The sequence below is a fragment of the Bubalus bubalis genome, chromosome 5, assembly GCF_019923935.1.
Source record: "Bubalus bubalis isolate 160015118507 breed Murrah chromosome 5, NDDB_SH_1, whole genome shotgun sequence".
NCBI classification, from domain to species: domain Eukaryota; kingdom Metazoa; phylum Chordata; class Mammalia; order Artiodactyla; family Bovidae; genus Bubalus; species Bubalus bubalis.
In genome coordinates, this window is record NC_059161.1 from 131,146,939 (window position 1) to 131,216,541 (window position 69,603).

Below are 69,603 nucleotides of genomic sequence, written 5' to 3' on the forward strand. Positions count from 1 at the left end.
TCATCATCTTCAGATAAACACCCGGGAGAGGAATCACTGGGCCACATGGTGGCACTATGTTTAATTTTTTGAGGACTCCCCATGCTGTTTTCCATAGTGGCTGTTAGTGGAGTTTCTTGAAACTTGCTTAAATTTTAATTTATTGGTTTTGACTTAATAATATGTTCACAGGGTATAAACTACAGAGAGGGCACAATGAGTGAGAGCTCTTTATCCCCCCCGCCACATGGAACTGACGGTTTTTGTTGTCCGTAAGGTTTCTGGTCAACAGCAGGCTATTACACCTGGTCTCATGTCCCTAGACATGTCCCAGTGTCTCCTGGTTTATCGTCTATGGGAACTTGAATAGAGTTCGTATTCTGCCTGTGTGAAATTGTATAAATCTTAATTATATTGAATCTGTTCACAGTGCTTTTCAGGTCTGCTACATCCTTCTAATTTTCTGTCTATTCATTCTATTAATTTTTGAGAGCTTGATATGGGAATTCCAGTTAAAAAATCTTAATTTATCTATTTAAAAAAATAATTGTAATACATAGTGGAATTATATCGTGAAATGAAAATGTGTCCTGCCATATTAATAAATAAGAAATGTCGCTGCCGTCAGTGACTTCTAGCCTCTAAATGTGAATGAGGGCTCTCCAAACACGATCCAGCAGATGCTGCCCCCCTCATGGGGTTTGCTGAGGAGCTGGGGTCCCAGAGGCGTGCATTTTCCCACACACAGAATGCTAAATTTCTGAACTTGATACCTGATGTTTGGTGTTCAGACGGCCTGCTCCCTCTGTTGCAAACTTGTATGTAGCCTGACTTGCCCCCTGCCTCCTTGGAGCAGTTTCTTCAGAGCTACTGAGATGCTGTCTCCCGGAGTCCTAAACATTCCCACAAAATAAAATCCCTCTCTACTTTCAGGCTGTGATTATATCTTTAAGTTGACAATTGGTCCTGTGTTTTCCAAGTCTCCTGTAAATGAGTTATCATACTTTCAGATTTTGGAAAATAAGAAAGAAACAGTAGGCTATTAGTAGTTAATCTATTGATTAGGGGAATAAAATGTGATGCGTGGATTTCCCACTGCAAGAGGGGTCAGTGCACCCCCCCACCCCCCGCCCCCTCCACTGTCATTCAAGGGTCGATTGTACTTCCTTGCTTTTGAATTTTCGCTTCTGTCCGGGCCTCTCAATTTGTAACAGAAAAGCAAAATCTGACTCCCTGTTTCTTTTACTTTAACCTTTGCTTTCCGCTGCTTTTGTTTTTGAAATCACTAAAAGGATGCTGCCTCAGGGAACCTGCCCCCTGTCTGGCTGTTAAATTAAAGTCCCTTTGCTCAGCTCACAAGGACATCCTGACGCTGCCCACCTGTTAACAGCTGCAGAGAAGAAGGGATTGCACACATCCATCCCCTCCGTGATGCTGGCCAAGGCAAGCAAAACCACTGGCCTTTTTGCTTTGCTTCCTCACCTGCTCTGCCTCTCTGTTCTATAAAAGAACCTGACACCCAGACTTGAATAGGATGGCTATTCTGAGACGTTAGTCTACCGTCTTCCCAGTCAGCTGGCTCTCTGAATACAGTTGCATCCCTTGCCTCAACTGGCCTGTGGTGTGGTGAGTAGAGTGAACTTGAACTGTGTGATACGTCAGGTTCTTTTTCTAAGTTATTATTTGTAGGAGCTCCTCGTACATTAGAGCAACGAGTCTTTCTCTGTGACTGCTATTTATTCAGAGTTCATCTGAAGCCTGTGACGTGGCCCGTTAGGGTTTGGGGCTTCACTGGTGGCTCAGCAGTAAAGAATCTGCCTGCCAAAGGCAGGGATCTTCCTGGGTCAGGAAGATCCCCTGGAGAAGGAAATGGCAACCCACTCCAGTATTCTTGCCTGGAAAACCTCATCAACAGAGGAGCTTTGTGGGCTACGGTCCACGGAGTCGGAAAAGAATCGGGCAGGACTTAGCGACAACATCAGTTAGGGCTTTATCGGATGAAACGTTGGAAAAAAATGTTTAACTAATTTAACTTTTTTAATGAGGGCAACCAGATTCTGGGTTTAGTGTCATGCTTAGTCACACCTTCCCCACATCAAGATGTAAAATAACAATAAAAGAGCCGATAATGGCGATAATGCCAGCTTGCTCCCATCTGGTGCGTCAGGAGTGCCGGCCACGGCACGGGCTTAACACCCGTCACCTGCTTAAGCCACCAGCTCGCTCTGCCGTTCTTTCATTCTAAACAGCACAGGAGGCGCAGAGGCTAAGTGACCTGCACAGGGTCACAGAGGTCACTCGCACCTGCTTCAGCCAGGATGGCCTCAGAGCCTCAGCTTCACCCACTCTGCTCCGCGCTCACCATCGTCCGCTGGATGCTTTCGCAGTTTCACTTATTGTTGTTAAAGTCGTGGATCCCTCTGGCATTTAACCGGGGGTGGGGAGATACGGGCTCATTCCCCACCCCACCCTCCTCCAGGGTGAAATAGTACTGCCGTGGTCCTTTCCCGCAACACGCCACCGTCCCCTGGTTTGAATTACACTTTAACCCAGCCTCCACCTTTGCTCTGGGCACCTGAGAAGCAGGATATTTGCTGCCACGTCGGTAAACCAAGGATGTCTGAGCCGGTGAGCCCTGAGGAACTCAGGGTGAGAAAGCACAGATCCGGGCACTAGAGAGCTGGCGTGCGAGTCAAAGGAGAGATTTCAGGGAGCCCAGATGCTTGCATCTCCCACACTGAGAAAAGCACTGAATTCTTTAACTTGGGATGTCAGATTTTCTTTAATTAACAACACACTTTGGACATTAGACTACCTGCTCTTTGTTGCAAAACCTCTGTATAACCTGGCTCCCACTCTTGCCTCCTCGGAGAAGCTCTCTCAGGGTCACTTGAGATGCTGTCTCCCAGGCTTAAGTCCTAAAAATTCCCACTGTATAAAACAACTCTTAATTTCTAGCTTGTGCATGTCTTATGAGTCGGTAACCCTCAGTCCCCAGGGAGCTGATTCAAACTCCATGACACACCAGCCCCCAAATGCTGAAGTCCAGCTCAGACCTCTTTCCTGAGCTGGACTCACAAATCCGGTTTTCTGGTCAACATCACTCCTGGGATGCCTCCCTCCGAACCCTACACGCCCCCAACCAGCAAACCTACTCTCCCCTCCCGCATCTCCCAGCTCAGCAAATGGAAGTTCCACCGTTTCCGGTGTTCAGGCCACACACCTTGACCTCCCTCCCCACACACCCTCACCTAATCCATCAGCAGGTCTCACGTAAAACACAAAAGCGGGTTTGGAGCATGAGGGCTCCCACCGGGGTCTGCTCCATCGCTTCTCGGACCTCTGAGTGAGATCCAGGAGAAGAGCAGACCCGCAGCCCCTGCAGACCAGCAGACCGGGACGACCTTGACCTTGCTCCGTGTCTCCATTCAGCCTGTGTCCTTACTGAACAGCGTTCCAGACACCCTTGACCCGCGATGGCTTAAAAAACAGTCACAACCTGAAAGCTGAGAGTTGTTCTGCTCAGTGGGAATTTTTAGGACTTCAAGCCCAGGAGACAGTATCTCAAGTGACACTGAGAGATTGCTCCCGGGAGACAAGGAGAAGAGCGAGGGTTTATAGACGTTTTCAATAAAGGGCAGGGACTCTGAACTCCTAAAGTATTTTTGTGAATTAAAGAAAACCAGATATTTCAGTTGAGGAGCTTAGCACTTTTCTATGCAGGGGCGTAGACTCTGGGCTCACTGCAATCGTTCCTTTCACATCCACCAATATCCTGCATTTTCACATCCTGAGTTTCCTTGGGGCTCTCCAGTGGTGGCAACAAACGCTATGACTGTGCCATCCTTTGTTTACTAATATGGCAGGAAATGTTCCACTTCTCATGATTAAAACCAGCAGCCAGGAGTAGAGGGAAATTTTTCAAAGCATCTGTAGAAAAATGCACGTAGGAGGATAAAGTAACAATGCGAGTAGGCTTTGTTGCCGAAACGTAGGCCTCTGTGCATTGATGCTGAGTAGAAACACAGCAGCAGAGGTTTGGAGGAAACGGAAAGAGTGGCTTTATGTCTTTGCCAGGCCAGAGGGAACACGGCAGGCTAGCGCCTCAGAAACTGTGCCCCTCCCTGGGGAACAGGGAGCGGTCTCACTGTCAGGGCTCATGCTCAGGGGTTGGTGGCAAAGATCAAAGCAGTGACGGTCTCGCATTCCTCTGATGGGTTGGTGGTGAGGTAAGTAGGCGTCAGCCATTAACCTGCAGGTTCCAACTGGCCTGGGGTCTACATGCTTGCGGGCAGCCTGCCACGGTTAATAGTTAACTTCTCCCACCTGGAGGGGTTTTCGGTATCAGCCAAACAGCTCAAAGATATCCCTAGGTGCATCGCTCGAGGGGGAACCAGGACCTTGCCCCAAGGTGCAACTGCGGTTTTTCTTGGCTGTTTCTCCATTGACTCACATCCCCTCCCTTCCCTAAACAGCAACGGCTTGAGTCTGCCCCTTGGACCTTAGGGAAGGCCGTGCAGGCTGCAGGAAGCCAGTTTCCTATAACCAAGGAATGAGGGGGACACAGAAAGTCTTTGTGCCCAGGAGCCCCACAGGGTCCTGCTCGGTATCATCACCAGAGACAATTCAACTTAGAATACAGGAGAGCAAGCTCTGGAAGAAGCTGTAGACCTGAATTTCTATATTCAGCAAGAATTCCTTTAAAAATAAAGGCAAAGGAAAGCCCTTTTTTTTCAGACTTCAAAGAGCTGAAAGGATTACTAACCAGCAGACCTGAACATCAAGAAATTTTCAAAGAAATCCTTCAGGCAGGAGGAATGTGGCATCAGATGGAAATCTAATCTACCTGAAGCAATGATGTGTACCAGAAATGATATACACGGAGGCAGAAATATCTTTAAAAAAGAATTGGTCATTCGAAGTAAAAATTGGAGCAGTATAATGTACAGTTTATAATGTGATTTAAGTACAATGTATGCCATTAGCACTAAGCTGAGTGGAGGCAAGGAGACGTACGCTATCGTAAAGCTCTTATACTACATATAAAGTAGCATAACATCACTTGGGGGTACACAGAGAAAAATTCAAAATACGCAAGATAAGCCCCGGCTTGTCCAGCAAAATAGCAAGACAAAGAATTATAACTAAGAAATAATTGAAGGTAATAAAATAGATTCAGCAGAAAAAAGAAAAGAAGATGAGAAAAAGAAGAATAAAGAACATATGGAACAAATAGAAAACTAGTAGCAAGATGATAGATTTAAATTCACCATATTAATAATCACATTAAATGTAAATGATCTAAAAATCTTAATCAGAAGGTAGACATTGTCAGGTTACATTAAAAAAGAAAATCAAGACTCAACTATATACTCCATACAAGAAACTTGCTTCAAACATAAGACACTACTTCATTAAAAGTGAATGAATGGGAGATAAACCCATGTACTTGTGCTCACCTAGTCTAGTGTTCTTGCCTGGAGAATCCCAGGGACAGAGGAGCCTGGTAGGCTGCTGTCTCTGGGGTCGCACAGGGTCGGACACGACTGAAGCGATTTAGCAGTAGCAGTCTGAGATAAAGGAGGCAAGAAGATACAATGGAGAAAAGACAGTCTCTTCAGTGAGTGGTGCTGGGAAAACTGGACAGCTACATGTGAAAGAATGAAAGCAGAACACCGTCTAACACCTACACGGAGATAAAGTGGATCAAAGACTTGGAATGTAAGCCCAGTTATTATAAAACTCTTAGAGGAAAACACAGGCAGAGCACCCTTTGCCATAAATCACAGTAGGATCTTTTTCGACCTGCCTCCTAATGAGGACAAAAGTAAAATAAAGGAGTAAAACCTAATTAAACTTAAAAACTTTTGCAGATAAAAGTTCGTTAAAGTGAAGTCGTTCGGTTGTGTCCGATTCTTTGCGACCCCGTGGACTGTAGCCCACCAGGCTCCTCCATCCATGGGATTCTCCAGGCGAGAATACTGGAGTGGGTTGCCATTTCCTTCTCCAGGGAACCTTCCTGACCCAGGGATTGAACCCAAGTCTCCCACACTGCAGGCAGACGCTTTAACATCTGAGCCACCAGAGAAAGGAAACCATAAATAAGATGAAAAGACACCCTTGGAATAGGAGAAAATATTTGCAAACCAAACAACAGGTATAGGATTAACCTCCAAAAATACAAATGGCTCGTCAGTTCGAGATCAAAAAGACAAACAACCCAACGCCAAAATGAGAGGAAGACCTGAACAGACATTTCTCCAAAGAAGACATACAGATGGCCAAGAGGCGTATGAAAAGATGCTCAACATCACAAATTATTAGAGAAATGAAAATCAAAACTACAACGAGGTACCACCTCATACCAGTCAGAATGGCTATCCCTGAAAAATCTATGAACAACAAATACTGGAGAGGGTGTGGAGAAAAGGGAACCCTCCTACACTGTTGGAGAGAACATACAGTCTCTATGGAGGAAATAGTCGTAAACTGGAACAGTCATTATGGAGAACACTATGGCGGCCCCTTAAAAACTAAACGTGGAACTGCCATGTGACCCAGCAATTCCACGCCTGGGTGTACGCCCAGAGAAAACGTCATTCGAAAGGCATAAGCAGCCAATGCGCACTGCAGCTCTACTTCAATAGCCCGGACCTGGAAGCCACCTGGATGTCCATCAGCACAATAGCTAAAGAAGATGCGGTACACTAAATAAGAAGGAAATTCAAACCAAGCGGACACGCGCCCGTGTAGCTGATTCACTTTGCTGTGCAGCAGAAGCCAGCACGGCACGGACAGCACCTTTGTACTCCAACAGAAACAATTCAAGAAAGAAGATGCGGTGCACGTACACGGACTGTTACTCAGCTGCAAAAGGGAATGAAACTGGGCCGTTTGTAGAGATGTGGATGGACATAGAGACTATCATACGAGTACGTCAGAAAGAAAAAACACCAAATACCGTGTATTAACATATATGTGGAGTCTAGGAAAATGGCATAGATGATCATGTTTGAAAAGCAGAAATAGAGACACAGAGAACAAACATACGGTCACCAAGAGGGCGAAGGGAGAGGAGCTGGGATGAACTGGGAGACTGGGGTTGATGTGTGTACACCGGTGTGTGTAAAAGAGACAAGTAACAAGAACCTACTGTACAGCTCGGGGACGACCCATTGCTCCATGGTGAGCTGACTGGAAAGGAGTCCGGAAGGGAGTGGATGTGTGTGTGTGCTGATTCACCATGCTGTACAGGAGAGACTAACTCAAAATCACAAAGCAACTACATTCCAATGATAATTAATTTTTTAAAAAAGTAAATGAGTGGGAAAGTATCAGAGCTGCTTGTATTATCTTAGTACAAAGAACATTTTGAGCAAAGAATATCACCAGACTTAAAAAATCTCATTGCATAGTGATAAAGGCAGTCCATTCATCAAGACAGCAGCATCTCTAACGTGAACGCCCCTAATAGCAGTGCTTTAAAGCACACGATGGAACTCTCCAGGCGAGAATATTGGAGTGGGCGGTCATTCCCAATCCATGAAGCAAAATTTAGGGCCCTGAAAAACAGACAACTCTGCAAACATATACCAGGAGATCTGAGCAATTCAGCCGATGATACGGAGCACGACTAGGCAGAAATCAGGATGGCTAAGAGGCTCGATCGCCGCTGTCGACAGAAGCAGAGCAAGGACCTGCACAGAGCACTCTACCGCACGGCGGACGCGCAGCCTCTTCAAACACACACGAAGCGTTTACCGAGAGAGACCATATTGGGGGTCCTAAAACAGTTTCCATTCAATTTGGTTGTTCTCATTGTTCAGTCCTTAAGTAGTGTCTGATTCTTTTCGACCCCACGGACTGCAGCACACCACGCTCCCCTGTCCTTCAGTATCTCCTGGAGTTTCCTCAAACTCGTGTCCACTGAGTCCATGATGCCACCCAACCATCTCATCCTCTGTCGTCCCCTTCTCCTCCTGCCCTCAATCTTTTCCAGCATCAGGGTCTTTTCCAATGAGTTGGCTCTTCACATCAGGTGACAAAATATTGGAGCTTCAGCATCAATCCTTCCAATGAATATTCAGAGTTGATTTCCTTTAGGACACACTGGTTTGTCAGAATTGTCTAGGATTGAAGGTGGGAGGAAAAGGGGACAATAGAGGATGAGGTGGTTGGACGGCACCACCGGCTCAATAAACCTGAGTTTGAGCAAAACTCCGGGAGACAGTGGAGGACAGGGGAGCCTGGCCTGCTGCAGTCCATGGGGTCACAAAGAGTCAGACACGACTGAGGAACTGAACAACAACAAAGGTTTCTCACAGCTTTCCTTCCAAGGAGCAAGCGTCTTTTAATTTCATGGCTGCAGTCACCATCTGCAGTGATTTTGGAGCCCCCAGAATAAAGTCTCTCGCTGTTTCCATTGTTTCCCCATCTATTAGCCATGAAGTGATGGGACTGGATGCCGTGATCTTGATTTTTTGAATGTTGAGTTCTAAGCCAGCTTTTTCACTTTCCTCTTTCATTTCATCAAGAGGCTCTTTAGTTCCTCTTTGCTTTCTGCCTTTAGGGTGGTCTCATCTGCATATCTGTGGTGATTGATATTTCTCCCAGCAATCTTCATTCCAGCTTGTGCTTCATCTAACCCGGCATTTCGAATGATGTGCTCAACCTATAAGTTAAATAAGCAGGGTGACAATATACAGCCTTGACGTACTCCTTTCCCTGTTTGGAACCAGTCCGTTTTTCATGTGGGTTCTAACTGTTGCTTCCTGACCTGCATACAGGTTTCTCAGGAGACAGGTCAGGTGGTCTGGTATTCCCATCTTTTTAAGAATTTTCCACAGTTTGTTGTGCTCCACACAGTCGAAGGCTTTGGCATAGTCAATAAAGTAGAAGTAGATGTTTTTCTGGAACTCTCTTGCTTTTTCTATGATCCAAAGAATGTTGGCAATTTGATCTCTGGTTCCTCCACCTTTTCCAAATCCAGCTTGAACATCTGGAAGTTCATGGTTCATATACTATTGAAGCCTAGCTTGAAGGATTTTGAGCATTACCTTGCTAGCATGGGAAATGAGTACAATTGTGTGGTAGCTTGAACATTCTTTGGCATTGTCCTTCTTTGGGATTGGAATGAAAGCTGACCTTTCCAGTCCTGTGGCCACTGCTGAGTTTTTCAAATTTGCTAGCATACTGAGTGCAGCACTTTCACAGCATCATCTTTCAGGATTTGAAATAGCTCAACTGGAATTCCATCACCTCCACTAGCTTTGTTCATAGTGATGCTTCCTAAGGCCCACCTGACTTCACATTCCAGGATGTCTGGCTCTAGGTGAGTGATCACACCATCGTGGTTATCTGAGTCATTAAGAACTTTTTTGTATAGTTTTTCTGTGTATTCTTGTCACCTCTTCTTAATATCTTCTGCTTCTGTTAGGTCCATACCGTTTCTGTCCTTTATTAAGCCCATCTTTGCATGAAATATTCCCTTAGTATCTCTAATATTCTTGAGGAGATCTCTAGTCTTTACCATTCTGTTGTTTTCCTCTATTTCTTTGCACTGATCACTGAGGAAGGCTTTCTTATCTCTCCTTGCTATTCTTTGGAACTCTGCATTCAGATGGGTATATCTTTCCTTTTCTCCTTTGCCTTTCATTTCTCTTGTTTTCTCAGCTATTTGAAAGGCCTCCTCAGACAACCACTTGCCTTCTTGAATTTCTTTTTCTTGGGGATGGTTTTGATCACTGCCTCCTGTGCGATGTTATGAACCTCCATCCATAGTTCTTCAGACATTCTGCCTATCAGATCTAATCCCTTGAATCTATCTCTCACTTCTACTGTATAATCGCAGGGGATTTTATTTAGGTCATACCTGAATGGCTTAGTGGTTTTCCCCTACTTTCTTCAATTTAAGTCTGAATTTTGCAATAAGGAGCTCATGATCTGAGCCACAGTCAGCTCCCGGTCTTGTTTGCTGACTGTATGGAGCTTCTCCGTCTTTGGCTGCAAAGAATATAATCAGTCTGATTTTGGTGTTGACCGTCTGGTGATGTCCATGTGTAGAGTCGTCTCTTGTGGTGTTGGAAGAGGGTGTTTACCATGACTCCGTCTTTGACCCACTGTTATAAAAACCCTCCTCAGTTTTTCCTGTGTTGAGATGTAGTTTTTAAAGGTAGAAGTCTCCCTTTGTTTGGCAAAGCAATAGAGCTGTCCTTTCCTGCTTCACCCAAAACCCTGTCTCCGGAGTTTGATTCAGCACCAGCGCACAGAGCAGGAGCTTTCAGTGACGTTAGAAAGGAAGACATTTCTCAAGTCAAAGTGTTAGTCGCTCAGTCGTGTCCAGCCCTTTGTGACCCCACAGGCTGTAGCCGGCCAGGTTCCTCTGACCACGGAATTCTCCAGGCAAGAATCCTGGAGTGGATAGCCATTCTCTTCTTTCAGACTTTCAGATTAAGTTGCAACAGCCAAACTGACGTTATTCACAGAAGACACACATGAAAAGAAAGTTATAGGTTGGTTGGAACTGCTTTTGAATACAAATAACAGAACACCAATGAACAGTGGTTAACAAAGTGGATTTATTTTTCTTGTGAGAGTCTCAATGTGTGTGGCTGCTGGGGTTGGAAAAGAACCTGAACAAGAATACATATATTCATATAAAGCTAAATTATTTGCTGTACACTTGAAGCGAACACAACATTGTAAATTAACTATAGTTCAATTTTTTTAAGAAAATAAGAGAAAAAGAAAAACATCCTAAATTTAAAATAGGTGGAAGAAAACAAGTAAGGGGAAAAAAGAGTAGAAATCTATGAAGTATGAAACAGAAAATTAATGAAACACAAGCTGATATTTTGTAGAGGATCAAAAAAATTGATAAAACTCAATCTAGACAGATGGATCCAGAAAAGGAGAGAAGACGCAAATCATCAGGAATATCCGGAATGAGTGGTGGTTACAAGAGATCCTCCAAAAATGAGAAGAATAAGGATGTTGCCTGAAAAACTGGGTTGGCCTCATGGTAGCTGTTGAGCCAAAAGGCACAACCAAGCCAATGATCGAGAGAAGAAAGGATTTATTATTCAGAGCACGTAAGGAGAACACTGGTGGCCTTTCCCAAAGCACTGTCTCCCGCCAGAGCCCAAGGTTTATGCGATTGAAGTCAGCAGGGTCAGAAGAGGTCATCTCCACCCCTTTAGGACCAGCAGGTCTGGCGGCTGAGACTTTAAGCTCATCGTCACCAGTGAAACAGAACTGAGCTTTTACAGCTGAATTTTCATCTTTGATGTTGTTACTTCTCTTGCCAGGCTACAGTTTCTGCTTTTGTTCCTGTTAGATCATTATTGCTGAGACCCATTCAAGGGTAAGCCTTGTGGCCAGGCTTAGGCCCCCCAGAATGGCTGCTCTTACCTCAAAAAGGAGGATAGAATGAACAAGTTATGCCAACGCATTCAACCACTAACCTAAGACATGCAGATGACACCCCCATTATGGCAGAAAGTAAAGAGGAACTAAAGAGCCTCTTGATGAAGGTGAAAGAGGAGAGTGGAAAGGCTGGCTTAAAACTCAACATTCAAAAAACTAAGATCAAAAAAAAAGAAAAGAAAACTAAGATTATGGCATCTGTTCCCATCACTTCATGGCAAATGGATGGGGAAAATGGAAACAGTGACAGACTCTTTTCTTGGGCTCCAAAATCACTGTGGATGGTGATTGCAGCCATGAAATTAAAAGATGTTTGCTCCTTGGAAGAAAAGCTAGGACAAACCTAGACAGTTCATTAAAAAGCAGAGATATCACTTTGCCAACAAAGGTCCATCTAGTTAAAGCTATTATTTTTCCTTTAGTCACATACAAATGTGAGAGCTGGACCATAAGGAAGGCTGAGTGCCAAAGAATTGATGCTTTCAAACTGTGGTGCTAGAGAAGACTCTTGAGAGTCCCTTGGACTGCAAGGAGATCAAACCAGTCAATCCTAAAGGAAATCACCCCTGAATATTCACTGGAATAATGGATGCTGAAGCTGAAGTTACAATATTGGGTCACCTGATATGAAGAGCCGACTCATTGGAAAAGACTGATGTTGGGAAAGATTGAGGGCAAGAGATGGCTGGATAGCATCATCAACTCAGTGGACATAAGTTTGAGCAAACTCTGGGAGATAGTGAAGGACAGGGAAGCTTGGAGTGCTGCAGTCCCTGGGGTCACAAAGACTCAGTTGTGACTGAGCGACTGAACGACAACCAACTATTCAACTACTCGGATGAAATGAACCAACCACCGAAGCTCATGGAAAGAGGTACAGACGGGGACTTCCCCGGTGGTCAGTGGCTAAGACTCCTGTATCCCTGGTCAGGGAACTGGATCCCATATGCTGCAACCAAATGACCTCAAATGTCACAACTAAGACCCAGCACAGTCAAATAAATTAAATAAAGATTAAACCACAACAAAAAAGAGACAGACAGATATGTCTCACGGCCCCATATCTGTCAAAGAAATTGAGACTATAGTTTAAAGCCTTCCCTCAAAGAAAATTCAAGGACCAGATGTCTTCACTGCTGGATTCTACCAAACATTAAAAGAAGAAGTAATACTAACTCGACACCAACAGTTCCAGGAAACTGACGAGAAGAAAGAAAGCAGCTCCTGGTTCATCGTCTGAGGCCCGCGTTGCCCTGACACCACAAACGGTAAGCATATTGGAAGAAAAGAAGCAGCAGATGGTGAACACGAGGGCAAGAGACCTCAACAAAAGGTTAGCAAGCTAATTCCAAAATTTATGACCAAGTGGGGTATATCCCAGGAATGCCAGGTAGTTTAAACATTTGAAAACCAGTGAGTTTAATTGACCATGTTAACAGACCAACAAGCAAAACCATGCAGCTCTCCAAAAGTGCAGCAAAAGCATCGCACAAAATCAAACTTCCATGCATGAGGAAGGCGTCCCAAAAACAGAATAAAAGGGAATTTCTACCACAGAACTGTGGAATTTCCATAAAAGGCATCTATGGAAAACTCTCATGGAATTCCCTGGTGGCCCAGGGGCCAGGACTCAGCACTTCCACCGTGGTGGCCCAGGTTCAATACCTCATCCAGGAAGGAAGATCCCGCAAGTGCCAAGGCCCCCAGAGAGCAGCAAAGACGTGCAGCTGGCATCATGCTTAGCGCGCAAAGCGGAATGCTTCCTCCTGCGGCCAGGAGCCCCACACCACCGCTGCACACACCACCGCTGATCCACGCGGCCTGGGGCTTCAGCTGGTGAGGGAGAGGAGAAAAGCGCATTCAGATCGGAAAGGTAATAAAGCTGGCTTTATCAGGGGGAGACATGAACATCTTTGTAGAAATCCTACACGAGTGACTGGGACTGATGTGAGAATTGAGCAGGATCTTAGGACAGAAAGTCACTGGGCAAAAATCAACCGTGTCTTTGTTACCAAAAGCTCGGCCTCTCTGCACACCACTGTCGCGCTGTTCGGTCTCTGAGTCGTGTCCGACTCCTTGCAATCTCACAGACAGCAGCACGCCAGGCCTCCCTGTCCTTCACTACTTCCCAGAGTTTGCTTGAACTTATGTCCATTGAGTCAGTGATTCCCTTCCTTCACTACCTCCCAGAGTTTGCTTGAACTCATGTCCATCGAGTCAGTGATGCCATCCAACCATCTCATCGTCTGTCGTCCCCTTCTCCTCCTGCCCTCAATCTTTCCCAGCATCAGGGTCTTTTCCAATGAGTCGGCTCTTCACATCAGGTGGCCAAAGTATTGAAGCTTCAACTTCAGCGTCAGTCCTTCCAATGAACATTCAGGGTTGGTTTCCTTTAGGATTGACTGGTTGGACCTCCTTGCAGTCCCAGGGACTCTCAAGAGTCTTCTCCAGTACTACAGTTTGAAAGCATGATTCTTTGGCACTCAGCCTTTCCTATGGTCCAACTCTCATATCTGTATGTGGTTACTAGAAAAACCATAGCTTTGGCTGTATGGACTTTTGTCGCCAAATGGATGTCTCTGCTTTTTTTGCTGTCTAGCTTTGTCCTAGCTTTCCTTCCAAGGAGCAGGCGTCTTTTAATTTCATGGCTGCATTCATCATCTGCAGTGATTTTGGAGCCCTGGAAAGTAAAATCTGGCACTGTTTCCCCTTTCTCCATATCTGTCGGCCACGAAACGGTCTGTGTGCTGGTGCCGAGTCAGATCCTAGAGACAGAGTTTTGGATGAAGTAGAAAAGGATAGCTTTATTGCTTCGCAAGACAAAGGGAGACACACCAGGCTTGTGCCTTGAAAGACTATGTCTCAACCCCAGAGAACTTGGTGAGGGTTTTTATAACAGTGGGTCAAAGGTGGGGTCTAAAAAGATAGGGGTGTGAACTGGGATTGCACTCCCCTGTGACTGCAGCCATGAAATTAAACGCCGTTTGCTCCTTGAAAGACAAGCTGTGACAAACCTAGACAGAGTATTAAAAAGCAGAGACGTCTCTTTGCTGACGCAGGTCTCATAGTGAAAGCTATGGTTTGTACAGTAGTCATGCATGGACGTGAGTTGGACCATAAAGAAGGCTGAGCCCCGAAGCCTTCATTCATTAATTCTCTCTATTCATTAATTCTCTAAGCATTCATTAATGCTCTCTATTTGTGGTGCTAGCAAAGATTCCTGAGAGTCTGTTGGACTGCGAGGAGATCAAACCAGTCAATCCTGAAGGAAATCAACCCTGAATCCTCACTGGAAAGACTGATGCTGAAGCTGAAGCTCTAATACTGTGGCTATCTGATACAAAGAGCTGACTCACCAGCTGAGACAGTTGGATGGCATCAGCACCTGGACGGGCAGGAGTCTGAGCAAATCCTGGCGGATGGCGAAGGACAGGAAAGTGTGCGGTCCGTGTCAGAGCAGACGCGACTGGGCGACTGACAGACTCGTCTCTTCTCAGGCGGTCAGTCTCCCAATCTTGATGACCTTCTCTTCTCCCTTTTATCTTGCATCAGTTGGTTTCATGGCTGCTCCTCCCTCAAGTAGCAACTGTTCAAATCTGCACTTCGAACTCAGGGAAAGTAGGTCATGGAGACTGGAGTCTTGCCTACAAGAACTGGGGGGACAGAGAGGCCTCTCTGCCTGGGAGCCTCCCAGGGCCCCATTCAGATTCATTTCCACTCACTAATAATGAACACTTGGAAACCAAAGGGGTTTGGCTGGGTTTTTTATTTTGTTTTATTTTTGGCTGCCCCACAGGGCACATGGGATCTTAGTTCCCCGATCAGGGACTGAACGTGTGCCCCCTGCGTTGGAAGGGCAGGACACTGGATCACCAGGGAAGCCCCAGAAACAGAAGTTTCAGAATGCCACGCACAAAAGAAAGCAAATAGTAAATATTTAGATTATAATTTGACTAAAGAGGACCAAGACTTGAACTCTGAAACCATAAAATATTTAAGAGAAATTATAAAATAAACAGAGGTATACCGTATTCATGGATAGAAAAAAAAAAAGTGAAATAAGTGTTGTTCCCCAAATGATCTACAGATCATTGACCAATCTGAGTCAAAACTCCAGGAGAATATTTTTTGTAGAAATTGACAAGTTGATTCCAAAATTTATATGAAAATGCAAAGGACATAAAATGACTAAAATAAGTCTGAAAAAGAACACTGATGAACAGCTTACCCTACCTGATTTATTATAAAACTTCAGTAAAGGCCAAACATGTGATATTGGTATAAAAATAGACACATAGGTAGATGGATGGGATTAATGTCCAAAACCAAACCCAGGTACACATGGCTAACAAGGAAATTCAGTAGAGAATGGATTATATGCCTTTTAAACAAAAGGTGTTGTCGCCATAAGATAGACAACAAACCTTACCTCACATTGTAAATGAGAAATAATTCATGGACCTAATATAAGACAGAAAGTAGTAAAAAGTTGTAGGAAAAAAGCATAGGTGAAAATCTTACTGACCTCAAAGTCAGCAAAGATTTATTGAATAAAACGTGTTAAAAAGAGCATAAGAGGAACAAAAATCAATAAACTTGACATTAATTTTTTTTAACTTCTCTTTGAAAGACACTGTTCAAGAAATGAAAAGACAAGCTACAGGCATGGGGGAAAAAATACTTACAATGCATATTTTTTTTTTGCAAAAACACAAAGACTTGTGTCCAGAATACATAAATAAGTCTTTCTGCTCAATAATGAGACCACCCACTAGGAAACAGGGCAGAGATGTGAGTGAACGCTTCACAGAGAAGAAACGGCCGGTGAGCACTTGGGAAGACGCCCTGGTTCCTGAGTCATCGGGGAAATACAAACCGGAACCACAGGAGAAACCACCAAACACCTGTTTGAACAGTTAAGACCAAGACCGCCCACCACAAAAAGGGCCGTGAGGCTGTGGGGCCACCAACCCCTCGTGCACAGCCAGTGGTCATGGAGGAAGAAGCGAGCACTTTGCAAACGGCGTTGGAAGACATCTTTACAAACTACCCACTCTTAGCACCTGACACAGCCGCCCCACTGCTGGATACTTACTCAGGACCCAGAGCAGGCCTGTCCACAAACACCCGCAGCAAGCGTCCCCGCAGCTTCGGATGACGTGGCCCTAAGCGGGAATCCACCAAGGGTCCGCCACACTTACCCGGAAGGACAGCAACTTTTTATAGGGGCTACTCATGCTCAGTTGCTTCAGTCCTGTTCCCTGAGGACTGTAGCCCACCGTGCTCCTCTGTCCACCAGAGTCTCCAGGCAAGAATACTGGAGTGAGTCGCCATTTCCTTCTCCAGGGGACCCCCGACCCAGGGACTGAACCCACATCACTTATGTCCCCTGCATTGGCAGGCAGGTTCTTTGCCACTAGCGATACCTGGGGAGCCCCTAGTATAGGAGAGTACACGTCAACAAAGAGCAGGAACCCTCCTGCACCGCTGGCGGGAATGGAAGCTGGTGCAGTCACTGTGGAGAAAGTATAGATGTTCCACAAAAAACTGAAAATGGGATCACCATATGGTCAGCAGTCCCACTCCTGGTGGTGGACATGGACAAATGCGTATCTGAGAAGATATACGTTCACACCCCAGTGTTCAGGCAGCACTGCTCATAAAAGCCAAGACTCGGAGACAACCCAAACGGGCATCAGCCAAAGAACGTCCCCAGAACATGTGCTCCGTGCACCGCGGAGCACTGCTCAGACACAAAAAAGGGTGAAATAATGCCATTTGCAGCAGCGTGGATACGACCAGAGATTATCATCCTGAGTGAAGCAAGTCAGAAAGAGACAAATATATGATCTATTATATATGATATATGACAAATGTATAATGTATGAAATCACTTATATGTGGAATCTAAAAAAATGATACAAACGAACTTATTCCTAGGACAGAAACAGACTCACAGACATCGAAAGCAAACTTATGGCTACCAAAGGGAAAAGGGTGGGGGAGAGATTTATTCGGGTTTCGTATTAAAGCGTGCACACTACTATATGTAAAATAGATAACCAGCAGAGACCTACAGCACAGGGAACTATACCCAACATCTTGCAATAATCGATAATGGAAAAGAATCCACATAACCGAATCACTTTGCTGTACACTTGAGACTAACACAGCGTTGTAGATCCAAGATATTTCAATAAAAATGTTCAAAAACTAATGAGATTGATCGTGGGGGCAGAACAATGCTCCCCAAAGACACCCACATGCTAACCCACGGAACCTGTGATCACGTCCAGTTACAAAGGGGAATTGAGGTTGCCGGGGAGTTGACCTCAAAATGGGGGATTATCTGGATTACTCAAGTGAGCAATGTGATCACGAGGGGCTTAGAAGTGGGTAAGGGAGAGAAGACGGAAATGGGGGGATGTGTGACTGCCTGACTGCCGTGGGCTGGGGACTGGCCGCCCCCAGTGGTGGCTTTAGGGGTGGAGGTGGGCCGCCAGCCAAGGAAGGGGGGCCCCCGGCAGCTGAAAGTGCCGGAATCCAGGTTTTCTCTTGGAGTCCCCGGAGGGAGCTTGGTCCTGTGACCCCTGAATTCAGGCCCAGTGAAACCCGATTCAGACCTCTGGCCTCCAGATCCGCAAAATCCTAGATCTGGGTTGTTTCGGGCCACTCGGTACACGGGGCTCTGCTGCGGCAGCAGCAGGAACCTCCTTCCCTAACGGAGGCGGGCGGGCACCTGAATCTCCAAGTCATGATGCGGAAACAGAGGGAGCAGAGGAAGGGCCCCGAGCTGACCCCCGTCCCGCCCGCCTCTGGGACAGGAGCGTGTCTGCAGGGCCAGGAGGCCAGGCCACCTCGGGGAGGCCTGGAGCCAGCAGGGCTGGAGGGGAGAGGGGACTCGGGGCAGTGGAACGCTTGTGGTGGGTCACACCATGTGACCCAAGGTGGGCCCGCCGAGCAGCCGCGGAAGGAAATGCTCAGGTGTGCGCTTTGAAGACATGGTTTGGGGCAGGACCAGAGACACAGACAAGAGAACAGGCTTGTGCACCAGGAGAGACGGAGACGCCGGCTGGACTGACGGAGCAGGGCTGACGCACAGGCAGCACCTTGAGGGAGACAGCCAGCCAGGGGAGCTGCTGTCCAACACAGCGGCTGGCTCTGTGCTCACCTAGTAGGTGGGAGGGCAGGGCAGGGGCGGTCCAAGAGGGAGAGGATCTGAGTGCACATGGAGCTGATGCCCTTCACTGTAAAGCAGCTGTACTCCAATTAAAAAATAAATAGGCGTTTCCCTGGTGGTTCTGTGGCTAAGACTCCTCACGCCCGGTGCAGGGGGCCGGGGTGCGATCCCTGGTCGGGGAACTGGATCCCGCAAGCTGCTTCGAAGGCTGCGTGTACTGCAACAAGGACCCCGTGCAGCTCCATAAGCAATTAGAAATAATTTTGAAAAAAAGAAAAAATATATAAATAAGGCTTTTGAAACACAAAGGAAGATGAGGATTTCAAGGGTAAAAGGGTTTTAAAAAGATGTGGTTTATTGCAGGTCCCACGCGCACCAAATAAAATGGGGAGGGGGAGACGGTGCAGTCTGTTGGATCGTCACGAGCAGGTGCAGGGGAGGCTGTGTGGGAAAGGTTAGGAGGAACACAAGGGCGTCCTCACGGGTGAGCAGGCTTCTGCGAGAGTGGCATCGGAGGTGGCACCTGCGGACAGGAGTGGGGCAGGGCGGGGGGGCCAGCGCCCCTGGGCCGAAGAGGAAGGGTCTCTGGGGTGGATGGGTCTGCACGGGCAGACCGGCCCTAAGGCCTGGGGAGAGCCGAGTAGAACTTGGCTCTGTTTCCAAGTACTCTGGAGTCCTCGGGGAGTTTCTGGAGGAGAGGACGGCTGGGTAAGGGGGAGGAGGCAGAGTCACCCTTGATGAGCCCCCGAGTCTGGGGGTCCAAGGAGCACAGTGGAGGACTGGCAGGCCCAGGGTGGGCCTTGGAGAAGGGGCGCGGGGGAGCACTTGGGGGGAGGAACTCTCAGCTCTGTCTTCCGTCCTGGGAAGTCAGCACATGACCCAGACAGAAATAGCACGGAACACCAGCTGCGGTTTAGAAATAGCTGCTATTTGGAAATAAGCTGTTATTTAGAAACATGGAGGGGAGCGTAGCAAGAATCTACTGAAGGACAGAGCGGGGCGCCTCGGGGGAGGAAAGAGGGGGACGGACTGAGACATGTCCCCAAAAGTCGCCGTTTGGAGTCCTGACCCCCCCAGCACCCCAGAAAGTGACAATTTGGAGGTGGTGCCTTTAAAGTCAGGGTTAAGGTAAAATGGAGTCACGGGGCTGGGCCCTAATCCCGCAGGACTGGAGTCCTCGAAGAAGAGGAGGTCAGGACGCGGACACTCACAGAGGGACAACCCTGTGAGGACGCGGGGAGGAGACGGCCGTCTGCACGCCCGGGGGGAGGCCTCAGGAGGACCAGCCTACACCTGGGTCTCGGATTCCAGCCTCCAGGACGGGAGACAAGAAGTGTCCGGCCTGTAAGCCCACAGGCTGTGGTTCCGTCTGGGGAACCCACACTGACACTCACTGAACAACCTCTGAGCACCCTTGGCCTTCATCACAAGGGGCATAAAGCTGGTAACGCAAAAGCATGAGTCCATCCAAGGAGGGGCAGGAGGACTCACTGACGCTGGGAGGCTGCTTCCGATGCGGGGACAACAGCAGGAGGGCTCCGGGCTGAAGGCCCTGTCCCCGGCCTGTGCAGGGGGAGAGGGGCAGGGAGGCTGGACAGACGCCCCTGGCCCCTCTGTCCTGGGGAGCTCAGCCCTGGGAGCCAGACGCCGGGGTGACAGTCCTGACTGCCCCGCTCAGGAGCGCCTCACGCCACGTGCCCGAGCCTCCGTCCTCTCCCGTGGCGGGCGCTCAGGCCGCCCATGACGGCCGCTGTCTTGCCCTCAGTACATTCCTGCTGACCGGTCACCACCTCACTTTCACCCACTCACCTCGCTGAACTTCCCTCTTAGTCATAGAGTCTGATCCCTACAGGTCTACCTGCCCCCGGCCCCAGCAAGTGAGGACTGGTCTCATCTTCAGATCATACAGCTTGATTGGTACAGGTTTACATACTTCTCCCCGGGGCCAGTGAGTGAGGACTGAGCTATCCTCACTAACAGACCAGGACTATCTCGACTGCGATCATCGTCAGAAGGGCAGGGGGGTCACGCCCTTCTGCTGGTCTCCCTCTAACCCGGGAGCCAGCCTGACGTCAGCTTCAGGTACGTGACCTGTAACCTCCCCACCACAGTCCACGCATGTGGCCGGTCGCTCCGGGACCACCCCTAGTCCGTTAAACCATCCGCCTCTCTCTCTCTCACTGACTCTGGGCTCTTTCTTGGGTCTTGAGCCGGGCAGGCACAGGGCTTGCCGGCCTGTGGGGTGAAATTTCCAACGCCTGTGAAGTGGTATCACGGCTCCGTCTCTCAAAGCATCTCAGAGGCCGGATGCTCCCTACGTGAGCTTTCTGGGCCACCTTCTGCCTTGCAGGTAAACACACAGGAATGCAGTCATCCCTCGGCCTGTGGGAGCAAGCCGGGGACTCTCGGGTGAGAGGCCAGTGAGGGTGACCGCCTCCTCGCTGCCCCAGGGCTGAGCGGTTTCCAGAAAACGCTCTCACTTTTAAAGCAGGAAAAGCCCCGGCTGACTGGGTGTTTGCTCACCCGCCCGGGGTTCTGGGTCATTTTGCTGCAGGGACTGAGCCAGTTACCACCAATGTCAGGCTTGACACAGATCCGACATCTTACAGCCGGGGCAGAGGCATCCAACGCAGGTCTCGTGGGCTGGCTTCTCTTGGAGGCCCCAAGGGCAAATCTGTTTTGACTTTCCCAGCTTCTAGAGGTCCCGCATCCTTGGCCTGCAGCCTGGATGGCCTCCTCCATCTTCAAAGGTGGCGGCGTCGAGACTTCCAGACTCTCTAGACTCTGACCCTCCTGCCCTCCTCTTGTGGGACCCTTGTGATCACTTTTAGGGCCTCCCCATTCATCCAAGATGATTGCCACATCGCGGCATCCTTCCGCTGATTATATCTGCAACGTCCCCTCACCACATGGGGTCACACAGTCCCAGGTGCTGGGGACCCAGAGGCTGTACAGCTCAGGGCTCTCGACAGACACAGAACCGATAGGATATCTGACTATCCCAATCTACCTTCCTTTCTCGTAATGAATTGATTGCCCGATTATGGAGGCTGAGTCCCAGTGTCTAGGGTCTCCAGGCTGGAGGCCCCAGAGCAGGCAGTGCGGCTCCGGTCTGCGGCAGTGTGGACCCGAGTCCCAGCTCGAGTGGTCAGGCATGAAGACAGTGGAGAACAGAGGAGCCTGGTGTGCTGCAGACCACGGGCTCAGAGTCAATCCCGACTCAGAGACTGAACAGCAGCTCATCAAGAAACACCATCCCAGACACATGTTTAACCAAATATCTGGGACCCCCAGGGGCTAGTCGAGTTGACACAGAAGATTTACCTTCACAGGCGTGGCTGCCTCGTGGGGGATTAGGTGGCAGGAGGGGTGGCCAAAAAGGCAGCTCAGAGTGGGCCCCAAGCCCTCTGCCCGGCAGGGACCTCTGTCCCCATGGAGGAGGGGCTCTCTTCCTGGGGACATGGCAAGGAGGCTCTACAGTTTCTGGAGGGAGGGGACCCTGAAGGTCACCCCAACATGGCTGGGGGCTTCTGCGAGAGCGGGGCTGGGGGCATCCTCGAGTGCATGGACGGGACGAGGTGAGGAAGGGCCTGTAGGTGAAGCAAGGGGCGGGGCTGTGGGGGCGCTGGCCGCTCGTCTGCTGGCAGAGGCTTCTGGGACCCCCGCCCCACTCCCACATTTCTCCCTGTCTGCTGGGACCCTATCCTGGCCCCACGCTGGTCTCCTGACCCCCCGCCCAGCCCCGTCCCCGGGCCTTCTGTGCTGTCAGCTTGAGTCCCAGGCCAGAGGTCCCCCCTCTGGAAGCCACCGGCCTGCTGCCCTGGGCATCAGCTGGGCTGCCCACAAGCCCCAGCCCCGGAGCAATAACAGCTGCGTGTCTGCACCCCAGCGGGGCACCCCGGGTCAAGGGGGCGCCCTCACCGTGGTCTCAGCAGGTGGAAGGAGGAGCGCCCTGGGCAGGGCAGGGGCCCGGCCAGGGCAGCAGGAACCACAGGCCTCCGTCCGGCTGAGACGCCTGGTCTGTGGGCAAGGGTTGGGGGCACTGCTCAGAGCAGATGGGCTGATCCCCTGCCTCCGCCTGGATGGAGTAGGGCAGAACCTGAGTTCGAGGCAGCCTCACATGGCTCCTGACACAGACAGTGGGAACCCCGAGCAGAAAGGGAAGAAAGCTGCTGGCCGGGCCTGCCCCACACAGGCAGGGCTGTCATGTGCTAGGGGTCAGCAGGCCTGGGGCCCTGCGGTCACTCAGTCAGGCATGGGGCAGGGAGCAGCCTCCAGCTGCCCGGCCCATCCTGGGAAGCCGGCCCCTGGTCTCAGCCTCTGCCCTGCATCCCCCTCAACCCCTGAGACCCGAGGCCATCTCCCTGAGGAGCTCTCCCAGGGACCAGCCTTTGCCACTGCCCCGCCCAAGCTTGCAGCCACCCTCCCAGACGGACGACACCCCCGCGTCTCCACCCGCCGTGGGACCACTCCGAGCTGCTCCTGGCCATCCCCAGGGCCACACAGGCAGCCTTGGTGGTGCCTCCCAGCCTGGGCCCCTGGTGGCATCATAGCATTGGCCAGGCTGACGGCCGCTCCAGGGTGGCTGCTGCCTGCTCTTGGCTTCCGGAAACTTCTCTGCTCGTTAGTTCTCTCCAGCCGCTCCATCTCCTTCTGCTCCTCCCGCTCCTCCTTGGGGGGGTCCCTGCCCCCACAGTGCACACCGAGCCTGGGCCTCCTCGGACCCCAGACCTGGGATCCCACTGCCCACTGGCACCCGATGGGGCTGCAGCAGCGTCTCAGACGTGCCCTCAGACATGCTCCTCCGTGAGGGCATCTTCTGGGCGGTGTCCCTGGCCCCTCCCCTCTGCCCTCCACCTGCCAGCCTCCCCCCTCCTCTCCTGACGGGGCTTCCTGCTTCCCCTCCACCACGTTGGCCACACCAGGTGCCCTCTGCTTCACAGCCCCGCGAAGTCCCCACAGCTCAGAGGCCCCACATGCTCTAGCCACAGCCCCCGCCTCTCCCACCCTAACCTAACCCCAGCCCCTAACCTGTAACCCTAACCCTAACCTAGCAGACCAGAGGGAACAGAGGTGGGTGGGTTACACGGTGAGCTGCCCACCCCCACCGCCCACATAGACACACAGGAGCACACACAAACACACACACACACACACAGCCCTGCCCTGGGCCCCCTCCCTGCAGGACAGAGTCTGCAACATGACCCCACTTTACAGACAAGAGACTGAGGCACAGGAGGCTGGGGAACCCTGCTCTGAGGGCTGGCGCTGGGGAGGCGTCGGCTCTTGTCCGGGCTCCCGCGGGCGGTTAATTGGGGAACAGCCAGGACACCCCGGGGCCCCACTCAGAGTGGGGGTCAGAGTCTTCAGTTCCTAGTCCCTCCAGGACTGAAAGTGAAAGCCTCCAGGTGGGGCTGAGGCCCGTGCTTCCTGCCCCTCAGCTTGCGCTCTGGCCACAACAGAATCATCTGGTGTCCCCGCGACTGAAGCCAGGCCTGGAAGAAGCAGGGCATTGTTCTGGGGACAGAGGGGGGCCCCCCTACCCCGCCCACTAGCCCTGTTCTGCTGAGTCACCGCTGCAAAGTCAGTGGGTGTCACAGCACTGGGCCTGTCTGTCCGGCTGCCTGGGAGGGGTGGGCACCTCAGAGGAGCTGGCACCCCTAGAGTGGGCGGGAACTGACCACCCACCACCTGTCCACCACTGGGACCTGCACAGCCTTGGGCGGAGGGGGGTGAGGGCATTGGGAAGAGCGCCATGGTGTGTTTCAGGAGCAAGCAGCCCTGGGACTGGAGCCACGCCGTGGCTCCTGGGAGGTGGGCTCCCCTCCACTTGTGCCCCTACCCGGGAGGTCACATGGTCCTGCCCTGAGGAGTCAGCAATATGGGCACCCCCTTGGTCTGCTCCAAGGACATCTCCAGGTGGACTGGGGCGTGTGGAGGCTGGGCCCCTCCTCGGGGGAAGCTGGCCCAGGGTGGGGCTGTGGGCGGAGCCAGCTGCCTGGTGGATGGGCCCCGGCCACATGTTGGGTGGAGGTGAGTGCAGATTTTCGGGTGGTGTCCCTCTGCCCATCTTTGCTCTGCGGGGCACCTGGAGGGCCCGTGAGTACTCAGCGGAAGCTACAGACCTTGCTCAACTCTTCCTAACACACACAGAGTCAGCGGCAAAAACCAGCAGCCCAAGCCAGCCCAGCCCAGCCCAGCCCAGCCCAGCAGACTGTGGAAGAACAGAGCCGCCCCGAACCCGGCCCTCAGCCCTGGAGCCGCCCTGCCCTCCCAATCCAGCCCGGGCCCAGTCTCTCTGGGGCCTCCGCCCGGCACCCCCTTGACCTGCCCACTGCCTCTCACTGTCTCGCCTGACCAGCGCCACTGCCAGCCGACTCACCCCCGTCCCCCTCCCGGCCTCGCTCTGGCCTCGCCCCACACATCCACGTGTCTCGGGGACACCTGTTCCAGCAGGACCAGCACCACACATGCTCCGGGCCTCAAACTGAACTCCCTGGGGCTTCCCTGGAGGTCCAGGGCCTAGGAATCCACCTGCCAATGCAGGGGACACGGGCTCGATCCCTGGTGCGGGGAGATTCCACTTGCCACAGGGCAACTGAACCACTGCGCCCTAACTACCCAGCCCGAGCCCTAGAGCCCATGGTCTATAGCAGGACTGGAGAGCAGCCCCCACTCGCCGACACAAGAGAAGACCCACGCAACAGCGAAGACCCGGCGCAGCCAAAGAAGATAAGAAAATTTAAAAACGGAACTTATTGTCGTCGCCTCAACGTTCTGCATTTCAACAAGCGACACCACGTGTGGCAGGGCAGGGAGATGCCCCTCCCCAGCCGCGCACGCCCCGCCTCCCCACACCTGCTGGCTGTGACCCGCCGTGACCAAGGGGCCTCTGGGGTTGAGCGAGCTGAGGACCTTGAGAAGGACAGGGTCCTGGGCTCCCAGGGTGGGTCCAGGGCCACAGCAGGGGTCTTTGTAAGAGAAGGCGCGCCAGCAGCCCGAAAGATGGAAGAAGGACCACAGCCAGGCTCGTAGCACCTCCAGAAGCGGGAACGGCAGGAACAGGCCGGCCCCGGGTCCCGCAGCAGGAAGCAGCCTGCCACACCTGATTTTAGCCCAAAGCGGCCGAGTTCAGACTCGGGGTCTCCAAGCTGTGGGGTGTGACTCTTAGGATTGTGGGGCTTTTTCCGGCAGCCACGGGACCCTGACAGGAGCACCTCTCCTCACCTTCAGGAGAGAGGAGGGGGAAACGGTCAGTGCAGCCTGGCCCTCTTCCTCACTCCCTGCATCCACCCGTCCCTGTCTGTGGTCAGTCTGTCCGTCCGTTCCTAAGGCACCACCCTCGTCAGGCCCATGCCCTCCACCTGGAAGACCGCCAGGCCACCATCACATGCAGGAGGTGGGGGACGTCACCCCGGGTCTCTACTCTCTCCACATCCCCATGGCTCTCACGGCTTCAGGCCTGCCTGAGAGCCGGCCTCCTGGGGTCCACACAGCATCGTTAGGTGGGTGCTTTGACTATGCCAAAGCCTTTGACTGTGTGGATCACAATAAACTGTAGAAAATTCTGAAAGAGATGGGAATACCAGACCATCTGACCTGCCTCTTCCATCTGACCTGCCTCTTGAGAAATCTGTATGCGGGTCAGGAAGAATTGGACATGGAACAACAGACTGGTTCCAAATAGGAAAAGGAGTACGTCAAGACTGTATATTGTCACCCTGCTTATTTATCTTATATGCAGAGTACATCATGAGAAATGCTGGGCTGGAGGAAGCACAAGCTGGAATCAAGATTGCCAGGAGAGATATCAATAACTTCAGATACGCAGATGACACCACCTTTATGGCAGAAAGTGAAGAAGAACTAAAGAGCCTCTTAATGAAAGTGAAAGAGGAGAGTGAAAAAGTTGGCTTAACTCTACATTCAAAAAACTAAGATCATGGCATCTGGTCCCATCACTTCATGGCAAATAGATGGGAAAACAATGGAAACAATGGCAGACTTTATTTTTGGGGGCTCCAAAATCATGGCAGATAGTGACTGCAGCCATGAAATTAAAAGGTGCTTACTCCTTGGAAAGAAAGTTATGACCAACCTAGACAGCATATTGAAAAGCAGGGACATTACTATGCCAACAAAGGTCTGTCTTGTCAAGGCTACGGTTTTTCCAGTAGTTATGTATGGATGTGAGAGCTGGACTGTGAAGAAAGCTGAACGCCAAAGAATTGATGCTTTTGAACTGTGGTGTTGGAGAAGACTCTTGAGGGTCTGTTGGACTGCAAGGAGATCCAACCAGTCCATCCTAAAGGAAATCAGTCCTGAATATTGATTGGAAGGACTGATACTAAAGCTGAAACTCCAGTACTTTGGCCACCTCATGCGAAGAGTTGACTCATTGGAAAAGACTCTGATGCTGGGAGGGATTGAGGGCAGGAGGAAAAGGGGACAACAGAGGATGAGACAGCTGGATAACATCACTAACTCAACGGACATGAGTTTGAACAAACTTCAGGAGACAGGAAAGGACAGAGGAGCCTGGCATGCTACAGTCCATGGGGTCACGAAGAGTCGGACACAACTTATCGAATGAACAACAACAAACAAGAGTTCCTATAAACATAAACAAGAGTTCCCAGCACACGCACACGCACACATACACACACACGCACACACACGCACACACACGCACACATGCACACTCACACACACACACATGCGCACACACACACGTCTCCTATGATAACGTCTGGCATTATTGATACATTTGCTAGAATTGATGAGCCAATGCGTGCATGTGTGTTAGTCACTCAGTCGTGTCTAACTCTTTGCGACCTCATGGAATGTAGCCCGCTGGGCTCCTCTGTCCATGGAATTCTCCAGGCAAGAATACTGGAGTGGGCTGCCATTTCCTTCTTCAGAGCCAATCAGATCAGATCAGATCAGTTGCTTAGTCGTGTCCAACTCTTTTCGACCGCATGAATCGCAGCACGCCAGGCCTCCCTGTCCATCACCATCTCCCGGAGTTCACTCAGACTCACGTCCATCGAGTCAGTGATGCCATCCAGCCATCTCATCCTCTGTCGTCCCCTTCTCCTCCTGCCCGCAATCCCTCGCAGCATCAGAGTCTTTTCCAATGAGTCAACTCTTCGCATGAGGTAGCCAATACTGATACGTGTTTATTAGCCAACATCCATAGTTGACATTAAGGCTCATTCCTTGAGCTGTACATTCTATGGGTTTTGAGAAATCCAGAATGTCCTGTATCCACACTTAAACCATCAGCAGCGTCCTTCGCCTGCCCTCATAAGGACTGTCCTCCCCTCCCCACCCCCAAATCACCGATTCTTTTACTGTCTCAGTGACTTTGCCTTTTCCACAATGTCACACGGTTGGAACCGCACAGACTGTAGCCTTTTCAGATTGGCTTCTTTCACTCTCAAATGTGCATCTATGTGTGTCTTTTTGTGGCTCGATAGCTCATTTCTCTTTAGTGCTGAATGATATTCCACTGCACGTGAACTTGGGCAGACTCCAGGAGGTGGTGAGGGACAGGGAGGCCTGCTGTGCTGCAGTCCATGGGGTCGCAGAGAGTCGGGATATGTCTCGGCAGCTGAGCAGCAGCAACAACAAAGCTCCATTGTCTGACGGACCACAGTGTTCTTTTCCATCCACCTGCTGAAGGGCGTCTTAGTGGCTCCCAGATTTGGCAATCAAGCAGAAAGCAGCTGTAAACACTCATGGGCAGGTTTTTGCGTAGATTCGAGTTTTCATCTCCTTTGTGTATGTTCCAAGGAGCACGGCTGCTGGATCGTATACTAAGAGTAGGTTTGGTTTTGTAAGAAACCACTAAACTCTTCCAAAGCAGCGGGGCCTTTTGCATCCCCACCGGGGATGGGTGTCAGTTCCTGTTGCCCCATATCCTCACCAGCACTTGGTGTGGTAAGGGTCTGGCTGCTCCCAATGGTGTGCAGAGGCACCTAGTTGTGGGTCTCCAGCCATTTCCCTGCAGACCCGAATGTCTCTCCATGGGCTTCCCTAGTCTCTGGATTTCTCACTTGCTAAGGCATCTGTTCTTGTTCACTTGTTGATTGTTGGGTTTTAAGAGTTTTCACGTATTTGGGGGACTTCCCTGGTGGTCCAGTGGCTAAGATTCTATTCTCCCAGTGCAGGGGCCCAGGCTCAACTCCTTGTCAGGGAACTAGACCCCACACGCCACAGCTAAAGACCTTGCAGGCTGAAACGAAGATACAGCACAGCCCAACAAATAATTTCTTTTAAAAAAAGAAGACCTTTCATGTATTTTGGCTGTCAGGGGTCTGCTTCTCATCTATGGCTTTTCTTCTTATTCCCCTAACTCGGTCTTTCTCTTTCACAGATTTGGTGGGTTTCATGCATTTCTATTTAAACCACAAATCTGTGCTGGTTTCAAGGTCACGAAGGTAGCCTCCTTGTCTTATTCCCCTGATACGTTTACCATTGACCTAACTGACCTAAGGGCTTCCCAGGTCACGCAGTGGTAAAGAACACACTTGCCAGCGAGGACACACAAGAGACTCAGGTTTGATCCCTGGGTCGGGAAGATTCCCTGGAGAAGGAAATGGCAACCTGCTCCAGTATTCTTGCTTGGAAAATCTCATGGACAGAGGAGCCTGTCAGGCTACAGTCCATGGAGTTGCAGAGTCGGACCTGATTGAGTGACCAAGTACAACAACATAACTGACCTGGGAATTTACCACATGGGACTGAGGGCTGTGTGTGGTGTGAGAGAGGGATTAAGTCCTCCCGTGATGCTGGGAAAGACCAAGTGCAGGAGGAAAAGGGGCAACAGAAGATGAGATGGTTGGATGGCATCACTGATTCAGTGGACATGAGTTTGAGCAAACTCTGGAAGATGGCGAAGGACAGGGAGGCCTGGCATGCTGCAGCCCATGGGGTCACAAATAGTCGGACACGACTGAGTGACGGAACAACAAAAGCCACCCCCTGCTCCTCAGTGCGAGGCTCTCCTGCTCCCCCATCCATCCACCTGTCTTTCTGCATCAATATGCACTGTCTCATCAGCAGGTCTTTACAAGAGTGGCTCTCTCTTCACTGACACTTCTCTCCTCCAGGCCACGTCGCTAAGTCCCGTGGTCACTGCCAAGTCCTCCCTCCACCTGGTCTGTCATCAGCACACCCCCACCACGTTTCATTCAGCAACCAGGCCCCCGTCTTGTTCCCAGCTGCTCCCACTGTCTCCTTTGCTGGTACCCCCTCGATTCTCTGACCTGATGCATCTGGGAGCCCTCGGGGCTAGTTTGTCTGCACTTTGCTGGCAGCTACGTCTGACCTCCCTGCTCAGAAACTGCTGAGTGCTGATGACTCAAGTTTCTGTCTCAGCTTGGGTCTCTTCCCTCAACCCCCAACCACTTGAGCTGCTGCCCCTCAGTGGTGCCACTGCTCGTCCCCAGGGCAACATCCTCCCAGCACGACAAACCTCCCGAACGAACGGAGCTCCTGGGCTTCCTCCCCCGCCCCTCCTCCTGCTTCTGACCTATCTTGGTAGGTAACAGGCCATCCTTTCGGCCAGTTTGGACACATGTGAGTCAGTGTTAAGCCCTCCGCTGCACACCATTTTTCCAATCCACCAGGAAATCCTACAACCACCCCTCCCACCTCAAAAGTCCTTCCAGAGCCCAGCTGCTTCTCACAGCCTCCTTGGTCACTGCCTGGTCCAGGCCATCCCAGCCCCCATGGCCAGATGGGAGCCCCAGCCTCCCAGCTGGTCCACTGCTGCCCTCCTGCCCACCCGCCCCCCTTGCAGGGCAACTCTGCTCTGACCCCTGACCTCGTCTCTTCTGACCCCCAGCACCGCCTGGGCTCAGTTCAGTTAACAGGCTCCCTCAAGGCTTCCCTGATTGCAACACCCCTTCCTGTCACCCAACCCCTCCCGTGCCCCCACTTTCCCCACAGTCTTCTCCCTCCAATGACCTGTGTGAGCGCCCTTATCGTGGGTCACCTGCCTCCCCTGCCTGGAGGATGAACGTCAAAGGGCAGGAAGCCGGTTTCCTTCCCTTCACTTCCACAGCACCCAGAGCTTGTCCGGCACAAGGCGGGTGCTCCCTGATCACGTGTGGGGGCGAAGTGGATACACAGGGTCCCAGAGGGACTGACCCATGAGATGTCAAGTGGATGTTAAGGGGAGGGGCTGCCCATGCCAGTCTTCTCGACCCTCACTGCGGGAGACCCCCATCACATACACACACACACGCAGACACACGTGCACACACATACATGTACACACATGCACACATACATGCACACACATGCATGCACACACACATGCCCGGGCCAGGGCTCTCCCTCCTGGAGCACCAAGGGCTGGGCTGGGACCAGTACAGAGAGCATCTCTGCTCTGTAATAAATGGACAAGCAACCTCTGCAGGGGGTAGGGGCCTCTCCACCCTTTCAGCCACCGGAGGGTCCCTTCTCAGAGGTCCCCTGCCACACTCAGGGGAAAGTCAAGGGTGTCAGCTTGCCTCCCACGAGCTCCAGCTCAGGACAGTCACAGCTGGATGCAAGATCAAGCCCGTGGCCCCTCCAACAGTTCACACTGCCTCGTGCCCAGAACTCCCAGGGGCCTTGTAAGTGTCTCTGAAGAAGAAGGAGGTGATGCTCTAATCGTTTCCTTAGAGGCCCGCTTCTGAGCAGCACTATTACAGAGATCATGTCCCCACTGAGCATCGGGACCAGGCCTGGTGACCAGGGGACACCAGCTGGGACTACCTTCCGTCAAGTGCCAGAGGCCAGCCCAGCTAGGGCCTCGCTGACCACTCCAACACCAGGGCCGGGTAACGACTGGTGCAAGGGTCCCCAGGGCCTGTGTGGGGAACAGCCTTGGCCCCCAGGGGGCGGGGTCAGGTTCAAGGGCAGGATATGAGCCTGCTTGGCCCCTGGCTTTACTCCTTCAGAACCACGTCAGGGGAACCCAGCAAACATTTGTGGAATGGCCAGGAGAGGAGGCAGGGCAAAGCAAGGGTTACTCATCCGTGGACATTAGGCTGACCAGCATGGAGGGTAGTGGTGGTGAAGGTCGGGGTCCTGGTTTATTTGGTAGTTACAGAAAAGAAAGGAATTCCAAGCTTGCATCTGTAAGCACAGAACCTCGGTTTGACCCCCTTTAGGTGGGGAACTGGGAGGACCGCTCAAGAAAAAGTGTCCCTGGGTGAGTCCCCTTGTGAAGATTCCCCCGTTCACATCCTGCTCAAATGTCACCTCCTCCAAGAGGCCTGGCCCCTGTGAACTACAAATTGGCACTTGCCATCTGTCTCAAGGATTAAGTATGTACTGCTGCAGCTGCTGACCTCCAACACCCCCCGAAGGGAGTCCAAGGTGAAGAAGAGAAATAGGGCACTCGGTGCTCAGGGGGAAACTGGCAGGACAGGTCTCCAGGGAGCTAGAGATCTTCAGGAGCTGATTTATGAGCCCAATTCTTGCATCTCCTCACACCTAGAAAAGCATTAAAACCCTTCATGAGGACTACTGTTCCTCATGACTAGTGAAGCTTTACAAGACTAGTAGAATCGTTCTGGGAAAATATCTGCTTGGCCTCTTCACCAAAATCACATACGCTGACCACCCCGCTCCTCTTTGGCGCAGTTTCTCAGAGCTCTCTGAGGTGCTGGCTCCTAGGCTGCAACTCTCATTTTGCCCCAAATAAAACTTAAGTTGCGGCTCACACATTGTGCATTTTTAAAGGTGACAGTTCATGGTGACCGACGACGTTACCCAGAGGGGGCTGGAGCCCTGGTATACGGCCAGAGGCCTCTTATACCTGTCCGCCTCCTTGGAGAGTCCAGACAAATCTGGGTAGGTGAACAGAGAAGTCTGGCATGCTGTAGTCATTGGGGTCCCAAAGAGTTGGAACAACTCCTGGTTCTCGGATCTCCTGTATTGGTTGATAATCCTGAGTTTTATTTGGTGGTGGAACAGGTACCTGCCTGCTTCCAACTGAAAGTTATTTGGGGGGGTGGGAGGGAGGTGGTGTGCAGATGCTGGTTGACCAGGGCACACTCACCTAAGGTCTAGATACTGGGTGGGGCTCTGTTGAAAGATACCAGGGTTTGCTCAGTTGTAGGAGACTTGAGTGGTCTTGGCTGAAGTGGTTAGGTAAGAGCCTGATCTGACACTTTTCCTCAATAGAAAAGCTACCTTAATAGAATTTGTCAGGTTAAAAGTGAAGATATTTATTACATGAGAGCTTTGCTCCAAAGGAAAGGGACAACTTTTACGTTGTGCCATTTTTTAAGTCGACGCCCCCATATCAGTCACTTCCCGGCATATTCTCCTGCTGAATTTCCTTCTTCACGTGACCTTCTCTGAAATGACCTGTCTGAATTCCTTTCCTTGGAACCCCTCCTTTGGGTGCGACCTAGGGTGGAGGATGGAGCTGATTCTCCCCTTAGGCAGCAGGAACTCAGCTCCCAGGCTAAGGGTCACAGAGGCCTCAGACAGGGCTGCGCATTAGCCAGACCAAGGGACTCGCTCTCCTACTCCAGAAGCTGGTAAAAACTGATCCCAAATGGCTGAACTGTGACCTGCTGTCCCCTCCCCACCTACACACACACACATACCCACACTCCCTGGCAGCCTTTGAGATTTGCCACAAGGCTGGGATGGTGCCAATTTACAGAGGAGGAGAGCCCAGGGTTACCAGGGCCGGGCCAGGCCAGGTGCTGCTCTGGGGCGCGGTGCTGGGGCTTGGGAGGGCTGTGGGCCACTTGGAGGATGAGGGTGGTTGGAGCCTCCAGAGAAACCACCTGGGAGACTCCCAGGGCAAAGGAAGAGCTGGGGACAAGGGCGCCCAGGGAGGGAGCAGGTGGAGTGGGGAGCCCTGGGGAGCCAGCCGCGAGCCTGGGGCCGGGAAGGAGCCGCAGCTCCGGGAGCCTCGCCCGGCTGAGGGGTCCAGCGGGGCCAGGCCCGGTCCCCTTCTGCCCCGACAAGGTCGTGGCAATTCTCCGGGTCAGCACGTGGCCCGAGGGGGGACAGGAGGACAGCTTGCCCGAGCTGACGCAGCAGCTCCTAGTGGCGGGCGGCCCCGCCCCTCAACGCTCAGGCCCCGCCCCGCGCCGGCCCGGCCCCGCCCTCCGTCGCCGGCTGCAGGCCACGTGACCAGCCCCGGTGCAAACAAGCTGGTCAGCTGACGCGGCCCAACTGCGCCGTCATCCCGGCTATAAGCTCGCGACCTCCCGGGCTCTCCGCTTCGAACGGGCCGCCGCCGCCATGCAGACGCCCAGGCTGCTGCCGCTGCTGCTCGCCCTCGGCCTGCTGGCCGCGCCCGCCGCCGCGGTCATCAGGTGAGCCGCGCAGCTCGCGCTCCCCGCGGACGCCCGCGCACCCCTGTGCCCCCGCCGGGGTGCAGCTGGGCCGCCCCCGGGGCCTCCTGTGGGGCCTACCCGCGGGCGGGGCGGGGGAGCTCTGCAGCTGCGGGGCTCGCCCGGGGGTCCGCGCGTCCTCTCCTCCCTGCCATTATGGGGTGGGGACCGGAGGTAGCAGGAGGGCTGTGACTGGGAGTCGGCTCAGCGTCCCCAGGACAGGTAGGGTGGAAGCCTGTGCTCAGGGGCCCGCTCTCGGCTGGAAGACAGGAGACCCAGAGGCAGGCCCGGGAGGCCCCTGAGCTTGGGTAAGTCATTTTTGCGCCTGGGGTCTCCCTTCCCAGCTGTGAACTGGGCCTGGGCTCATCCCGGTCTGTTCGTCCAATGAGATCTTCCCACAGCCCCTGGGCCAGTTGGACGACCCTCTGGACACCAGGAGGCCCACAGGGTCGAGAGGGAGTCAGCCTAAGGATGGGTCTGGGGGAGTGGCCCAGCTGGCACCAGGCCCTGGGCGGCTTCCCCCACTGCTAGGCTGGGGCTGTGTCCCACCTGCTGCCTCAGGAAGGACCACGCCCTCCCCAGGCTTGGGGGCCCCCACTGGGTCCAGCGAGGCCGAGGACTGTCAGGCTGGTCCAGGGCTGTGCCATGCTGTGTCAGCGAGACAGAGGGTCCCCCCACCCTCCGGGCCTCGCCAGGCAGGCTGCTTGCCCAGCAGGAGAGGGGTGCGAAGGGCCCACCCTCTTCTGCCCTGCCTCCACCCTTGCCCAGGCCTGGAGCCTTAGTGCTGGGCCTGGGCCGGCATTCTTCCAGCTCTGCTGTGGGCCTTTGCCTGTGGGCAGGGGGGTGGGGTCTTGGGGCTGCAGCAGGCTTGAGCCTTGCCAAAGGGCTGGCTTGTGTGGGCCCCTGCGTGGGCTGTGGCCTAGGGGCAAGTAGCCCTAGCTGGAGCAGTTGTGGGGAGCAGCTGCAGGCCTGAACCTGCCCTGGCCTCACCCCCAGGCCTTCCACTGGGGACGCGAGCCTGGAGCTCCTCAGGTTGGGGCAGCTGAACCCAAGCCCCCACATCTTCATGTCCAGTGGAACTGCTGGCATCTGTCTCCTTAGTCACTGGAGGGAGTGTCCCCCTCCCCCGCCCCCAGACAAGAAGCCCAGGCTCCCCCAGCCTGTCCCTGCTTAGGCAAGAGGTCAGGCCCACATCTTCCTGGAGCATGCCCTTGGCCTGCTGGGAGGAGCCACTGCGACCTTGAACTCGCAGATCCCCAGGCTGGGAAGTAGCTCTTCTTGCTCAGGTGGCCTCCTGTCCCACCTCCTAGGGCAAGTTCAGACCCCTGGGGAGCTGGGGGTGGAGAAGGACCCCTCCCTGCTGCTGGGCAGACCACCCAGGCTGGCATGTGTGCTGGGCGGTGGGGCTCCTGGGAAGGGTCCTCCAAGGAGGGGCACCAGGCCTTGCCTGGAGTGTGGCCAGCCTAGCAGCCCCCACCTCCAGGCCCCAAGTGTCAACCTTGACCTCCAGTGGTCTGTTTAATGGGGAGAGAGTGACGGGGTTCAGTGCGGCCTGGGGTGAGGACTGGAAGGAAAGGGGGGCTCCTGTGAGGGGCCTGGGGTTGGTCAGGGTGAGCTGGCTGCTTGGAGTGGGTGGCCTGGAAGTCCCCCTCTGGCGGCCAGAAGGTGGCCACCCCGCAAGTCGGACTGGTGAGCTGGGACCATCTCTGGGGGGTCTGGGTGGGGCGGACCAGGCAGATGGGGCCCCATGGAGGGCTTTGGGCAGACGCGATAGCTGACCGCTGACCCTGGACCCATTCAGTGTGGGGACAGGAGACCACAGCGGTGCGTGTTGGAGCCCCCAGGGTCTGCGGGGGGGCGGGGAGCAGGCATGCTGGACCTCCAGCTTGGTCGTGGGTGTGGGAGCCTCCCGGTGGGCTGTGCACCAGCCAGCCCTGATGAGCCTGACCCCTGTCTTGACAGGATCCCGCTGCACAAGTTCACATCCATCCGCCGGACCATGTCGGAGGCCATGGGCCCCGTGGAACACCTGATCGCCAAGGGCCCCATCTCGAAATATGCCACTGGGGAGCCTGCTGTGAGGCAGGGGCCAATTCCCGAGCTGCTCAAGAACTACATGGACGTGAGTGTGGGGGCCGGGGAGGCAGCCTGGGGCTGGGGGAGCCCGCTGACTGCTCACAGCACTGCGGGCAGGAGCTGGCTCTGAGGAAACGTTCCTGAGCCGGTGTGGGTTTGGTGAAATCCTGTGTTCTCAGCCTCCAGTGGTTTGCCAGCTTCATCGGTGTGGAGGGCGGGGCTTCCACCCAGCCCCCCTTGATCCCTTGTGATGGGCGTTTCCACCACGCCCTCCTGACTGAGGGCTGTGACTTCCCTGGCCCCAGCTCCCAGCCCCCCTGCCCATCCTGGCCCAGGGGGCTAGGAGGGTTGGCTGGAGCAGCTGAGCACCTCCCTGACGTCTGCTTCCCCTCCTGCCACCGAGCATCAGCTCAGAGCCGGACTGGCATCTTCATCCTGGTGGCCAGCCCCACGGGACTGCCCCAGCCCCTGCAGCACATGGGGGAGCCGGCCTGGCGCGGAGGAGCCCAGAATCAGGCCCGGGCCTGCCCGCGAGGCTGTGGGTGGGGGCCGGGGGTCCCTGAGCTCAGTTCACCTGGGCCCGCCTGCCTGGGAGGCACCCGCTGCCCTGGAGCCTCTGTGCTTGTCTCGCCTGTCTTTTTGGAAGGCCTGTGGCAACCACGGCCCAGTCCCTGCACCCTGCCTTCCTTTTTGGTCAGTGACCAGCCTGTGTGCCCACTGCTTGCGGAGGGGGAAACCAGCTCAGAGGTGGAACATTCTGGAACACACAGCATGCTGGGGCAGGTCGCCCTGGTCCCAGCTCTGGGGCCAGGTCCTCCGGGGCTGCCCAGGTGACATCCTCTCCACGCCCCGCCCCCCCCCCCCCCCCCACTACCTGAGTTTTGGGAAGTCAGCCCCTCGCTGCCATCCGGCCTCTGGCCCACTCAGGTTTAGGGCAGGTAGCTGCGCCCTCTGTCCTGCCTGGCTGGAGCCCGGGCCAGGAAGCTGTGGCCTCTTGAAGGCATGTGATCAGACGGTGGCGGGGGGGTCTGCCTGGGGCCTGACGGACCAGTTCCTGATTCCTGCCCCCCAGTATGCACGCACACACCGTGTGCATGCATACCACGGGTATGGAGATTTGCTGAGTCATTCTCCAAACCCCCAGCACCCCCCCACCCCAAGTCTAGACACTTCTGCTGGGTCATGAGTTAGTGGCGGCCGCTGCTCCCTGGAGCCAAGCGGCCGGAGAGAGATGCCCAGAGGTGCTGGAGCCGGAGCCCTGTAGCGACCCGGGGCCCGGCCTCTGTCCGTGGGACGGCAGGGCCCAGCGGACCCCAGACTCACAGACGCCTGCGCCCCTGATCTCTGAGGGGCCGAGGATGGGGTCCTCCTGGAGGCGTGTGCCCCCTTCATGCTCACCAGAGCCCTCACCCCACATCTGGGCCTCCAGGCTGCCTCTGCTGCCCCGTGTGCAGAGGTGGAAACTGAGACCCAGGGCAGTGAAGGCCGCGTGCCCAGCACTGAGGGACTCAGCCTGCCTGTGCGTTGCCTCCCCAGGACCCCCTGGACCCCTCTGCCCGGGGTCCTCCAGGCTCGGCCCGGGGGGATCTCAGGGCCCAGAGTCAGGCCATCACTCTACCCTCATGCTGGGGAGGAGGCCTTCCCTCCCAGAGCCCTGGACCCGACCGAGGGCTTGGGCGGGGACGGCGGGGTGGGCGGCTGAGACAGCCCGCCTGGCCCCGGGCCCCTGTCCTGGCCTGGGCCTTCTCTCTCCCCGTTTCCCACCCTAGCAGACCCTCCCCGGCCTGGCCCTTCTCTCAGCCCCGCGGGGAGCCCCGTGCCCTGCCCTGACAGGCCCCACCCTCCAGGCCCAGTACTATGGGGAGATCGGCATCGGGACGCCCCCGCAGTGCTTCACGGTCGTCTTCGACACCGGCTCCGCCAACCTGTGGGTCCCATCCATCCACTGCAAGCTGCTGGACATCGCCTGCTGTGAGTCCGCCTGTCCCAGGGGCCTGCCGTGGACCCCGGAGGGAGGGACCCCGGGCAGGGGCGTGCCCCCCAACCCGCTGCTTGCTTTCCCGTCAGGTGCTGGAGGCCAGCCGTCTAGCCTCAGCCCACCCTCTCCCGTCTTAGGGCAGAGATGTCCGGGTGGACCTCTTGGGCCACCTGCTGCTCCCATCTCTCGGCCACACCCAACAGGCGGCCCCTCCGGATTCTCCACCGTCCTCCCTTCCTTGATTTAGGGACGGGGCCATGGGGGTCATGGGCTGGACCACCCGCCCGGGGGCTTGCTGGATGGGCTGCAGCGGGCAGCGGGGGCCCAGCAGAGCTGGTCCAGGGCTGGGAGGATTGAGGCTGCAGTTGGGGTCGGGCAGGCAGGCTGACGGTCCCGCTCGGCGCAGGGACCCACCGCAAATACAACAGCGACAAGTCCAGCACGTACGTGAAGAACGGCACGACCTTCGACATCCACTACGGCTCGGGCAGCCTCTCGGGGTACCTGAGCCAGGACACTGTGTCGGTGAGTGTCTTGGAGCTGCTCGCCAGGCCGGCGGATTCACCCCTGACCCCAGGGCCAGGCAGGGGTCTGCTGAACAGGGGAGCCAGGGTCTCAGCTGAGCAGAGGCCCGGAGGTGGAACAGCTGGGCGAGCTTCGTGGGGGGACGTGATGGGGGCACGTGGTCCCGTGTGTGGGCCAGGTGGTGCTGGAAAGGCTGGCAGGAGAGGCAGGCCAAGAGCCCCCGCCTGCAGAAGCGAGAGTGCCGGGCACGGGTCTGGGCCCAGGACCGGCGAGTGACGAGTGGCGAGGCTCCTAGCCACACAGCCAGGCAGAGGAGCCGGGGGACAGCGGGGGGCCACTGCAGCCAGAGCTGCCGACCAGGGGCAGCTGCCAAGGGTGTCGGGCAGCGTCTGGGGAGGGCTGCGGGGTGCCCGCAGGACGCGCCTGCCTCCCTGGGGAGCAGGGCGGCGCCCCCATGGGCTCTGCTCGGGCGGATCCCCTGGTGCCCGGCCACAGGAGGCATCTGGGTTGGGAGCTGCGGGGAGCAGAGCAGAGCAGAAGTTAGTCCCCTCCCAGCCCCCAGCCCCATGAAGGCCGCGGGAGGCCTGTCCCCAGCCTTGGTGGCAGGAGGACCCTTCCTCCAGCCTGCCTGGCGAGGCCGCCCTCCCCCTCCATGTCTGCCTGGCGGGAGTGGGGGCCTCTGCCAGGCTCTCTCTCAGCCTGAGACAGGATGTCGCGCACCCCTCCTCCGCCCCCCAGCGTCAGCCCCAAGCAGCCTTTCTTCCCACATCCTGCTCTGCGTGTGTCTGCAGCCTCCGCCCTGGCTTGGGGGAGGGGGTAGCATGGCCTTGAGTCCAAGGTTAGATCCAGGGTTCCCCGAGGGCAGGAGTGGGCGTGTGGGAGGGCCTGAGCTCAGGAGGAGCTCGTGGCTCCCTGCTCCCCCGCTTTGCAGCCGTCCTTGAAACTGGCCCAGCAGAGCATGGGCCCCGCACCCCCGCTATCCCCACCCGGGTCCAGTGCAGGGTCAGCAGCCCTTACTCTGGGGCCGAGTCCCGTGCGCCAGATGATGGGCACCGACTGAGCTGGCTTTCGTGGCCGTGGCTGCCCGCGCAGGGACGGGGGTGAGGGGCCGCCTGGGGCCCAGCGTCAGGCTTGGTGTCCACACGGTGCCTGACCCCTGCTGCCCGCCCCCCGTGGCCCGCAGGTCCCCTGTAACCCGTCCTCATCCAGCCCCGGTGGCGTCACGGTGCAGAGGCAGACCTTTGGGGAGGCCATCAAGCAGCCGGGCGTGGTCTTCATCGCGGCCAAGTTCGACGGCATCCTGGGCATGGCCTACCCCCGCATCTCCGTCAACAACGTGCTGCCTGTCTTCGACAACCTGATGCAGCAGAAGTTGGTGGACAAGAACGTCTTCTCCTTCTTCCTGAACAGGTGTGGGGGCGGGGCTCTGTCGTGCCACCCTTCCCTGTGGTCCCCTGCCAGGCGCTGAGCCGCAGCTCTCACTGCCCAAGGGGTTGGCGCCCTCTCACAGGCGGACAAACAGTCCATACCGAAGGCTGGGTCTCCCCGGGGTCCCCGAACCACGGTCCCCCAGCCGGGCGGCCCTGGATCTGGGATCTTGGTCATTGGGCCTGCCTCCTCCGACAGCCCAAGCTGGGCCAGGGGCCCTTCCGGTCAGTCTGCCTGATGTTCCTGGGCCCGGTGACAGGCAGGCTGTTCCCTTCCCCTGGGTCACTTTCAGCCCAGCAGGGATCAGGCCACGAGCCCTGATCTGTGCCAGGAGCTCTGGAGGCAAGGGAGCTGGGGTTTTCCCATGGGGGTGACCCCGGGAGAGCTCAGGGCAATGCTCCCACGTTGTAGAAGCAATGCTTGGTGCCGGTCACGCTGGGGAGGGGTCGTTGGAAAGGGGGTCTCAGTCCCCCAGCCCCTGGCCTCTTCCCACGACGGTGCTACAGGTCCTGGGAGGGAGCCCCCAAGGGGGGAGGTTTGCAGGTGTGGCAAGGCGGGGCATGGGCAGGGGGTGGGCCAGGCAGCCTGCTGCTCCTGGTCACTGGTCACCACGCCCCGCATGCCCCGTCTGGGTCCGACCCTGGGCACTTCTGGTGGAATTCCAGCTCAGAGCCTTTGGCCCGGCCTCTGTATGGATGCTGGCCTCTGTCCTTTGCTCAGTCAGTGGCAAAAACTGAGCAGCTGCTGGGGCCGAGCCGCCGGCTCGGTGCTGGGTGCACGTGAGCCCTTGGGTCCTGGAGAGGCAGGCGAGGTGCAGAGGACCCAGGAGCTTGGCCAGGTCTGAGGTCAGGACAGATGGCCCAGCTCTGTGACTCCCCGGGCGCGGGTTCGGGCAGGAAGTGGGGGCGGGCGGCTGGCTTGCAAGGGCAGGGCTGAGGAGGGTACGTGTGTCCTCCACACGTGGGTGGTGGAGGTGACGGGAGGTGGCAGCCACAGCGATGGGTGGAGGACAAGTTTGGCGAGCACTGGAGACAGCCGGGCAGATGATGCTGAAACCACGAGTGTGACTAAGAGGTGGGGAGGGTCGGAAGCTGAAATCTGAAGTGGGAGCCAGTCTTACGGTGGTCTAGATGGAGAGCGTTCTCCAGAGCGGCAGGTGCAGAGGGCCGGGGGCGGGTGCAGAGGCTCCGCCCTGCTCAGGGCAGCCAGCCCTCCTCCTGGGAGCCCCTGGTTTTCCTTCCAGGCCCGTGAGGTCCCCGACCCAGGGCTCCTAGCACTCGCGTCCTCCTCTGCCTGCTGGCCCAAACCTGGCTGTTCTCAGAGGGCAGACTGGATCCCTTGTGGCCCAGGCAGGCTCTCCTGTCAGGAAGGGGCTTGGCCTGCGATCCCCGGGGTGTGAGATTGGAGCACTCCCCCTCTCCCCCCGCCAGATCCTCCCACCCCTGCATGCCCAGGAAGGGCCCTGCTCTGGGTCGCCTTCTGAGGGCCCCGCACCAGCCCTGACCCCTGTGCCCATCCAGCCTGGCTACCCGCAGTCTGGATGCCTGGCGCAGAGGTGGGCAGGGCGTCTGACTGCCTCCTCCTCCCCTGCAGGGATCCGAAAGCCCAGCCTGGGGGCGAGCTGATGCTGGGCGGGACCGACTCCAAGTACTACAGAGGCAGCCTGACCTTCCACAACGTTACCCGCCAGGCCTACTGGCAGATCCGCATGGACCAGTGAGCGCGGGGCGGGGTCCTGCCTTCGGCCCCACAGGGTGGGACGCGGCCCGTGGGGGCCCTGCCCGTGGCCTTGCGCGCAGCAGGGCTTGTGGGGGCACCAGGGGGCCGGCCCAAGGGGACCTGGGCCCCATGTCCTGCCAGCCCCAGGTGCTTCCTGCCACCTCCCAATGTCCAGCCAGTGGGCCCCCCGCACATAGCTCCCTCGGGTGACCTGTCCTTGGCTCCTCCAGCCACCTCCCTGCGCCCCCCCAACTCTGCTCACGACCCAGTCCTCCACGGGCAGGCAGGGGCTCCAGTGGCCCTGGGAGGGGACTCAGGCCCCCGCCCCTCCCCGCAGGCTGGATGTGGGCAGCAGTCTGACCGTGTGCAAGGGAGGCTGTGAGGCTATTGTGGACACAGGCACGTCCCTGATAGTGGGCCCCGTGGAGGAGGTGCGGGAGCTGCAGAAGGCCATCGGGGCCGTGCCGCTGATACAGGGCGAGGTGAGCGCTGGCAGGGCTGGGGAGGCGGGCAGCCCCTCCGATGGGCCCACCCCGTACACTGGCTCCTCTCTAACCCCCCCCGCAGTACATGATCCCCTGCGAGAAGGTGTCCAGCCTGCCTCAGGTCACTGTGAAACTGGGGGGTAAGGACTACGCGCTGTCCCCGGAGGACTACGTACTCAAGGTGAGCGGGGCCGCGGGGCGGGGTGCAGACGCCTGGGGCGCGGCGCGGGTGGCGGCCGGCGGTGACGGTGTTGCCCGTGCAGGTGTTGCAGGCCGGCACGGCCGTGTGCCTGAGCGGCTTCATGGGCATGGACGTGCCCCCGCCCGGCGGGCCGCTCTGGATCCTGGGCGACGTCTTCATCGGGCGCTACTACACTGTGTTCGACCGGGACCAGAACCGGGTGGGCTTGGCCGAGGCTGCCCGGCTCTAGCTGGCCCCACTCATCACTGCTGGAGTCCAGAGGAGGAGGCCGCCCCGCCACACACACCCACACACGCACACACTCACGCTCACACTCACGCTCACACTGCACTCACAGTCACACCACAGCCCGATTATCCCGAGGCCTGTCGAGCCGCAGTTCGGCTCTGTGGGTTCCCCTCCCTGGTGTCTGAAATGCTGCTTGCTGGTCTGTCTGTCTGTCTGTCTGATGGGGAGGCGGCCTGGAGCCGAGCCAGCGGGCAGCTCCGGTGCACAGAGTCCTCTCTCTGACTTGGAAGACGCAGCCTGTTGGGTGGCCGTATCCTGGAACCCCCGCCCCGGGTGATTGCCTCGGGCCCAGCTGCCCTCCCGGTCGCTCTGCCCCGCAGCTCCAGCCCCCGCCCACCTGTTCGTCCTGGACGCCGTGATGAAGGGCCCGCTAGGCCTGAGGACAAGCTGGCAAGGGTGGCAGGGGCCAGAAGCCAGTCTTGCGAGGCCTGCAGGGCCTTGCGGGGGCTCGCCTCGTCGCGGAGGGCATCCAGGGCATTCTCTGGCCCGGGGTGGGGTGGGGTGGCTCCAGAGGGGAGGGGGCTGGGTCGGCCTTCTCCACGGCCACCCATTTCTTGAGTGGCTGGGAGCCAGAGTTGGCACGAAAATAAAGTTGTTCAGGCCTCTGCCTGTGTGTTGGCGTGTTTTGTGCCCGGTGGGGAGGGTGCGCTCCCCGTGGAGGCGGGGGAGGAGCTAGCACGCGCGGCCCTGCCCTCGCCTCAAAGGGAGGGCGGGCTCAGCCTGGGGCACCCGGGGCCCAGGCCAGGCCCGGACCCGGACACTTCTGCCTCCCGCCCAGCCTCGTGGCCAAGGTTCTGCCGCTGGGGGTGCCAGCTCAGGGGGGTGTCCGGCGCAGTGACCAGCGAGGTGGGCCTGGCTGGGGGCCTGTCTTGTGAGCGCCTACACTGAGGCACCATTTTTGGGCCCAGGTAAATGCCCACCACACTTCTTTAGAAAGTGTTTCCCGAGTCCCCTGCACACCTGACTGGGGGAGGGGGCGGGTGGCACCTGGGCAGCCTGCCTCCCTCCCGGGCCTCCTCGCCAGCCCGTGGAAGCAGTGTCTCCGTGAATAAGCCCTGCCAATCCTGGAGCAGGCCAGCCTGGTGTCCTGGGGGGGCAGGGTCCAGGGATCCAAGACAGGAGTCCCCTCAGGCTAGTCTGGCCTGTTTTGCTAGAGGGGGTGGAGGTTGGTCAGAGTGGTTGCAGAGCCAGGAGGTTTTGAGGGATGAATAGGAGTTTGTAAATGCTTGGTGGTGAGGCAGATGCCTCAGGGAAGGGTAACTCTGGACCCTGCTTGGAGCCCACCCCCCCTGCAGGGGTCAGGGTCTGATGTGACGTTTGTTCCCGTCCTGGTACCGTCTAGGCCGGCAGGGCTGTGGCTGTCACCGGCCTGGCCCCAGGGGGCCTGGAGACCACACCCCAGAGCCGGGCCCTGGCACACCTCTTCTAGAATTGCAAGAGGGATCATGAACGCGTGCCCAGTGTTCTCTGTGCCTGAAATCTGAGCCAGGAGTGGGCAGAGCTCTGCAGGGCCGCAGGGCTCCTGGGAGACGGTCGTCAGCGCCGCAACCTGGGAGCTTGCAGGGCAGAGCCTCCAGGAAGGAGGCTGCCTGCCCCTCACGCCCTGCGCCTTGACCATGCGGGCCTCTCTGTCCTCAAAGCCTCCCACCACCCCCCCAAGGCTGGCAGGGGCCCCCTCCTCCGCCTGCCTCGCTCACTGAGACTGGGCAGAAGGGGGGCCGTGTGTCCTCTCCTCTGGGACATGGGGACAAGACCCCCAAATGCCGCATGGGTTATTCGCGCAGGCTGAGCCCCCAGCTCCTAACCCAGGCTGGCAGGGCACTGGTGTCCTGCCCAGGGTCGGCTCCACCCAGCCGGCCGGGTTTCTCTGGACCCTGGAGTCTGACTCTGGGCTCAGACCCAGCTTCTGTGACCTGACCCTGAGCCTCGAGTCTCTGTCCTGGGAAGGTGGGTGACAGCTGGGCACTCCCAGCCACGGGCCTGACGGACGCCAGGAGGAGCCCAGCACAGGGCCTGGCGTTCGGCTGCTCCAAACGCTGGCTCTCACTCTGGCTGGCTCGGCCCTGCTCTGCACCAGCCCAGCGGGCTCAGGTGGACACATCCTGCCTGGAGGACACCCAGTCTGAGCTCTCAGGAGCTGATCTGAGTCTAGCACCTTCCCTCGGCCGCTCCGGTGAAGGCCCATGGGATGATGCATCCCAGGCAGTGGGCTGGGGGTCGGGGGCAGGGTGGTTGGAGTTGGGAGAGGAAGCCCGGCTCCACCCAGTGACCAGAAGCAGACCCCTGTGGGCCTGGTGCCCTCTCCCATGCCCGAGGACCAGCTGGACTCAGGGGCAGGCCAGCCCGTCCACCTTGCAGCCTGCCCAGCCCTGGGCAGAGCCTGGCCCAGGGAGCCCAGCTGGCACGCCAGGGAGACAGGTTCCCAGGCCACACACAGGCTCACTGGCCCCTTAGGTCAGGTGCCACCTGAGACTGGGGTCTGGCCACCGCCGGGCCAGGCCCTTGGAAAGGGGTTGGTGGTGGACTGCTGGGGGAGAACTGAGCCCAGCTTCCCGGAAGTCCCATCGCCCTCTCACCTGTGGGCTTGGGCCTGCCAAGGGTGTGGTCGGGCAGGGGAGGGATGTTGCTCTGGGACCCTGTCCCCTGGAAGACAGTTTTAGCAGCATCTTTAAAGCCAGCTCTTTGTGGGCTCCTGATCAGCCCCGACCAAGGCCAGGCCAGGGGCCAGAGCGGTGAGGGCTGAGCAGGGGAGGGGAGGGCCTGGACAGGAGAGGGGGTCTGACCAGGGAAGAGGCTGCAGACAAGGGCTCAGGCTCAGCGCGTGCAGGAGTTCTCGAGAGAAGGGGCTTCAGAGGGGACTCTGAGGGGGAGGGGCCCCTGGGTAGGAGCCAGATGGGAGGAGAGGGGGTCCTGGAGACAAGAGAGGTGGGTCGAGCCGGTCAGAGCAGAAGCGGCCTTCACGGGAGGAAGGGCTCGGAGCCTGTGGGGGGAACAAGGGCTCGAGGGGGAGCACAGGCTGCCACCGGGAGGGCGGCTGCGTGGGGCGGGGGTGGAGGGGGGGCCGCTGCTCCTAGCGGCGGCTGGTTGGAGAGGAGGGCCACCTCGGAGGCCCCTGCGCAGCGAGGAGGGGCCCGGGGCTTCCCCATGGCGAGGGTGTGGTTGGGACGACTGCAGGAAGGGCAGCCCATGCGGGGCAACTGTCAGAATGGCAGGGAGGCGGCGTAGATGGGGCTGGAGGCCCGGGAGGGGGCGAGGGTGACAGAGCCCGCAGGGCGGCCTGGGCAGGTGGCAGGCCTGAGCTCCAGGGGGCCGAGTGTCACCGGGCCTGGGAAGGGCCACCTGGCCCCAGGGGCAAAGAGGCCTGTCAGGTGAGGGGTCATGGTCTCCAAGACTAGACTTCGTGAGGGAGCCACATTACCTGGGCTCACGCAGGGGCTCTGGGCTTGGGGAGCTTGAGTTCAGATCTGGGGGAAAGTGGGGACGGGAACTCGGTGGGGTGGGCTCAGGAAGGATGAAGTCCTGGCCGGGTCAGGGGCAAGACTGGGCAGAGTTGGGGCTCGTGTGGGGGCCTGGGGAGTCCTTCCCCACCCCGCTCGGGGAAGGACTGCAGTTGGGGGCCCTGGGGCTGGGAGGGGCCTGAGACTCACGAGGAACTAGGGCCCTGGTGGGGGCTTGGATAGGAGCAGAGTCCTATGGGGACAGGCGCGCAGACAGGAGCCTGGCTAGACGTGAGCACTGACTTGGTGAGGACAGACTCGGGGCACCTGGGCTCTGTGGGCAGAGGGCTTGGGGAGCCCCAGACACCCACCCGACCTGGGACTAGGTGGGTAGGGGCAAGGGCGGAGACGCAGAGAGAGCCCAGATGGAGCAGGAAACTCACCGGGCAGAGAAGGGGCAGCACAGAGGGGAAGGGTCCTGGGAACCGGGGCTGGGGCGAGACAGGGGGAAGCACAGAAGGGGGAAGGGGCTCTCCCCGGGGAGACAGGTGGGACGGCTCAGCGAGGGGCTGGGGTCTCGGGGCTCAGCCAGAGGGAGGAGGCAGGGAGCGGGTGGGATCCGGGAGACGCAGGCAGGTGGCGCGGGCGCCGGGGCTGGGCGCTGCGGGAGAGCCCATTCCTGCCCAGCTCTGCCCACCCGCAAGGGTCGCCACTTCCGGCCGGCGCCCGCAGCGCCCACCCCACCGGCGGGAGGAGGCGGGGAGGTGGCTGCGCCCGCCGCCGCCGCCGCCGTGAGTCAGGTTTGGGCTGCAGCCGGTGGCCGGCCCTGGCGCTGCGGAGGGCGCGCAGGCGGCGGAGGAGCGGCGCTGCCAGCCCGCGCCCCTCCCCGCGCTGCCCCGCGCGCTCCCCGCGCCGAGGTCGGGCCGCCGGGACGCGGAGCGGCGGGACAGCCAGCCACCGGCGGGACGGCGAAAGGACGCGCGCAGCGAGCGCAGGATCGGGCCCGGCCGCCGAGGAGTCGCCAGTAGGTGAGCGCGCGTCTTCCCGGCGGCTGCGGCAAACCTGGGCCGGGCTGGGGGCCAGGGGGCGGGCGCCGCGGGGCCCCGGCTGCCGGACCCCCGGGGCGGCGCGGGGCGAGGGCGCGTGGTCTGAGACGGCTCGTTTTGCAGAGTGTCGCTGTGCGTCTGCTCCTGGCGACCGGCGAGTGCGCGCGCTTGGGGTCCCAGAGCTGCTCCGGGCCGGGTCGGGGGGCAGGGGCGATGCGCGCGAGTTCGGAGCCCCCGCGGGCGGCGGGTTCATTCTTCCGCGACTGTGTCGGGGCCTGTGGCGCGGTGTGTGTGAGGGTCACAGTGCGGGCTTTTTTTACCTGGAGGCCTCTCTGGGCGCACGGGGTGTGCTGGTGTCTGGAGAGCCGGGCGGTGATGGCTGGCGTTTGTGTCCCAAGCGTCAGCTTGTGCCAGCGTGCAGGTGCCGGGCAGAGCTCCACTCCGCCTGCCAAGCCTGGCGGAGGCCGTGTCATTGTGGGCGTGCATGCCCTGTGTGGGCGCTGTGTCTGGGGTGCCGCTTGCTTTGTTTACTGAAAGAGCCTGTCAGTCGGGGTGCTGGGGGGAGTGTGGGAGTGTTGCTGTTGTGTGTCAGTGGGTGAATGTTTGTGTGCAGATGGTGAAGTGATGGGAAGCCCCTCTTGTCCCTGCCAAGGCTGCTCAGAGGGCTTTCGCATGGGGCGGGGGACGGTGGGGGAGGCAGGTGGTGGCTGGCAACTGGCTGCCCCCGCGGGATTTCTGTGTCCCTGGAGCTGTTTATGAGACTGCAGGGGGGAGGCTGTAGGTGCCAAGGTGGGCCCATAGGGTGATAGGACCCGGCTTATTCTTCGTCTCCCCCTCCCTGCACGCCCAGGGCCCCGCCCAGTGCCCAGCCCTGCTGGGAGCCCCGGCCAGCACCACGGACGGCACCCAGGAAGCCCGAGTCCCCCTGGACGGGGCCTTCTGGATCCCGAGGCCCCCGGCAGGTTCGCCCAAGGGCTGTTTCGCCTGTGTGTCCAAGCCCCCAGCTCTGCAGGCTCCAGCGGCCCCAGCCCCGGAGCCCTCGGCCTCACCCCCCATGGCGCCCACCCTGTTCCCCATGGAGTCCAAGAGCAGCAAGACAGACAGCGTGCGGGCTGCCGGCGCCCCCCCGGCCTGCAAGCACCTGGTGGAGAAGAAGACCATGACGAACCCCACAACCGTTATCGAGGTCTACCCAGACACCACGGAGGTGAATGACTACTACCTGTGGTCCATCTTCAACTTCGTCTACCTCAACTTCTGCTGCCTGGGCTTCATCGCCCTGGCCTACTCCCTCAAGGTGAGCCGGGAGGACGGAGGGGGGGCCGGGGGGTCTGGAGAGCCGCGCAGTGGTGCTGACCCCCCTCCCTCACAGAGAAGCCCGTGGGTGCAGCAGGTATAGCGGAGAGGCTGGGGGACCTAGGGAGACGCAGAAGTCGGCCAGCTAGCTCAGGACAGCAGAAGGCCTGCCCATCGCGTCCTGAGCTGGGGAACCTTCCAGGGCGTCCTGGCAGGCTCAGCGTCCTCGGGGCCAGGGTCCCTGCACGGCCAGTTTGGCCTCTGGGGTGGGGACCTCAGTGTCCTGTCCCCTGTGTAGAGACCTGGGAATTAGGCCTGGGTGCAGCGGCCCCTGGGCATTAGGATGGAGCCAGCGTGGAGGTGAAGGGAGCTTGGAATCCTTCCCCTGTCGACAGGAGGAGGGCTGACGTCACTGCTGGAGACCTTGTCCCAGCCCCGCACAGGGAGCCTGACGCCAGGCAGGCACTCAGGGGGGCTGTGATAGACGGACGGGGCGCTGCCCTCTCCACTGCTCTGCCCCTCTCACATGCTTTCCAGTGACCCATCCTGGGGGGATGGGGCGGGGAGGCAGGGGCAGGGAGGCCTGAGTGTGTCCCATGCAGCCTGACCCCACACCCTGGGTGTGCACGGCTCTCAGAAGGCCTTCCCTCGCTGCTGTGATGGGAGCTGCCGGAGCGGAGCAGACAGGATACCCCCATCCCCTGCTCCCCACTCTCGAGGGCGCAGTGGAGAAAAATGGACCGAAATGGGGGAAGGGAGCTGTGGTTGACTCACACTTGGGGTCCGGAGATCCCTGCGGGTGCGTCAGGACCCAAGAGCCTGGGGCTGCTGGAGCCCAGCCCGCGGAGGGGCAGAGGGAGACCCGGGCCTCCCTGTCTCCTCCCGCCTCCCCAAGGGCTGGGCTCTCGTCTCGCCAGGTCATCCCTTTTCCTGGGCCCAGATTTGAGTGTCTGGGCGCATTTCACTGATTGCAGCTGCCCGAGGCAGGGGTGGGGAGGGGGAACATGGGGGAGGGCAGGCTGGAGGCAGAGGAGGGGCTGGCACCCGGGGGATGGAGGCTGGGACGGCTCCGCTTGCTGCTCTGAGCGTGGAGCACCCCCACCCGTCCCTGTCCCAGCGTCACACGGCCTGGCCACCTGGCCTTCCCGCCTCCTGACTCATCCTCAGGGCCTCCATCCCCCCGCTGCTCACACGTTCATCTCCAGGCTAGTGTACCCAGCCCTGGGCTCCATCAGACAGGAACTGTGTCCAGTGAGTGTGCATGCGTGTGGGCACGTGTGAGTGTGCACGAGGGCATGAGTGTGTGTGCAAGAGTGTGTGCGTGCATATAGATATGAGCATGTATGTGTGTGCTTGAGATGTGCAGGCATGAGGATGCATGTGTATCTGTATGAGGGTGTGAGTGTGCATGTGTGTGTAACTGTGTGTGCTCTGTGTGTGTGCATACAGGCATCAGCGGGCATGTGCGTGTAATTGTATGTGTGGATGTGTGAGTGTATGAGTGTGTCTATGCGCCTGTGTGTGCATGAGTGTGCATGAGTGTGTAACTGTGTGTGCTGTGTGTGTGTGCATACAGGCATCAGCGGGCATCAGCTCCTCTCCCACCCCGCCACCCACCTGGTCCATCCATCAGGGCTCTCTGTCTGGTGGCCCACACACCTTCATGGATGTGTGAGTGTATGAGTGTGTCTATGCGCGTGTGTGTGCATGCGTGTGTAACTGTGTGTGCTGTGTGTGTGTGCATACAGGCATCAGCGGGCATGTGCATGTAATTGTGTGGATGTGTGAGTGTATGAGTGTGTACAACTGTGTGCATGAGTGTGCATGTGTGCTTTAGATGCAGCAAAGGGAAGGGGGTCCCAGGGAGTCCGGGGGAAGCCCCCCAGCCTCAGCTCTGCCTCCGGGGCCCTCCTGCCAGTCCCGCCAGCAGCCCGTGGACCTGGGCGCGGCTGTGAGGCTCCTGTGGGCGCCAGCGGGCCCGGGCAGGCCCATCTGCCGTGGGTTGTAGGTAGGTCACAGGTTTCTGAACAGAGTGCAAGGCTCCATGCTGGGGTGGGGGGTGGGAGATGGTGCTTCTGAGAGGCAGAAGGAGCCCCACTGTGCCTCCAGCCGGGTGCTCCCCCACACCCTCCCTGCGGGCTCTTGGGGCAGAGAGGCGTTGGACTTACTGGGGAGCAGCATGGGCAGCCAGCAAGGCAAGCTGCCTCTGTCCCCGGCAGAGGGAAGGGCGGACCTGCTGGCCCAGGCTCCCACACCCGGGAGTTCAGCCATCTGTCCGTCCGGCTGCACGTCTCCTGGCCTGCTGCTCCGGACATTGTTTGCAGCCAGTCGTGGGCACTTGCAAGGGCACCTCACGGCCTTGGGGTCAGGAGGCCTTGGCTGGACTCCTGGATCCCTCCGAGCGCTGACCCTGCGTCACTGAGCCCATCCCCTCCTCCACTCGCAGAGCACGGCGAAACGAAACGGCATTCCCGGGAGCTCCAGGGGCAGGATGGCTGCCGGTCCCCACAGCCCCCCTCAGCGTGGCCAGGTCCGTCTGGGCAGGCGTGGCCACAGACTGGAGCCTGGGGCCGCGGCCTGCGCTGCAGGGGTGGGTGGCCCAGATGGGGCTCACGATGACCCCCAGCCCCCCTTCTCTGTCGGGAGGAGTCCAGCCCCTCCTCCTGGTGCTCCAGGCCCCGCATGGCCCACTCTCACCCTCACTCCGGGCCCCGCACGGCCCGCTCTCGCCCTCGCTCCGGGCCCCGCACGGCCCGCTCTCACCTTCGCTTCCTCCTATTCTCTTTTCTCCCACCCATTTGCTCACCCCACACCCTCCTCCAGCCTCCCATTAACTCCTCCAGCCACGCTGTGTAACACACTTTCTTCAGCTCCTCCCCCACCCCGCCACCCACCTGGTCCGTCCATCAGGGCTCTCTGTCTGGTGGCCCACACACCTTCATGAATGCATGTCATCTCTTTCCTCCTGCCCCGTCCGTCTTTCCTTGACACCTTCATCTACCGGTTTCCCTGAATCTGTGTATTGATTCATCTGCCCACACTCCGACTCTCGTGCTTGATGCCTTCTTCCACACTGCCCCTCCCTGACTCGCGTATAGCCAACATATCCATTCATTAACCTCTTCTAGTCAGTCACCCGGTCATCCGTTCATTCAGACACTTCAGCACCCTGTCACTCTCTACCCATTGGTCCCACGAGTAATAAATAATTGTCTCGTTCCTAGTAAGTGACAAGCAACACGTGGTCCCTGTCTAGAAGAGCTTACATCCTGGTCAGGAGTCAGACAATAATAAAACTTACACTTACGTGAGTCAGGTGGTAATGTCAGCTATGAACAATAAATGAAGCATCGTCAAGGACATAAAGGGTGCTATTTTATATACAGTGGGCAAGGAAGGCCTCTTTGATGAGATTATATTTGAGTCTAAACCTGAATGAATTCATGCAGTAGCCATAAATGCATCTGGGAAAGCATATTCCAGGAAAATGGACTGGGTATTACAAAAGCCCCGAGGCAAAGCCAGGTTCAGGGACCAGCGTAGCTGGCATGGGGGTGAGCCTAGGAGCTGGTCCAGAGACGGGGTGTACGGGGCAAGACCACGTGCATTGCGTCTGCCTCAGTAGGATTTTGTTTTGCTTTGAGTGAGATCTTGGATGAATTTTAAACAAAGAGTCAATATTATGTGGCTTGTATTTAAAAAGATTGCCCTTGTTACTGGGGGAGATAGCCCATAAGGGCTTAAGGTGTTGCGGAGCTGGGGACCAGATCAAAGGCTCAGTCAAGTATTGGTTCAGAAGGTGGGAGCAGAGAGTGGAAGCAGATCCTGTATTTTGAAGGAAAAGTCAGTAGACTATCCTGGTGGGTTGGGCACGAGGTGAGGGAAAAGAGAGATGAGCCTAAGACTGCTGTTGTTGAGTTGCTCAGTCATGTCCAACTCTCTACGACCCCACAGACTGTAGCCCACGAGGCTCCCCTGTCCATGGGGTTTCCCAGGCAAGAATACTGGAGTGGGGTGCCATTTCCTTCTCCAGGGGATCTTCCCCACCCAGGGATGGAACCTTCGTCTCCTGCATTGCAAGCAGATTCCTTACTTCTGAGCCGCCCAAGAGCTCAAAGGACATTCATCTGATCTGTTGAGAGAACGGAGGTGCCATTCGCACATGAGGAAGGAGGCCATAGAAGGGACAGGTTTGCGAGGAAAAGACCCTTGCTCACCTTGTCCACCCACCAACGCATGCATTCATGTTTCCACCCTTTTAACTCTTTGCCCGTCCATTTTCTCTCTATAAATTCATATATTTGTCTTCCTTCCTTCCAGAGTTTTTCTTCCACGCTGTCAACCATCCCTAGATTCACTCATCCACTTACTTATTAAATTCATGTTCCTTCTGTCTTTTTTTTCTTCCTTTCCTCCCGCTGTTTATCCACCAACCTCATCCATCAGTCTGTTACTCTGTCCATCCACCCAGCTCGCCATCTGATCTTTTTTCTTCCCTGGGTTCATCTGTTTCACCCCTTACTCCTTAATAGCAATAATAGCAGTAACAAAAAGCCAGCAAATACCAATAACCACCAAACAGCACCAGGTATTTATTGAACTTTTATATTCTAGGCACCATTCTAAGCATGTCTCATTATTTAATTAAATGTAACATTTTATTTAAAGGTAGCAAAACCCTATCGGAGAAGGCAATGGCACCCCACTCCAGTACTCTTGCCTGGAAAATCCCATGGACGGAGGAGCCTGGTGGGCTGCAGTCCATGGGGTCGCGAAGAGTCGGACACGACTGAGCGACTTCACTTTCACTTTTCACTTTCATGCCTTGGAGAAGGAAATGGCAACCCACTCCAGTGTTCTTGCCTGGAGAATCCTGGGGACGGGGGAGCCTGGTGGGCTGCCGTCTCAGGGGTCACACAGAGTCAGACACAACTGAAGCGACTTAGCAGCAAACCCCTGTGAGACTGGTGCAGCTACCTGCAGATGAGGGAACGGGGCAGAGGCACCAGGTGAATTCCTCGGGGTCACCATCAGGTTCCTTTCCTGAACCCTTTGACTCGTTACACTCTTCTTTCTATAGTCATCACCCTTTTTCTTTTTTTTTTTTAATTAATTTATTTTTTATTGAAGGATAATTGATTTACAGACTTCTGTTGTTTTCTGTCAACCCTCACCATGAATCAGCCACAGGTACACATACGTCCCCTCCCTCTTGAACCTCCCTCCCGTCTCCCTCCCATCCCACCCCTCTAGGTTGATACAGAGCCCCTGTTTGAGGTTCCTGAGCCAGACAGCAAAGTCCCGATGGCTATCTAGTTTACACATGGCAGTGTAAGTTTCCGTGTTACTCTCTCCATACACCTCACCCTCTCCTCCCCTCTCCCCATGTCCATCAGTCTATTCTCTGTTTCTCCATTGTTGCCCTGCAAATAAATTCTTCAGTACCATTTTTCTAGATTCCATATATATGCATTGGAATACAATATTTATCTTTCTCTTTCTGACTTACTTCACTCTGTGTAGTAGGCTCTAGGTTCATCCACCTCATTAGAACTGACTCGAATGCATTCCTTCTTATGGCTGAGTAATATTCCATAGTGTATATGTACTACAACTTCTTTATCCATTCATCTATCGATGGACATCTAGGTTGCTTCCATGTTCTAACTATTGTAAATAGTGCTGCAATGAACAATGGGATACATGGGCCTTTTTCAACTTTGGTTTCCTCAGGGTATATGCCTAGGAGTGGGATTGCTGGATCATCAGTTCAGTTCAGTCACTCAGTCGTGTCCGACTCTTTGCAACCCCATGAATCGCAGCACGCCAGGCCTCCCTGTCCATCACCAACTCCCGGAGTTCACTTAGACTCACGTCCATCGAGTCAGTGATACCATCATATGATGGTTTTATTCCTAGTTTTTTAAGGAATCTCCATACCATCTTCCATAGTGGCTGTATCAGTTTACATTCCCAGCAACAGTGCAAGAGAATTCCCCTTTCTTCACCCCCTCTCCAGCATCTATTGTTTGTAGACTTTTTGACGAGGGCCATTCTGACCTATGTGATGTGATACCTCATGATGGTTTTGATTTGCATTTCTCTAATAATGAACGATGTTGAGCATCTTTTCATGTGTTTGTTAGCATCTGTATGTCTTCTTTGGAGAAATGTCTGTGTAGGTCTTTTTCCCACTTTTTGATGGGGTGGTTTGTTTTTCTGGCATGGAGTTGTATGAGCTGCTTGCATATTTTGGAAATTAATCCTTTGCCAGTTGTTTCATTTGCTATTATTTTCTCCCATTCTGAGGGTTGTCTTTTCACCTTGCTTTTGGTCTTTCTTCACTGTGCAAAAAGCTTTTAAGTTTAATCAGGTCCCACTTGTTTGCTTTTGCTTTTATTTATTTCTTTTTTTAAAGCATGTTTTGGCTGTGCTCTGTGGCATGTGGGATCCTAGTTCCCAGACCAGGGATTGAACCTGAGCCCCGGCACTGGCAGCACAGAGTTGCAACCACTGGACCAGGGAGGCCGCAGCTGGTCATCACCTCCTGCCTGTTCATTCACTCATGTCTTCCTCTCTAGCTTACTGCACTTTCTATCCATCTCTCACTTTACTCATTCACTCATCCAACTGTACAGCCTTGTTTTCTGCTCTTCTCCACCCTTTCTCACTATCTAGCCACTCCTTCTGTCAATACAGCTAATCGTTCATCCATTAAAACTTGGATTCGTCAATCTTTCTTCTCTCTCGAGTTTTTCCTCCTCAAGGTCCACAAGGGTGGACCCTGTATCCACCCCCCACCACCCCAGCCAGTCGTCTGCCGGCCATCAGGACATTTCTGTCTCTTCCTTTCATTTATTCACGCTTCCTGTTCAGTCACCTCTAAACTAAGTTGCTCATTCATCCATTTGTGTATTCACCTTCCCTGTCTTCCCTCTCCTCCTTTCTCCCAATTGCGTACTAGGTCCATCCAGATAGTCCGCTCTGGAGCTTGCATCAGTCTGTCTGTCCACCCGTCCACCTGTCTTCCCTCCCTTCCCGTCACACACTTTCAGTCTGTCACCCAGTGATATACACGCTCATCAGAGAGCGTGTATATTACCATCCACTTATCCGCCTGCTCACCCTCCCGTTTTTCTCATTTCCTTGCTTCAGTTGACTTACCCAGTTACCCATCCATCAGTCTGCTCACTCGCTGAAGGGCCTTCCTTCTCTTTCCCTTATCCAGCCACCATCGCCCAGCGACCTCTCTGCCCCGTGCCACGCATCCGTTTATCCACTCCATTCCTCCATGTTTATTCCTCCTCCTTCAGCCCATTGCACCCACCGCCATCCTTCCCTCCTCTTTGCCTTTCTTCTGCTCTGTTTTTTTTGGGGCGGCGGCTACTCTGGGTCTTCATTGCAGCACACGGGCTTCTCTAGTTGCAGCACAGGCTTATTTGCCCCTCGGCACGTGGGATCTTAATTCCCCAACCAGGGATCGAGCCCATGTTCCCTGCGTTGGAAGGCAGATTCTTAACCTCTGGACCACCAGGGAAGTCCTGTTCCTTCTGCTTTTCTCGCCCGCTCATCTCAGCCTCCCCTCCTCACTGCCTCTTGCTTCCCGGATCTCCTAACGGGGTGCTCCCAGGCGTGGTCCTTGGTCCTCCTCTTCCCATCATCGGCGCTCCGTCCCTTGGTGCTCTCGTCCAGTCTCAGAGCTTTAAGTAGCATCTTTATGTTGCTGCTCCTCCAATTTGTATCTCTGCCCTAGATCTCACCCCTGATCTAGGCTCTACAAAACCTACCTGCTCAAAATACGTAGCTCTATGTCTAGAAGACATTTCTAGTTTCACGTCAAAAATCAAACCTCTGAATCACTCACAAACGTCCTCCTCCTGGAGTGTCCTACAACCCCCTTATTTCAGTAGATCAAAAAGCCTTGCAATCATCTCAAATCCCTTTCTTTTTTTATCACACTGCACATCTGATCCCAGTAAATACTGTCAGCTGTATCTTCAAAATAGATCCAGAAAAAGGTCAATTCTTACCACCTCCATGTCTATTGACCTGACACGACCCACCCTGCCCACTCACCTGGGCTGTTAAGGGAGCCTCTTTTCTGCTTTTCTCCAGCCTCTGCCCCTGCAGTCTGTTCTCCACACAGCATCCAGAATTATCAGACTAAAAAACACCAGAGCCTGCCATTTTTCTGCTAAAAAGTGCCTATGAAGCCCCACACAGATTGCTCCTTGACAGTCTCCTCTCTGATTTTAAGCCCCCCTCCCCTCTCCTCTGGGTTCTGCCCTCCCCACACTGGCCTCTGGTTATCCCTCTGACCTCAGCACATCTACACCTGGGAGCTTTGTCTTTAGACACCTGTTTTCCCTGCAGGTGAGCATATGACCATGTCTCCACGCTCTCCTGGGCTTTACCCAAAGATCCCTGCTCCGTAGGTTCTTTCCTGAGTGTCCACAGGAAGTCCATCCACCCCTCCACACTCCCACCCTCCTGCTCATCTATGTCTCCCTGTGTTAGCTTGCCATCACTCCTCCACCCTCCAGGCAGCCAGACATCAGTGCCATCTATCTGCCTAACCCAGGCCCTGCCTTTTGTCCATATACCCACCCATCCATCTATCCACCCAACCATCCTTCCATCTATTCACCCATCCATCCACCCACCCACACATCCATCCATCCACCCACCCACCCATCCATCCATCCATTCACCCATCCACCCATCCATCCATCCATCCATCCACCCATCCATCCATCCATCAATCCACCCACCCATCCTTCCATCCATCCACCTATCCATCCATCCACCCATCCACCCATCCATCCATCCAACTATCCATCCATCCACCCATCCATCCATCCATCTATTCACCCATCCATCCACCCACCCCCACATCCATCTATCCACCCATCCACCCATCCATCCATCCATCCATCCATTCACCCATCCACCCATCCATCCATCTACTCATCCACCCATCCATCCATCCACCCATCCATCTATCCACCCATCTATCCATCCATTCATCCATCCACCCACCCATCCTTCCATCTATTCACCCATCCATCCACCCACCCACACATCCATCCACCCATCCATCCATCTATCCACCCATCCACCCACCCACCCATCTATCTATCCACACACCCATCCACCCACCCACCCATCTATCTATCCACACACCCATCCATCCACCCATCCATCCATCCATCCATCCATTCACCCATCCACCCACCCATCCATCCATCCATCCACCCACCCACCCATCCATCTATCCACGCACCCATCCATCCACCCATCCATCCATCCATCCATCCATCCATCTATCCACCCATCCATCTATCCATCCACCCACCCACCCATCCATCTATCCACCCACCCATCCATCCATCCACCCACCCATCCATCCATCCACCCACCCATCCACCCCCCCAATCCATCTATCCATCCATCCACCCATCCACCAATCTGCTGATGCAAAGACTTTCTCTTCCTGCCTGTCCTGTCTCTCTCCTTGCTCCCTTTCTTCCTCCTCCCAGGCTCTGCTTGCAGTGTGTTCAGACCTGCACCTCTCTGGGCTCTGTGGAAGGAGAAGGTGGGAGGAAAGGGGGCTCCTAAGACCTGGCCTGGATGAGGCCAGGGGTGCCTCCCCAGGGACACTTCTTCCCAGCCAGAGGATCTTGGGAATAGGTCCACCGCTGGCTATGGCTCCCCGGGACTTATTGGACTCCAGGCCGCTCCTCTCACTTGGGCGTGTGTGTGGCTGTGCTGGGTCTTTGCTGCATCAGGCGGGCTTTCTAGCTCCAGTGCAGGGGCTTCTCTTGCGGTGCATGGGCTGAGTTGCCCCATGGCATGTGGTCTTAGTTTCATGACCAGAGATCTAACCCACGTCCCCTGCATTGGAAGACAGATTCTCAACCCCTGGCCCGCCAGGGAGGCCCCCCGTTCACTTTAATATCCCGTCTCGGAGGCCCCGGGGGCTGCCCCTTGTCCACAGCATGTGTCCTCAGGGAATCCCAGTTACCTGTAAGTGAGGCGGAACCAGTCAAGTCAGCACACACCTGTGACGCCCCTCACCCAGTCACAGAATCTCTGAGGCCAGCTTCCTCTTCCGTCTATTTTCCCAGAGCTGTTGACGTATAGTCGACCTGTGACACTGAATACGCTTAAGGTGTACGTGATCATCTGACACGTGTGCGTAGCGTGAAGCGGTTTCTACAGCGGGGTTAGTTAGCACTCCATCACCTCTCATAATTACCTTTTTTTATTTTTTTGGTAGTAAGAACACTGAATTTTTACCCTCTTAGCAACTTTCAAGTACGTAAAACAGCATTAACAACCCGTTATGTTAAATAGTTCTATGTCTTTAATATTTATTTTATTTATGTGTTTATTTGGCTGCGCTGGGTCTTCGTTGCAGCGTGTGAACTCTTGGATGTGGGATCTCGCTCCCTGACCAGGGATCCAGCCCGGGCCTCTGCATTGGGAGTGTAGAGTCCTAGCCGCTGGGCCACCAGGGAAGTCCCCTAAGTAGTTTTAGAATTACCTAAAAGTTGCCAGAAAGGAGATACAAGAACCCCTGCATGCCCTTCAGCCAGACCCCCAGCGGTTAATAGTTCACCACATCCAGTGTCTCTTCTGCGTATGTGCTCACTCACCCAGTCACGTCCGACTCCTTGCGACCCCAAGGACCGTAGCCCTCCAGGGGTTCAGCCCTCCTCTGTTCGTGGGGTTCTCCAGGCAAGGATACTAGAGCAGATGCCACGCCAGCCTCCAGGGGGTCTTTCCGACCCAGGGATTAAGCCACGTCTCTTGATGTCTCCTGCATTGGCAGGCGGATTCTTTACCACTGGTGCCGCCTGTTAAATACAGGTTATTTGTCTCGTAAACTGAGAGTAAGTTTCAGATCTGATGCCCCTAAGCCTCCCCCGCCCCGCCCCCGAAGTCCAGCGCACATTTTCACCCAGAAAGGACATCCTTGGGCAGTAGCCCCGTGTGGTGGTCAGGAATCGGGGACTGACCCAGGCTCAGGGCTACCCTCTCCTGGGCCCTCTGCCTTCAGGCCCTCCCGCCTGGCCCGTGTGTCCACTCTCAGCCCTGACTGCTGGTCTTACTGCTCCTGGCTTCAGGTCAGGGACAAGAAGCTCCTCAACGACCTGAACGGGGCGGTGGAGGACGCCAAGACGGCACGGCTGTTCAACATCACGAGCTCCGCACTGGCCGCCTCCTGCATCATCCTGGTCTTCATCTTCCTGCGGTACCCGCTCACCGACTACTGAGGCCCCAGTGGGCACGCCGGTGGGACACGCGGCCCTGAGACATGGCCAGGGCAGAGCCGGGCGTCTGCCCTGGGCACCCCCTGACCCCAAAGCTGTGAGCCAGGCAGTGGGGCCATCGGAAGCTTCGTCTGTCAAGGGGGCAGCGAGCTTCGTGCTGCCCCGGCCTCTCTGCCTCTTGGCCCCCTGCCTGTTTCTGGGGGCCCCTGGGTTTCTGCCTGTGCTGCTGCACCCCGGCTTTGAGTGGCTGCCCCCCTCCCTGCCTGTGCCCCCACCCGGGCTCCCGAGGCCCCTCAGATCTGACACCCTGCAAGAAGGGCCCGTATGGGGCCTCCCAGGGTGGGGCGGGGGCCTGCCAGCATCTGGGGGCTCACTCCTCCCACGACCCCACCTCCTCCAAGCTGTGACCCTGCTCGGAGCTCTTGTATCTGTGAACCTCCAATAAAATACTCGAAAATACTTGCCCAGCTATGGCCCCGTCTCCTGGCCACCCCCACCCCCGCCCCCAGGCAGGTGGGATTCGGAGGCTTCGGGAACCCCATTCAGGCACTGCCTGGGGGTCCCGAGTGCCACACCCAGCTGACTTTTCCAGGGAGCGTCCACCCCATAACCCCGGGGGTCTTCTGCCTGCTCTGCAGGATGGGACTGAGGGGGCTTTTGGTGGCTGCCTCCTTGGAGAGGAGGGAAGGGGGCGGGCACAGCTGCCCTCCTGGCAGAGGGTGAGAACTGGCGAAGCCCACCAGCAGGAGGGAACACGGGGGCAGTGACTGCCGTGCCCAGTCCCTCTCGGGCACCGGGAGCCGCACGCGAGGCCTCTAGGCGAGCCTGGCACACGCAGGGCTCTGAGGTGGTGCTGAGGGTCAGGGCTGGCTTGGCTGGACGTAGGCTGTGGCCAGAAGAGGGCACCTGGGAGTGCGGGCAGTGGGCTTAGGGGGGCACTGGGAGGGTCTCGGGGGGCGAGGGGGAGAGTTTGGGGACCGGCTGGAGGCGGGCCGGGGGGAGCCAGGAAGGGCACCTGTGTCTCCAGCACGGATGGTGGGGCTGGCGGGGCGGCTGAGCATTGAGACTGGGAGACTGAGGAAGGGGACAGTTTGAGACAAGCCCCCCCAGGGGGCAGGGAGGACAGCTCCTGAAGGGGCCTGAAGCCCCCCGGGACTCGGGGCCTTGAGGGAGGAAGGAGCCAGGAAGGGGTGGAGTTGCTGGGAGGGGCGCTATGGAGGAGGGGGGTGGTCACCCCTCCCAGAACCGGCCGTGGACAGAGGGGAGAGGGCTGGGGAGGGGGCATGCAGAGGGCCAGGTCCGGCGCCTGGAGGGTGGGAGGGGGACAGAAAGAGGGGGCGGGGTGGGCAGCGAGGGCCGCGTCCAGACAGACAGACCGCATCCCTCACCAGGGCGATGCTGGGAGGCACGTGGATGCAGGCCTGGGAGCGGGGGCTTCCCTTCAGGCCTCGCTTGGAGAAGGGACCACCCCATGGTGTCTGTTGGGGAAGCAGGTCATCGGGACAGCTGCTGGTCTCCGGGAAGGTGTGCGCCTGGCCAGCTTTGGTGGTTGATGGTCCAGGGGTACCAGGCGTGGCTCAGCTGTGCCCCGCTCCCAAGGGGTGGGAGGAGAAGACCAGGTGGTGGGCCAGGAGGGGCGCCCATGCGGTGTGAGTTGGAGTGGGATGCGGCTGGTGTTCGGTTGGGAGGAGGCAGCGGGCCCGGAGGCTAGAATCCCACAGGTCCTCATTCAGGGGAAACGGGAGTCAAGGTGGGGCGCGGGGCTCACGGGAGTAGCGGTTTGGAGTGCTATGACCCCTCGGCCTGGAGAAGCGCTTCCCAGGTGGGAGTATAAAGGACCTGGGTGTTGGCTGCTCCCCCAGGACATGGCCCAGGGCTCAGAGTGGAGACCAGGCCTGGGTCTGGAAGCTTCAGGCCAAGGGGGTGAGACCTGGGTGGACAGAGGCAGAGATGGGTGAGCAAGCTGGACTCTAGCTGTGAAGGAGAACAGGAGCGCTGGGGGGCAGGGAAGGGGAGGGGACGCAGGGACATGGAGGTGTTGACCCCTGACCCCGGGGGGGTGGTACGGAAGGGGCGGGCTGGAAGGGAGCGGCCAACCTTCAGGAGGTCTCCACGGAGGGCCAGAGCCAGGGGTGCGGTTGGCGGTGGGCTGGGGGACACAGCATCTGGATGCCTGGCCGGCCCTGAAGGTCAGTTACAGGCGCTCTCAACACTTCCGGGGTGAGGCCCAGGAGGATGCCTACTGCAGGCCAGGGGTCCCGGGAGGAGTTATGATGGGGGTGCTGCGGCCGTGGGAGAGAGGCCTCGCGTGCGCTGTGGGTCACAGGTCAGCCTGGACTCGCCCCGGTGCCCCAGGGCTCTGTCCTGCCCGGCAAGGGTGGGGAAAGTGCAGGGGAAGTGCTTCCTTGGCTCACTGTCCTCACGCCTTGGGTGCTGGTGGATGACTGCCCACCGGGGGCAGGTCCCGGGAGAAGGGCATCGCGTTCAGGCTGCCGCGGCCAGCTTCTCCCTGGGCCATGCCCGCCCAGGGCAGGCCTCGGGCTCCTGTCTCCCCACAGCCAGCAGAGGCGCCCTCGGCTCCCGGGAGCTCGTGTCCGGTCCTGGGCAGCAGGGAGCAGGCAGGCAGCCCAGAGGTGCCAGCCTTGCCCCTCGGGCTCAGGGCAGGGTGGAGCCCAGGCAGGGACCACGCAGGTCAGGCAGACCCCCACCCGCACAGGCGGCAGGCGGCACAGGCTCCACCTCAGTCTCTGGCTTCCAGGTCTGTGTCTTTGCTCTTTCTTGAGGGCTGGGTTCTTCCTCAACCTTCCAGCCCACCGCCCTACCCCCTGCACTACTCCTTCCCCGTCTTTGATTTCCGCAGTGCCTGGCACGCGTGAGCCATTTGCAGTAAGCACTCAAGAATTACATATGAACGAATTGCCCTGGCTCACTCTCTTCCTGTCCCTCCTGGACGCGGCCCCCAGACTCCTGCAGCTTTGGGGGCATCAGGTGGCTTTCCTCCCCCTCCCCTCCCCCTTGTACTGCCCTGGGGGGCCCGGCCACTGCTCTCACAACCCCCTAGCCTGCAGTCTCCCTTTTGAAAGGATCAGGACCAAGTAGTCGAATGGGAAGTAGATCTAAAGGGCGAGTCTGGCTGTGTGCCTGCATTTGAGTGTGTGTGTGCACTTTGCATGTGTGTGTGCACACCTGCCTGCAGGCGCGTGTGTGTTGGGGTGGAGGTGCCGCGAGGCCAGGCTTGGCCTCTCTTGCCATGACCACAGCCCCTCAGAGTCCTGCAGGGCCCCCCTGCACTTCCAATCCCACAGCCCACTCCAGCTTGACTCTGCAGACACTGGAAACCCACAGAATATTCTTCCTGAATCACGTGCTCTCGGCTCCCCACAGGCATGCAGAGCTCCTGTTGCCACCCAAGGACTCCCCCTCCTACAGGATAGCGAAGACAGTTCAGACGGGGTGACCGGGGCTGGGGGGCAAGTCCCAGACTGCTGCAAACCCAAGGCTCATGAGACTTGCTCCTCTGTGCCTGACCTGAGGACTGGAGGACAGAGGGGTCAGGTATGGGGGGCTCTTCTGAGCCACACCCCTGCCTCTCAATTCCACCTGCTGGGGCTGGGACCCCAAAGGGGAGTCTTGGGACTGGTCTCCAGGACAGAAAGACGTCACCTAGGAGGACAGCCAGAGGGGCTCGGGGAAAGGAGATGGAACCAATTAGGCCACAAATTCAAGACCGTCAGAGCCCAAACACTGGTAGAGCTCACACATCACAGGAGGGGTGGCAGGTCAATAAAATAGGAAGTGAAAAAGGAAAAGTTATAACCGACACCACAGAAATACAAAGCATCACGAGAGACCACTATAAGGAACTCTGTTCCGATAAACCTAGAGGAAATGGACAAATTCTTAGAAAGGTGTAATCTGTCAGGACTGAACCAGGAAGAAAGGGAAGATATGAACCACCAGTTTCAAGTGCCGAATGGAATCCGTGATTTAAAAACTGCCAACTGCGCAGGTGGTCCAGCAGCTAGGACTCGGCTCCCAGTGCAGGTTCGATCCCCGGTCAGGGAACTAGACCCCACATGCCTCGGTGAAGGTGGAGGATCTCTCATGCCGCAAAAAGACCCAGCACAGCCAGATTATACATGTATATATGCCCAAAAAACAGGAAGTCCAAGACCAGAAGGCAATGGCCACCCACTCCAGTACTCTTGTCTGGAAAATCCCATGGACAGAGGAGCCTGGTGGGCTGCAGTCCGTGGGGTTGCAAAGAGTCGGACACGACTGAGCGACTGAGCACACAGATGGCTTCACAGTCAAATTGTTTCAAACATTTAGAGAGGAGATAACACCCATCCTTCTAAAACTACTCCAAAAAATTGCAAAGGAACTAACACTCCCAAACTTATTCTATGAGGTCACTATCACCCTGATACCAAAATCAGACAAAGAGATCACACACAAAAAAGAGAAAATTACAGGCCAGTATCACTCATGAACATATATACCAAAAAAAAAAAAAAAAAAAACCTCAACAAAATATAAGCAAAAAATCCTCAACAAAAATATAAGCAGACAGAAGGCAACAACACGTGAAAAGGATTACACCCCAGGATCAAGCAGGATTTACCCCGGGGATGCCAGGAGTTTTCAGCATCTTCACACCAGTCAGCGCGCTGTACCACACGCAGCCTCCTGGTAGGTCAGCTGGCAGAGACCACCCGCAATGCAGGAGACCCTGATTCGGTTTCTGGGTCAGAAATATCCGCTGGAAAAGGGATAGGCTACCCACTCCGTATTCTTGTGTGGAGAATTCCCATGGATCCTCAAATCGATGTGATGATACACCACATTAACAAAATGAAGAATAAAAATCATATGATCACCTCAGTAGCTGCAGGAAAGACTTTTAACAAAATTCAATATCCATTTATGATATATATATTTTTTAAAAAAACCTCTCCACAGAGTGAATATAGAGGGACCATAGCTCAACATAATAAAGGTCGTATATGACAAGACCACAGCTAACGTCATATCTATGGTGAAAAGCTGAAAGCTTTCCCTTAAGATCAGGAATAAGACAAGTATGCCTATTCTTACCACTTTTACTCAACATAGCATTGAAAGTCTTAGACACACACACCCACTGGGCGAGGAAAAGAAAGAAAAAGAGCCCAGACTGGAAAGAAAGACGTAAAACTGTGACTCTCTGCAGATGACAGGATGTTATACGCAGAAAATCCCAAGGATGCGTCCAGAACACAGCTAGAGCTCATCAATGAATTCAGCACATCTACAGGATTAAGAATTAAGACACAGAAATCTTCTATTCTACACTAACAATGGAAGAGCAGGAAAAGAAATTCAGAAAACAATCCAATTTGCTACAGCGTCAAAGAGAATAAACCACCTAAGAATAGACGTGCCTAAGGAGGTGAACGACTTGTGCTCAGAAAACTTTAAGACACTGAAGACAGAAGTTGAAGATGGTACAAATAGATGAAAAAATGCACCGCGCTCATGAATTGCGAATTTCAATACTGTTAACATTACCATAGTGCGCAAGGCAATCAATAGGTGCAGTGCAAGCCCAGCAGAATGCTAGTGGACTTTGCCCACAGAACTAGAAACGCAAAAACAACCCGAAAGATCTTGAGATGGAGGAGCAGAGCTGGAGGGGTCATGGCCCCTGACTCCAAACTAAACTATGAAGCTACGGTCATCAGGACAGTGTGGTGCGGGCAGAAAACCAGAAATATGGGCCAATGGACAGAACACAGAGCCCTGAAGTAAACCTACATTTCCATGGTCAGTTAGCACGACAAAGGAGGCAAGAACACACAACGGCGAGAAGACAAGCCTCTTCCATAAGTGGTGCTGGGAACACCGGACAGCTGCATGGGAAAGAATAAAATTAGAACATAAATGTCACAGGGCTGAAATGTACAGCGTGGGTAACACAGTCAGTAACTATATAATAGCTTTTTCTCTTTTCATAACGTGTATGGTAACGTCAAACCACTGTGCTGCGTACCAGGAACTAACACAGTGCTGTGAGTCAACCACACTTTTTTTCAGTTGCTTTGTTTATTAGTTTTCGGCTGTGCTGGACCCCCGTTGCTGCACGGGCTCTCCTCTAGCTGCAACGAGCAGAGGCTACTCTCCAGCTGTGGCGTGTGGGCTTCTCAGTGAGGAGGCTTCTGCTGCTGCGGGTCACGGCTCTAGGGCACATGGACTCAATCTCTGTGGTGCGTGGGCTTAGGTGCTCCGTGGCGTGTGGGATCTTCCCCGACCAGGGACTGACCCCGTGTCTCCTGCATTGGCAAGCATATTCTTTACCACTGAGCCACCAGGGAAGCCCTTGAATTGTATTTTAAAAGAAAACAAGCAAACTTATAAGAAAATGAGATCGGACATTGGCTCCTGGAAGGAGGGGTTGGGGGAGTTGGATGTAGGCAATCGCAAGGTAAACTTCCAATTATAAAAGAGATAAGCCCTAGGGACACAAATTCTTTACTTCATATAGGAACGTTGAGAAGTAAATGCAAAGTTCTCATCACAAGGAAAAAACTGTTTCTATTTGTTTTATATCTACATGAGATGATAGATGCTGAGCAAACTTTTGTGGTCATCATTTCTCAATGTATGTAAGTCAAATCATTACGTTGCACATCTTAAAATTATACAGTGCTATATAGCTCAGAAAAACTGGGACACAAGAAAAGCATCGATGCACTTGACAAGCCAAGGCACGCGTGGGTGACATCTGGGTGCTGATAAGGTTCTGTTTCTTGATGCTGGTGGTGGTTACATGAATATCTGATTTATAAAAGCATTAGGTTGTACAACTGTGCCTTACGTAGTTTTCTGCATGATATATATTTATTTATATACATAACCTTTTTCTTTAGAAATACATATTTATATATGTATATACAAATGTGTATTTATAGCAATGTCATTCATAAACATCAGTGGGAAATGAATATCTGGTAGCACACATTGTCACATACCTATTAAAATAAAAAGGGTAAATGTGAACATCTTTGTTTAGACTCAAGTAATTCCCCTGGGGAGTTCACCCTTGTGTTTATTCATAAATAACAACAGTGCAGAGAATAGAATGCCTCTGGGAGAAAAATGACTGTGGGAAGGGAAACAGGTGAGCAGGAAATGTTCATTTGTATTGTGAACGGAGACGCACAGAGAGGAGCGGGGGTGCCTGGAGGGGGTATCCAGGGAAGAGGGGGGCAGCCCGAGGCTGGAGAGGAAGCGACCACGTGGAGGGGGTGAGAAGGGCACCTTCATGGGGGTGGGCACCAGTAACCACAGGAGGTAGGTGAGGGACTGTGAGAGAGGTCACAGTAGCAAACGCATCACAGCTGACGGGAGTCGGGAGCTGGTGCAGCGGTGGGAACACAAAAAGGGACAGAATAGGGGAGCGCTGGGGTGCTGGGCTCTGTTGGAGGAGGGTCCTCTGCCCCTCCGCTGAGAGCCTGCCAACAGCAAAAGCTCACCCAGCGCCCAGGGGCCCTCCGCCAACTCCAGGACCCAGGCTCCCTGCAAAGTGGCCAGTTCCAGGGAGCGTCCCTGGAGGACCTAGAAGCTCACCCAGCGCCCAGGGGCCCTCCGCCAACTCCAGGACCCAGGCTCCCTGCAAAGTGGCCAGTTCCAGGGAGCGTCCCTGGAGGACCTAGACCATCTTACACCGGGGAAGCAAGAAGGGCAAAAGAATAGAGGAGTGTGTGTCCAAAATATGCAAGTCATTGTTGGGTCGCTAAGTCATGTTTGACTCCTTGTGAGCCCATGGACTGCAGCACGCCAGGCTTCCCTGTCCTTCACTATCTCCCAGAGCTTGCTCAAATTCACGTACGTTGAGTTGGTGATGCCATCCAACCATCTCATCCTCTGTCGTCCCCCTTTCCTCCCTCCTTCAATTTTTCCCAGCATCAGGGTCTTTTCCAATGAGTCAGTTCTTCACACCAGGTGACCAAAGTTTTGGAGCTTCAACTTCAGCATCAGTCCTTCCAATGAATATTCAGGACTGATTTCCTTTAGGATTGACTGCTTTGATCTCCTTGCAGTCCAAGGGACTCGCAAGAGTCTTCAGTACCACAATTCAAAAGCATCAGTTCTTCACTGCTCAGCTTTATTTTACGGTCCAAATCTCACATCTGTACATGACTATTGGAAAAGCCATAGATTTGACTATATAGACCTTTGTTGGCAAAGTGATGTCTCTGCTTTTTAATGCGCTATCTAGATTTGCCATAGCTCTCCTTCCAAAGAGCAAATCTCTTTTAATCTCACGGCTGCAGGACCCATTCCCAAATCCAGAACCATCTGAGGATCACAGTAGACAATGTTTGTAACAATTATAATCCTTTGAATAAAATAGGAAACATGAGTCCATACTGCTGCTGCTGCTAAGTCGCTTCAGTCGTGTCCGACTGTGCGACCCCATAGACGGCAGCCCGCCAGGCTCCCCTGTCCCTGGGATTCTCCAGGCAAGAACACTGGAGTGGGTTGCCATTTCCTTCTCCAATGCATGAAAGTGAAAAGTGAAAGTGAAGTCGCTCAGTCATGTCTGACTCTTAGTGACCCCACGGACTACAGCCCACCAGGCTCCTCCGTTCCTGGGATTTTCCAGTCAAGAGAACTGGAGTAGGGTGCCATTGCCTTCTCCTGAGTCCATACTAAGATTAGCTAATAAATCAACTGGAAGTTTAATGGACACTGGGATCTTTGGTTTCAAAGAAGCATCTTGGAGAATACTTATAGAGGGAAACCTGAGTAACGTCACCGCTGGAGAACCCAGCAGGCCCAGTGGATCTAGTGATCTGGTGAGCATCATCGGGGTGGGGGGGCACGTGGGAATCATCAGGCGCCCCAGAGGATGTGCTGAGAACAGCCCTCCCCGCGGGTACCCCTCCTACTGTGGGCTCAGTGTCTGTGGCCCCAGATTCAAATGCCCCAATGTAACAGCGTCTGGAGGTGGGGCTGTGGGGGGGTGATGAGGGTTAGCTGGGGTGATGAGGGTTTGCTGAGGTCCTGAGATGTGCTCCCTCATGAGGAGAAGCAGAGAGCAGGGACCCCCTCCTCCTTGAGCAGACACGCCGGGACAGGGCCTCACCAGGACCCGCCTGGCAGCACCTGAGCCCAGACCTCCAGCTTCCAGAACCTGGAGACTCACTGTTGGCTGTTGAAGCTGCCGCGCCAGCAGTGTTCTGGAGAGAGAGCCTGCACCCACCCCCCGAGTCCCTTCGGCTTTCACGGGGGCTCAGCGCTCACGGCTCTCCTGGTGCGGGACGCGTGGCTGCTCTTCCACAGGACGTAATTGCCTGGCACCGGCTGCGGGCCCTACCCTTGACCTCGCCTCTGACACTGTCTACCCAGAAACAGTGCCGACCCCATGGGGGAAGGCTCGTTCCCGCAAGCCTGCCCACTTCAGATGCCCAGGGCAAACCCTGTGGTCAGCTCTGCTTCTGACCCACTGGCCACACATCAGAGGCTTCCACAGCCCTCTCCTTGGGTTTGGTTAATTTGCTAGAGTAGCTCACAGAACTCAGGAAACTCGTTTTCTGCTTATCAGTGCATGACGAAAGGATGGGCTGGGGGGCTTCCCTGCTGGTCCAGCTAGGTTAGGACTTGAGCTTCCAACGCCAGGGAATCTGGTTTGATCCCTGGTCAGGGAGCTAAGTTCCCACGTGCCACATGGCCAGGAAAAAAAAGGGTGCAATAAAGGGAACAGGCTACAGGTGAACCTCCTGATAGAGGGCTGCACGGGGCGGGGCGGGGGAAGGGAAGTGGAGCCCCACACCCGCTCCAGATACTCCACCCTCCCCGCATCTCCACGCAGCGTCTCTCCAAACCTCGTACCCTGGGGATCGCAGCGCAGCTTTCCCACGTGG

At 55.8% G+C, this 69,603-nt stretch overlaps 2 protein-coding genes across 6 annotated transcripts; both read left to right on the forward strand.

Moving 5' to 3' along the window:
• Positions 1-33,754: 33,754 nt before the first annotated feature.
• CTSD (cathepsin D) lies at positions 33,755-43,245 on the forward strand. The gene is made up of 9 exons (XM_025286995.3): positions 33,755-33,921; positions 35,902-36,061; positions 37,863-37,986; positions 38,400-38,518; positions 39,702-39,928; positions 41,540-41,662; positions 42,003-42,147; positions 42,233-42,331; positions 42,414-43,245. Exons 1-9 carry the CDS (start codon positions 33,848-33,850, stop codon positions 42,579-42,581), a joined length of 1,239 nt encoding a protein of 412 aa, XP_025142780.1. The 5' UTR covers positions 33,755-33,847; the 3' UTR covers positions 42,582-43,245.
• Positions 43,246-45,734: 2,489 nt separating this feature from the next.
• IFITM10 (interferon induced transmembrane protein 10) lies at positions 45,735-60,154 on the forward strand. 5 transcript variants are annotated; one of them, XM_044943866.2, is made up of 3 exons: positions 45,735-46,383; positions 48,121-48,420; positions 50,866-53,035. In XM_044943866.2, the coding sequence occupies exons 1-3, from the start codon at positions 46,333-46,335 to the stop codon at positions 51,361-51,363; spliced, it is 849 nt and encodes a 282-aa protein (XP_044799801.2). In that variant the 5' UTR covers positions 45,735-46,332; the 3' UTR covers positions 51,364-53,035. The 5 variants fall into 5 exon arrangements, with proteins under 5 accessions (XP_044799801.2, XP_044799803.2, XP_044799802.2 ...); XM_044943868.2 differs by lacking the exon at positions 45,735-46,383 and adding an exon at positions 46,390-47,105; XM_044943867.2 differs by lacking the exon at positions 45,735-46,383 and adding an exon at positions 46,390-47,105 and having other exon boundaries at positions 47,974-48,420; positions 50,866-53,032.
• Positions 60,155-69,603: the final 9,449 nt, after the last annotated feature.

Coding starts and splice junctions, on each gene's coding strand:
- CTSD (XM_025286995.3), top strand. CDS start 33,848: ATGCAGACGCCCAGGCTGCTGCCGCTGCTGCTCGCCCTCGGCCTGCTG. Junction 36,062..37,862: donor TGCTCAAGAACTACATGGAC/GTGAGTGTGGGG, acceptor CCCACCCTCCAG/GCCCAGTACTATGGGGAGAT. Junction 41,663..42,002: donor TGGCAGATCCGCATGGACCA/GTGAGCGCGGGG, acceptor CCCTCCCCGCAG/GCTGGATGTGGGCAGCAGTC.
- IFITM10 (XM_044943865.2), top strand. CDS start 47,337: ATGCGCGCGAGTTCGGAGCCCCCGCGGGCGGCGGGTTCATTCTTCCGC. Junction 47,409..47,973: donor GTGTCGGGGCCTGTGGCGCG/GTGTGTGTGAGG, acceptor CTGCACGCCCAG/GGCCCCGCCCAGTGCCCAGC. Junction 48,421..50,865: donor CCCTGGCCTACTCCCTCAAG/GTGAGCCGGGAG, acceptor CTCCACTCGCAG/AGCACGGCGAAACGAAACGG.